This window comes from Protopterus annectens, chromosome 3.part0 (genome assembly GCF_019279795.1).
Source record: "Protopterus annectens isolate FY-2018-M chromosome 3.part0, PAN1.0, whole genome shotgun sequence".
Classification (NCBI taxonomy): Eukaryota; Metazoa; Chordata; order Ceratodontiformes; family Protopteridae; genus Protopterus; species Protopterus annectens.
The window spans coordinates 1448790310-1448862398 of record NC_056731.1 but is presented as its reverse complement, the minus strand read 5'-3'; the positions used below and the strand labels follow the sequence as shown (position 1 = coordinate 1448862398).

The window sequence follows — 72089 nt, the reverse complement described above, 5'->3', positions numbered from 1 at the left end:
AAAATCCTCAACTGGCTTGAGCTACCTCACCAGCCCCTCCTCTATCACTTCATTATAAATAACTCTACTGCTTGTCTTGCCATTGCGCCATTCCTCACTTTCTATATGCCTTATGTCTCACACAGTAGCTCTGACCAACTTCTGTTAGATATCTACAAGCCCAAAAAACTCCCTAGGTCATTTCCTTTACAGCTATATTGGTGCTCTAACCTAGAACAAAATACCTCTAACTATCTGATTCATCCCAAACAGTCTCATCTTCAAGAAAGCCTTATGGAAAAAAACTCCTTAACTCCTGGCTCTGCCTCTGTCATACTACCCACTAATATCCCACCCACCTACCTCACCTCTCTACCTCCCCTCTACTTTTTTTCTAACCCCCTTGTACCCCCTCTCCACCCTTTAATTCTCACTTTTTTCTATGCTACATACTTACCCATATTCACTCCTAGTCTTTCACTATCCCCACTCCCACCTCCGGCTAGTCATTCCTTCCTCTTCCATGTCCCTCCACTCTTCCCCTTTACTCCCATCCTTTTTTTCTTCTTATCCACCACCTACATCCTTTTTTCTTCTCCTCAGCTCCTACCATCTACAAGTGCAACAATTCTGCAGATAGCTCTGCTTCTCCATGGAAACCTTTCTGCTGTTGTAACGTACTACTAACCTTGCAATTCTCCCTGAGAACCTTCCCATTTTTTTCTACTCAGACCATGTTTAACTTCACAATTTTTAATCTGCCTATGCCTGTTAATTATGTAAAGTTTAAAAAATGCTATTATTTGTATATTTTTATTTTATTTTTATTGTTTTTTATTATTATTATTTTAATTTATTATTATTATTATTATTATTATTATTATTATTTTTATTATTATTATTGTTATTTATGTCTGCTTTTCTGGAACATTTCTCCCTGGGCCTCTACTGAAAAAGGCTCACTCCCAGTTGGACCTATCCCAGTTAACAAATGTCAAAATAAATAAATCAATAAATGAATAAATTTGTCAAATGAAAATGGGGGGAATTTAATAAAGCCTACATAGTTTTTGTTTCCATGTAGGCATTATGCCACTCTGCTCATATGAAAGTAAGCAAATTTTAGATTCAGTAAATGCAGCTGGGTGGTGTCCACGCAGGCGTCAACACAGAAATAATTGTGACATGCAAATCATCTCATAAGCAGTTAAATACCATGCAAATGAGTCAAGTAGAGCGATCCAGTAATCAGATAGGCAGAGCTCTGCAGACCCCATAATGTGCATGGAAAAAGTCTATGTACAGGAATGTAGACATACTAAAGGGGCTGTAAAAATGTAGGTAGATGAACAGAAATGGCATAGCACATACAGATTAAAAAAAAAAACTGGAAAAACAAAAGTAATATTATGTGACAGAAATGTATTACAGTACCCTGCATAGAGTATCTACAATGGTATATTGGTGCTGCTGCTAACAAGGTAGGGCTTTGGACCATGTTGTTTCCAGGGTCTGAGCACAGATCCCTATGCAAATGAGGTGGAGATACTAAATAGCACAAATGGGTATCCGTGTCCACATAGCCCCTCTGTGTAGGCATAGAACCATGTTGGTGTCCACATAAGAGGTGCCTGACATCAAGGGAGGGTGTATCCAATAACTTCTAAGCTAAATTGAGCTTAGCTGCTCCTGTTTGAGTGGCGTGCGGCCATGCTGAGCCTGGAAGTCTGGGGTGTGTGTGCAGTAAGTGCTAAGCTTTGTTTACCTACGGGGCATGCATTTCCATGTGTTTGCATGGCACTCTTCCATGCTGAGCCTGGACGTATGGGGGGGTGTACACTAAGTGCTAAGCTCCTTTTTCCTATGGGGTACGTGTTTGCATGGCGAGTTGCAGTGCTGAGTGTATCTAAAAGCTAATGGCATATTAATTAGGCTGACCCCTGTTTAACTTAAACTATGGCTATTAAATAATGTTAATGATATAGTAGGCAGGTGGAATGCATCATAGGTAGCCAACCACACAGTCAGAAACTACAGCAGAGCACTATAAAGTATGCATACAGCCTACAGTCTGATTTTTCCGGCATAGTCTGCACAATTGGAGTACGGACTTGGGAATTTTAACTGAAAGAATGCTAGGGGCTGCTGCAGGTCTGCTACATCTGCATGTGCTAAATGCTGAAGTTAATGCTTCTGCTGCTGACAATAGGCCTAGGCAGAGTAGGAGAAGAGTGTTCAGGCCCAGGGTACCCTTCCAGGTGCTACATGAGCTAAAGATTGTAGAGTGCTACAGGATGGATAGGGACATACTAAAAGAACTCACTGAGCTCTGCCACCCTCAATGCAAACCCAGAGCCAACAGAGGGGAACCCATTCCAGTGAAAACAAAGGTATGTGTACCCCTTAGGATAATAGCCACAGGTACCTTCCAAAACCAACTGGGGACATGATGGGGTTCTTACAGGCATCAGCATGCAGAGTACTCCACCTGTTCCTGAATGCAATGCTACCACATGCCAGTGAGCACATTTTTTTCCCTCAGCCCTGAGGCAAGGTCCAGCAATATGCAACACTTCTACCATGTAGTACACTACCCTGAGCTACTGAGTGGCATAGATTTCACTCATGTACACATCAAGGCACCACGAGGTGAGGAGTATAGAATCTACATCAACCATAAGGGGCACCACTCCATCAACTGCCAGGTCATGTGCAATGCCTAGGGCATTTTCATGAGTGTGTGTGCTGGCAGTAATCATGACTCACATATCTGGCATGCATCACAGCTGTACCAGATGTTTGCTAGGAAGGATATCCCACATGGCCATTTACTGGGGGATGCTGGCTATGCACTGGAAATGTGGATGATGACACCCATCAGAAATGCACAGACACCCATGGAAGAATGCCATAATGAGGCACAAGCACAAACTAGGAACATCATGGAGCGTGTGTTTGTGCTTCTGAAGTCATGATTTCATTGCCTAGATATGCCTGGTGGAGCCCTGCAGTACTCTTCAGCCACATGTGCCCATATGTTCACAGTATGTTCCATGCTACACAATATGAACCTGTGGAAACAGCTACAGTAAGATCAGCAAAGGGAATGGATACATAGCCCCCCACCAGTGCCTAGGTCACCACAGCCACAGACAGGAGGATTCAGAGATGGAACCCCCTGATGATGTGCCTGTAGGCAGATGTAGGCACACCCAGTACACCCTAGTTTTGTCTAAGAGACAACGCATAGCACATGCACTGACAAGCAAAGGCCCTAGGGACTGACACATTACTCCAACTGACATACATATATTAAAATAATGCCAGGTAACCCACACAATCTGAACCTTACCATGTATTGGCTGTGTACTGCATGCATCAGACAGAGACAGCCCTGAACTACAGTTCTGTCAACTGCTGCATTTGCAAGGTAAGTCACTCATCTACACACCACTTGTAAGGAGTACTATAGTATGGTATCATATGTATGGAGCTGCTATATGAATGCAAGGGAATATAGTGGGCTATTTGGAGATATGTAACATCCACATGGGATTACAGATACCCAGTCCAATAGTATGTGTTCCATAATATTTGCTAGGATTTATGGTTGGAATATTCACTACAGCAGTCAAGGGAGATGTTAAACAGTGGGGTCACATTATATTTGCACTACTGTCTCTGCCTGCAGATCATGTGCTGTTCTTCCCCCACTCCCAACACATCAGTGTTCCCATACAAATACTGTAACAGTAAGTCAGCAATGGTATATCAGCAGACCAGGCAATCACAGGGCTGTGATATAGAACCCAATCACACAGTTTATATCTCACATAACGCAGGGATAACAATGTACATATGTATGCTGTTGATTGTGTGATGAAGGACACATCTCTGTCTGGCAGCCTTTGTGGCTCAGTGGGCTAGGGATGGTAGTATGGGTATTGGTGTTGACAGTTGGAATCTGGAAGCATGCACAGCTTTTGCATGTGAGGTATTAGTATGCTGGTGTTTCCACAGACTGTCATACCTCTCAATCTGTTAGTGCAAAAAAATCTGGACCAAGCCCGGAAGAATGGGGGACAAAAGCCCAAAAATAGAGACAGACTGTACATATTGTTTTAATTAACCTAGACAGTTACTAGTATGAAACTGATTTGCATTATCACAGAATATCTGAAGGATATACAGCCTGACACTCAAATGTTTGTCTGTATTAGTATTATTCAGTGACTTCAGTATAAAATAATTTACCAGAACACCACAAATGTATGAGAAACAGTCCAGAAATATGAGGGAAAATTCTGGACATTCTGTGAAAATCTATACAGTTGAGAGGTATGCAGACAGCCAGTCTATGTATGGAGTAACAGTATGAACCGCAGTCACATATTAAGTACAGCAGACAACTGGGGAATGAGGTGGACAATTTGAAGCAAATGCAGTACTGCAGAAATAGGTGCAGCTGGCAATGTCTGCAACATACAAAATCCTGGACTGGACTACAGGCAGGTCTGGCCTGGAGTCACCTTGTAAGTACTGACAGTCCTACTGGGCATGCTCCTACACTTTAAAATTATTGCAATTCTGTTGCCTTGTCATTAAAATGACCAGCAATGTGTAAATACATCTGTACATACAGACATATATGTATATTTATCCATCTGTTCCTATCTCTCTCTCTCACACGATTAGTATATCTATCGCTATTTTTTGTCAGATAGATATATACTGACATATATAGCTATATATATTACAATGCTACATATACTCTCCACATATATCTACATAACACATATACATATCATACACACACAGCTACATTTATAGAGACATCCCTGTTACAGACAGATATATGTGTGGATGTATGTATTGTCCCACATACCCTATTAATGATGAGTAAATCTGCCCTCACATATATGTTCAGTTTGTCAAAGGAACCAAACTGAGGGTGCAGCAGTACATAATCCACTCACCTACTCCTGTGCTTGCTGGATGTCACCATGTAGACAGACACACGTGAACAGGTGATGTAATGTATAATGTTGTCAGCACACGCATGGACAGGGCACAATGTCCCTGGCCACAGGTTTGCCTATCTAACTGCAATCAGCCACATATGGCCATACTGGTAACTATGCACACATACCAATGATAATAACAGTTATCTCACTGATAGGACACTAGATGCAGAGAACAGTATGAAGCAATATCACTCTGCAGGCCACACATGCTGTGCAACACAAGTCTAGTTTGTGTAATACACAAGTACTGTGCCCACAATCACATATACAGCAAACTTACCCTGTGGCATTTGTGATAAGTACTGTGAGCTATACTGTATAAGACTTGATACATATGGGGTTCTAATTTCACTCCAGCCAACTTGGTGTGTGTGTGTGTGTGTGTGTGTGTGTGTGTGTGTGTGTGTGTGTGTGTGTGTGTGTGTGTGTGTGTGTGTGTGTGTATATATATATATATATATATATATATCTATATATTATATATATATATATATATATATATATATATATATATATATATATATATATATCTGCAACACAATGGACATGTCCTCATGGACTATCCACCTGCAATAGTTATGCATCTTTTGGCCCTGTAACTACCTGCTGGCTTCCAAACTGCCCCCTCATCTACCTTGAGACCACTGACTGACAGTCTAACATCAGACAAAAGCTGTGGTACATGTGGCAAGCACTGTGAGCTATAGTGTATAAAACTAGATAAGTAGGAGTTCTAATCTCACACTGGCCAACTTGGTGTGTGTCTATATATCCATATGGCATACATATGATAACATAGGTGGGGTTTAGTATTATTTTATTTGCAGTGGGTGATGTGACCACCCCAAATGCTGATAACAATAGGCATTATATGTTCTAAACTGATAGTACTAGCAGACATGAGGTGTGTTGTGTGCATCGGGTGCTGTGATCTGTAGTGTGTGCCAGTACATAGGTAAGTGTTCTAATCTACATACAGTCAACTTGCACTATGTGTCTGTCTTGGTGTGTCCTGTATGCCGTGAGTGGAAGAGGTGCTAGCCTGAACATGTCCATGTTTGTGTGAGGCTGTTACAGCATTTTACAACATGTTACAGAGCCATAGGACATGTGACATTAACTAGTATAATGGCCATACAGACTTCTCAATCAGAGACATCTGTATACCCTCGGTACAGGATCAGCACATATTGCCCCAGCCCAAGAGAGACTCAGGCAGACACCGTGTATTGAGATGACTGTCACCCGGCCAATCATAGAGATGGCATGTGCTGAGTTGCACTTAGGTGCTCTGTGCACCATTAGTCAGGGTCTGTTTCATGGGTGTGTTTAAGTCTGTTAGACAAATGTCACCCACAAGCATGTATTACTAAAGTCACATAGTAAGTTAATGTTCTTACAGTGAGTCATCCATCTACTATGCTTCCTACAGATAGGCAGCATATGCACTCCAGCAGGGTCACACCTTGCCCTGTATGCAAGGCACAAATCACCTCTGAGTAGTCTATATGCCACAGGTGGCAATGGCACTCATTGCAGATGATCAACAGTGAGCACATACTAAAGATGTGAAGTGACCTTGTGACGGACCATACTGTTGTGTGCAAGTGTCAGTACAGCTTGAAAAGCTACATCAACAAATGACCATTGCACTCAGATATTGGCATGCTGAGGGAAGAGTATGTGGAGGTTATGAGTATGCCACCTACTGGTGACTGTGACCTCAGCTATGCCCTATGATTCCTGCCATGCCACTGTAGAGACTTGGTGATCTAAGCACATTAGGTGTAAACTTGTGTGGCAAGGTCTGTGTGCCCACTTTTCACCCCTGAGTATGCACATCACATGTTGGGACTGATGTGCTACTAACTGGGGACAATATTGTAGTATCTGCACACCACATACACTTGAGCCATTACGTATGAAAGTATGGACACACAATACTGTACCCTTTGATGGTCACTATTCTTTAGGATGTGGGGATGCAGTCACTGTTGTACCACCTATATCAACAGGTTTTGGGTGTAAATCTCAGACTGTCACTGCTATACTGAATGTAGCAGCCAGCACAGCTATCCTTGTGTGCAATGACATCCTTGCCATGTCACCCCACAGGCATATCGTACAACTGTAGCAGTCACACAGGTGCCCTGGTACACCAATACACAGTGTAGATAACATGTCCTATGGAGTCTGTGTCATGGCCATACAAATGTAGTCCAGCTCCTAAATGCTTTGAAGAGGATGTGGATGTCCCCATACAGGGAGGTGTCAGATCCAACTGTGTACCTCCCGTATTGTCATGACAGAAGTAAGATATGTCTCATGTGTTCTACACGCCTACATCATCAACATGGCATACATAATACATACTGTGGAGACTGCTATGTAACATAGTCAGAACACCCTATGTGAAATAGGCACCCCATGTATGTAAAGCATACATCTGCTGTGACACACATCATGTGCAGTTTGCACAATAGAATGCAGAACACAACAAGCATAATTGATGTCAGACAACTGTCTAAACCAGACACAGGATAGTTGTAGATGGGTCAAATCCATCACTATAGCTTGTAGATGTGTAAGTTCCAAACACCCAGGGGACACGTATCAAGGGTAGCAGACCTTATCACAAATTATGAATGCATGAGTACACTGACTGCCGCCATTGTCCTTGTTAGACTGTTATGCACATATTAACCTATGGAGCCATGCATGTATACTGCTGTACCTTGCTGAAGTCATATTTTTGCTGTGCTGCCATGTCATCCTGTGCCACTTTATTGTCACTGTGTTTCCATAGGTTATCCCTTCAGACTCATGGAACAGAAACATACACAGGTCTGTGACACATCTGTCATTGTGTACCAATACCACTAGTACAACAACATACAACATAAGGTACACAACATTATGCTGCATACTCATGACACATGCCAGCATTCAGTATCTGTTGGTGATCACTATAAGTGCCATGGCAAAACAATTATGCATTACACAAGTACATATCAAGTAATATAGTCACCCTGTACATCAGACAGATAGCGTCATTTCCCTGCATTGATGGGAACGATAACAGGGATGTGGCACAGGTATCATTACTTGCACAGGGTGTTGTGTGGGGGTGCTGGGGGCCTAGGCTGGCCTAGATGGTTGACAGCATGTGTGTGAGTCAGGAAGGGGAGCAGGACAGATGGGCCATGGAGAGGTGCTGTGTGTCTGTAGGTGACCTGCATGTGATAGTGGTGTGTGAGTTTGTGCATGTACACAGTCAAGCTTAGTGCTAGCCCTACATGTCTGTATGTTGGAACGTACATGGTAGAGTTGACAGTTCACCATCTCCAGCCCTGAACACGGGAACTGGCTCTGTCAGGAGTTGCACTGGCATGACCATGTCCAAGGTCAGACGCAGTGCTAGTACCTGATGGTGACTGCTGTCTGCTGGGACTGTGTCCCCCATGGGCCCACCCAGGATCACTAGCCCATGGCCAGCCATGTCATGGTGTGCACAGCACCAGATGTACTGCCACTATGGGAGCATGACTGTGGATGGCCTTGCGGACTCTCAGTAGTTGGAGTTATGTCCATGGGTCCAATGCCCAACTCCAACCAGACGTTCCAGCACAGACAATGTATGGTCCAAGATAGACACAGTCTCAACCCACAGTTTGTCCACTGCATTAGTGACCCAAACCAGGGTGTCCACAATGCAGTGAAAACAGTCACAGATGTCAGACTATGATGCATCCATAACCCTAAGGATATGTATGATGTTCCATTCAGAACATGCCTGTGCCTTTATGATGGCCTGAAACATGTGCCGAGTGACCCATGATGTGACACCTGCAACAGGTGGTGGAAGGACAGCAGGCCTCCTACAAGCACCTCTGTCAATCTGGCTGTGTGGGAGCTTGCCAATTCTCTGGCTATGGCCAATGTCTACACTCACTGGAGCCATAGTTGCCACACTGTCCTGTTCAATGACTACACCCTTTGACTGTCCAATATCTGTGGCCTGTAGGGACTGGGTATGTCTGGGCATACTGACTGTGTGCGGTGACAATGGGCACAAAAGAGGGATGTCAACCTCTGGTACATATTCATCCCCTATCAACCCCACCTGTTCCTCACTGTAGCCACCATCATCAGAGTCCAAAGAGACACTAACATCAGGTTGTGTGGGGGAGAGACTCTAATCCCCCCCCGGTCACCTGCTAAAACCAAGACACCAAGACAACAGCAGTGCATTACTACTTGCACTATTATGCATGGAAAATCCACCAACAGTCATAATAATGAGGATCAACAACTGCATTAACAGTCTCACATCTTCTCATCTTTGCTTTCATGTACAAGAAACTTTCTCACAACAAAATAGACATTCAGCTCAAGCTCTGTATAACAAGCATGTCAGGCAAATCAAGTGAAACGTGACCAGTACAATCTATCTCTCAGTTAGTAAATATGAAACTATACTTGACAAATCAACACATAAAACCCAATACACCTATCTTAACAAATACAAAAGGAAGAAACTGTTGTCTAAGGGCAAAAAGGAATAAATTCCAAATTGGATAAATTCCCTCCTTAGCCTAAACAACCAAAGTAGATCACTAGTGAAAACCTCCAAAGCCATTTATGAATTGAAACTAGCCTCAAAAACAAAAGGAAACCACAAGGCCTTCTTCAGTTACATCAGAAACTTGCATGGCAAAGCCCAGGTTTGTTCCGAAGTAGTACTTAACAGTATCACCTACACTGATCCTGTTGACTTAGCCAACCTGCTAGCAGATACGTTCAGCACAAACTTCACCCCTCGTCCTCCCCCAAAGGCCCTTTTGACATCCCTGACACTTGTGCCACACCTCACATCTCCAAAGCTCAAGTGATAAAGGCCCTATCTAAGGCAAAGAACATAGCTTCCATGGGACCTGATAGTATCCCAGGCTGTATTCTGCACCATCTCCAGCAAGAAATGGCTTCACCATTGAACACCCTATTCAACCACAGCCTAAGTACAGGCTTCATTCAAGCAGAGTGGAGAACTGCTATGGTCATTCCCTTGCACAAAAGGTGGTGCCACTACTGACCCTGGAAACTATCATCCCATTAGCTTGACAAGTCTGTTCTGTAAAGCCATAGAGCATTTTATTATGGATTTCATAAACAAGGACATAGGTAATCTCCAAGCACTTGACCCCACCCAGTTTGGATTCATCAAGGGCAGATCTTGCCTGTTGAACCTAGTTGGTTTCTTTGAGACTGTTGCCAAGGCCCTGGATGAAGGAAAGTCAGTACATACAGCTTACCTTGGCTTGGCCAAGGCCTTTGACACAATTCCCCATTCAGGCATCATTAAAAAGCTAACACAACTTGGCAAACATCCCTATTTCATCAGGTGGATGGCCAACTGGCTAACTTACAGGACCCTCAAGGTCAAAAGGGTTGGGGTTGGTGTAATGGTTAAGGTATTTACCTCAGAGACACAAGGTACAGGATTTGATTCTCACCTTGAGAGGTATGGCTATGCTTATAAAGATCCCCTAGGATTTTAGATCTCTGTGGTGTGGTGGGTTAATGCAGTGGGCTGTAGGTGAGAGGGGCCCGGGTTTGAAATTTGGCAGTAGTATTTCTTCCTGCTAGTCCTCTGTCCTAGTGGTTATGGAGGTGGTTTTATGTGTGCAGATTATAGAGTCAAATCCCTGACAAAATAGGTACCTCCACCTCCAAGAGTAGACTTGTCACTAGTGGAGTTCCCCAGGGATCTGTTCTTGGACCCCTACTGTTTGGCATCCACTACTTGGAGGTCCAGGCAAACAGAAAAAGCCTGTGGCTGACCAAGGTTGTGGACAACTGTAAGTTGTGTGCTGTCATTGACTCCCCAGATGATGTTAACATACTGTAAGAGGGTCTCACTGCAACTAATGACTGGTGCCAAAGTCATGGCCTTAAGCTAAACAAAAAAAAAGTATCATCATACCATTCAGCAAAACCACAGCCCCTACTAATTACCAGATCAACAGCAACCCCCTAAACACACAACCTGTGGTGAGAGACCTCGGTACTCAGGTTGATAACAATTTCACATTCACCCATCATGTAGCGGCAGTGGTCAGAAAAGCCATTAACTTGGCTCATCTCATAAGTAAAGGGATTGCATCCAGAAAAAAGGAGGTTATTACCTCTCCATACACCTCCCTTATTAGTCCAATAATTGAGTATAATGCTCCATTTGGTATTTACCTCTCCAGACATCTGCACCAACTGGAAAGGCCACAGAAATACCTCACAAAGAAAATCCATGGCCTCCAACACCTATCCTATGCAGACAGACTCAAATCATTATCACTCTAGTTGGTATCACACAGGTTGCTCAGAGGTGATCTGTGTCTCGTCTACAAGGCAATCTTGGACCCTGTGCTACTAGAGATGCTCCATATCTGTAAGTCTAACTCCTCAAGCATTACCTTCTCAAAAGGTCTGTAGCTAATAGGCAACATCAACAAGATCTGTTGGAGAGACAGGTTTGTCTCCCAGAGGCTGCCCTGTCTCTGGAATAGCCTTCCCATACACAGAGCTCCTCGCTGACCCTCTTCATGTGCAACCTTGAAGACTGGATGGGAAACCACACATTTGTCCCAGGGGTTCCACCTGTGTCCCTCATTGACAGGGGTGACAGGTGCTGACAGAGGTTTATTTTTGGGGATAAACTCTTGGCTAGTCTTGTAAGGGCCCCAGTACCATTAGCCTAGTAACATCCTAAGATCCTATGATCCTATATATACAAATACAGGTTGCAATGCCTAACGTATGTACCATCAACCTTTGGATTTTAAATGACATGTCAGGTTAATTGCCTCATGTAAACCAGGAGGCTTATTCACCCTTAACTATAACTGCAAAATTGTTTCTGTTCATTCAACTATACTCCTGTGATTACCCACTTTAGGAACCTTAGGTAAATGTTCTAGAATGGAACATACAAACATTCTACTCTGTTTAAACACAAACTTAAGTGCACATAGGTCACTATGCTGGCCCTTAACTTTAATAGCATATATATGTTCCATAACAAAACAGTGTCAAGCTTACCAGGATCAGGACCTTGGCCTCAGACAACATTTGACAGACCTGTAAAAAGTTAAGGGTGAGATACTGTCAGTACCACTGCATGTTGCAGCACAACAAGGTAATAAATGCATATATCTCACTTGTACAGTAACTACTGCTTTACTTGATGTATTGGTAACATTCTGTGTATGAGTGTACAACTGAGCTTAAACCTCACCCCCCAAAGCAGATAGACCTGACATCCATGTAAAAGTATGTACAGCCTGACACAATGACTGCTACAGTATTAAAATGGTGATCACAGTAAGCTTACCTGTATGCCCCTCTGCTGTGGACACTGTGGCACCCACCTCCATGCTGTATGGTGTGATGGATGCCTGGGAGCTGTCATTTGTTCCTAGGTTTCCCAGGAATTCCTCAGTGGCTGAGAGTGGTTGTTCTACTGAAGGCCCTCCACCAGTGATGGCATGATCCCTGGCTACATCAGCTTCCATTCATCATGCAGCATTCACCATGTCTGTTGCCTGGTGTCAAACCTGCTCATATGTCATGTCCTGGTGGCCACTGGCATTTACATCCTGGACAAAGTCTGCCCAAATGCAGCCTGCTGTTCCCTGTTATGCCTCCCCCTGGATAGCAGGATGTGATGATGCTGCCTTAGTCCTTCAAGTATTATTTCATTCTCTGCATCTGAGAAAGGGGCATGGCATCTACAGTACATTATTCGTGAAAGACAACACAAGGGGAACACATTACACAATCAGATAAGTAGACATCCACTATGTACAGATACAGCAAGGACAAAACAGCCAGCACTATCCACTGCTTGCCCACACATATCATACCCCACAGTGTGACAACATACTACATGTGTGGATAGAACCAAGATAGTATCAATACTGAGGTATTTCCCTGTGTGCCATGAGAGATTCTGCTGTATGATTATACACCCAACACTCCAGTCTACTGTGCTGTGCTTCCTAAGGCCAACCACCTAATGATATGCCATAAGACCAAAGCCAGACAAATAACAGTGTGCTATTGCAACCACTATAAAGAGACAGCCTAACAACCACATGTTGGTTGATGTAGGATTGCTTGTCATCTGGTTAGTTCTGTCTTTTGGTGCATGCAAGTATAATGGCTGGAAACAAGGGGCATACATTCATTGCAGTCAAGCCTGATGGTGTTCAGAGAGGACCTGTAGGCAAGATTACAAAAGTTTTGAGCAAAAAAGGTTTAAACTTATTGGACTGAAGAGTTTGCTGCTAAAGCAGCATTACATTGATCTGAAAGACAGACCATTCTACCTAGGACTGGGCAAGTACATGAGCTCTGGACCTGTTGTGGCAATGGTCAGGGAAGGTCAGGGCATTGTTAAAACTGGCAGAGTGATGCTGGGTGAGACCAATCCTGCAGATTCCAAGCCTGGTACCATTCATGGAGACTTCTGTATACAGGTTGGCAGAATCATCATTCATGGAAGTGACTCTGTAGAGAGTTCACAGAAACCGATAAACCTCTGTTTTAAACCTGAAGAATTGGTAAGCTACAATGACAAAAGACAATGCAGCCTTGAAGTATTGTATGTCCCCTGTAGGTGTAAGACATCAGATATCAATGACATGTCATTATCACAGGTCTAAGACATGCTTACTGCTGTAATCCCTATTTCCCATACCTCTATCCTTCCGCTTGCATCCTGTTATATACAAAAAACAGTTACATACCTGGTGGAGTGCAGTACTCCTCTGTTGAAATGTGCTACTAGTAATGTTATGCAAAAGCATGCTCTGTGTGAGGAAAGTTTCATACAAATGTTTCCCCATAGCCAGCTGCCTGCATTTTTAACATGCTTCTCATTAGCAGATAATTGCCTCTAAACCAATCTGTGGCTCTGATATGCTAACTGCAGCCAAAACAGCTGAATTGCACTATCATTAGCCAATGACATGCAACCACTGTGCAATATATAAGGCCTTCATGTAGACCAGGGCCCCTTTCTTAGCTGTTGATATTGACATTACTGGGATGAGGAGACTACATCATCAGAGAGGGTAGGTCTGTAGCAGAAACCTTTACATAGAGCTGTGTGTACCACAACCTGCAGCTGCTGCTGCAGGTAATAGACATAGGCAGAGAGTGTGAACACTTTGGAGGACAACAAACTGAAGGTGTGTCTGTGTCAGCTTTGTTGCAGAGACAGAGCCAGGATGAGGGTACACTTTACACTCCAATTCAGGCATGTGTTTAAGGTAGGTATTTTAGGCAACTGTGTCAATAACAGAGTACTAGGTGACATATAGCAATGGTATATGGATATGTGAAGTGTGTCCATACCTGTAGGCCTGTGACTTCCAGCACTGAAAAGCAGTTCTTTAATTTGCAATGCTTTGTGTGGATAAAGAGTGCATGAATCATTCATTAATTGCTGTCTTCACAATAATGTAAATGAAATGCACCACAACACTGTATTTGAACCCAGGACTGCGTGTGACAAAATGTACTGTATGCAAGGCATTTAACAGACTGAGATACTGAGTGCTTGCTACAGCAGGTGGATTTGCAAGCTATATGCACACACATATAGACTGTGACAAACATTTTCTACATCCATCAATATGTGCATGACTTTATATGGATGTATTTCTGCACCACAGCACTATTTGAACATGCATTTTTCCATTAATGCCTAAGCAGGTGACTTTTTGCATGTTGCTGATAAAAGGACACATTTACCTGCTATCACAGGCCACAATTACATCCATTATCATGTCTTTGGCTGTCTAGTGCTGTACTATTGCACCAGTGTCCATGGTACACTCCCATTTTTTCCATTACTTTTTATTCCAGTTTGCGAGGTGTGGTACAGCGGGCAGCTCCACTGAAACATACGTAATGACTGTAATTGGCAATTACTATGTTTTGTTTAAACCACCTGTTTTAAGTAAGATTTGTTTGGCATGGCAGGTTAATGTTATAAACGCATATAGTCATTATAGCTCTATTTAGCTGAGCTTAGTGAAGCTGCGTGACCCGGCGCACCACACAGCACTGCACTAAAAAATATAAAGAAAAGAAAAAAAGGGAGATAGGAAAGTGATGAAAGCAGGGGAAAAAACATAGTGAAAGGCAGGTAGGTATGTGCAGGAAGGGTTTAAGAAAGAACCATAGCTATCCATTTCTTGTACAGCCACAACTGTGCACTTGACAGAATTTATAGATGAATTGGGACTCTCAAACCCTAGAGAGAGGGGTGAGGACAACACAACTCTGTTGTCAATCCAGTTGGACCAAATTACATGTGTCCAGTGGACATGTGTGTGAAATGGTGAGGCATGTATGGAACAATTTTTTTTTTGTTTTTGGGACAGGTACCCATTTTTTTTAAGGTGAGAGTGGAATGTTGGGGAAGGGATGTGGGTATGTATAGGGGAGGTAAGTTGGGTAGGTGAGGATGCATTTGCAAACAGATAAGACAGACAAGACAGCAGACAGGGTGGTGTGTGACACATGGGGGGGTGAACACTTTGGATAGAGAGGGTGTTGTGGAAATCAAGTCCCATGTGCCTCCAGGCAGCAGCAGTGTGACTCACATCCCCATCTATGGGACTGTTGGTACTGCTCCTTCTCTGTCCAGGGAGTGGCAGTGCTAGAGGCTGGGCACCAGGGAGATGCTGTCCCACCAGGTTGGCCAGCATGTCCTCAATCAGGTGCAAGTGGTGGCCATATCCATGGTGGACTATCCTGCACACACCAAGACTGGCAGCTCAGCCTGGATGGCAACTCCCCCATTCACCACCGCTTACAGAGGGAGACCTATCCCCCTCCCATGGGGTGGCACTACCCAACGCCACAGATATTGCAGGGATAGCAGAGGCATCACCATCAGTCTTTGTCCCTGACGTGCTGGGACCCTGTGCCATAGCTGGTTGAGGCAAGGTAGAGGGATGAGCCGGAACCAGCCTACTTTGATGTGCTGTGATAATTGAGGTATAGCAATAAGCTGAGGTTAGTTATGAACAAATCATTGCTAGTATTAACAGCATGGAACATCCTATTAATTAACCCAGATACATAGCAATGTATATTATGTATGACACAACATGAAATAACAGAACAGTCAATATATTAACAGCATGCCAGTAACAGTTAAAGCATAAGGACAATCACAAGGTTACTTTAACAAAATATGTTAATATGAAATCATGATAACACATAACAATAATAAACCGCATAAGGCCAACAAAACCGTTAATTTAACAAGATATGTCAATATGAAAGCATAATAACACATAATAATAAACTGCATAAGGCCAACAAAATTGCTAATTTAACAAGATATGTCAATATGAAAGCATAATAACTAATAACAATAATAAAACAAGATATGTCAGTATCAAAGCATAATAACTAATAACAATAATAAAACACATTTCCCAAAGTATAGTTATTTTAGCAATATATGTTAATAGTAAACTACAATAATACATAACAATATTAAATACATGCAAATAAGGGGTAGGGGGAGAGAACAAAAACAGTCCATTAGTGACATTGCAGATTATACCCCTGAAAACAATGGTAATATTAACTTTGCAGGTGTGTATTAGCAGTTTTGTGTACAGTGACTACAACTCCCCTATAGGTGATATAGCATGTACATACCTCTTAAGCTGTTTCATGGGACAGCATGGGCCAAGCAACAAAAAATGCAGGTACGTAACTAGACAGAACACTTGCACATCATGTGGACTTATATAACTACCAAGGTGTTCTGTAAGCAGATTTTTAATACTTTGCATTCCAGGTAATGATTTCTGTATTAAACATGTGACAGATGGATTATGCAATATTAATTACAGTACAAGAAATCTTGACACTTGTGAGGTATGTTTGTGAACAGTTCATAAACTAAACAGCCGTCATGCCTTAGTTGCCAGGCATGGGAATAGAACCCAATAGTTGTGACTGCAGGGGATATCTGCAAATAATGCAATAACTGACTGCAGCAAATTAGTACAGACATGCAAGGAATACAGCCATATTGGAAGTAAACGTTATTCTTACTGATTTTAAAACTGTGAAATCTAAACATAATATTTGCTCATAACATGGGCTAACTCACTCATATACCTTTTGTTCCTGGGGAGAGAGAAAATGTGAGCATTACATGATTGAAAGTGTGATGCAGATAACCTTGAACCATACTATGAGTTGAGCTATACAAGTTACAGGACATTGTTTTTGCATTCTAGAACTATTTCAGTGTTATAGTTGACTGCACTGACAGTAGAACACACATGCATGGAATACAACGGTACTGTATATATTAAAACAGCTTTATTTTAGTATCTACTGTTCAATGGTGGTGAACATTTTGCATTGTTATTGCTTTGAAATATCTGTGAAGTACACACACAATATCTGCCCATGAAGTGGGCTACCTCACCCATATAACTTTATTACCTGAAGTAAGAGGAACAGAGAGCATTATGTGAACAATATTGGCCTGGATACAGCCTTGGACAGTGCTATGAGTTAAGCAATAAAGTCTTCAGGACATCAGTTTTGCATTCTGCAGCTATGACAGTGTTACACTGATAGCAGCAACCTTACCGTAGACAATCAATGTATACAGCTCTACTGCAATGATTATGACAACACAATCCTGCTGAACACCATTTTGCTTACTGTTATTGGTATTGGTTATTGTTTATTGAACATCAGCTGTTATTGTTCATGTATTGCACTACAGCTCTAATTGCCCATTTACTGCACTACAGTTCTACTTGACCATTTATTGCACTACAGTTTTTCTTGTTTATACTTTATTGTAGTAAATGCTTTATTCTTTCTTACTTATTGCACTACTACTAAATCCGTACTTACCATGGTCACAGCTCAACCTGGCCAGGCGCCCAGCATGGGACTCAACATTGCAAGCCCTCTCAGCTGCAGCTGTTGGGAGAGAAGCACACCATTATGCATACCTGTATTGCAGACATTCAGCTTGCACATTGGTAAAACAGAGATAAAACAGAGGTAAAATTACTTATATATTTGTGGGGCTTTCCTTGCTCTTGCCTCTTGGACCCAGGTGTCCAAGGTTCCCCACTTTCTCCTTTTCAGGTCGTCAAATAATGGTGATGACACTGCTCACCTGTGTGGGGGATACCATTAACACTGGTGAGTTCCCTGACCAAATGGTCCCAGGCCTCTGCCTTACACTCTGAGCCCTGGAATCCACCCTGCATCAGCCGGGGTTCATGGTTTTTAACAAGGAGCTCAACCTTGACTCTAGACTCCTGAACACCCCACCTCTGAACACGAAAGTGCACACCTTCACCAACACCGCCAGACATATCAACAGTTCATTGAACTCCAATGAATGATGCAGAATTCCCACCCATTGGGCTTAATATAGGCTGTTTTTCTGCCCTTACATGCCATTGAGCAACATTCAAAAAAGTGCCACTTCACTTAGCAGTTCGCAAACCAGCTAAGTGAAGTCAAGCAGCATGAAAACTTGCAGAACCATGGTTTTAGCGAGACTTAGCACTGTACAAACATTGGGAGCTGTTAGCAAGTTTATGCACTGCTTAGCATGAATGAGCACTACTTAGCAAACCACAACAGTGCCAAAATTCACAATAGTTTAATGAAATTGCAGAAAAATAGTACATTAATTTACAGACATATTCTGCCTGTTATGGACTCGATCCCAGGACCTACTATGCTACCTGTTAGCATTGTTGAGCACCATGCCATGCTATGCAAACATGCTTAAATACACCTATAAATAAATAATTAATTACATCCAGTTTCTAATTTTAGATGTTTGGCAGGTATTGGCTATGTATGTATTAATGCTCCGTGCCATGCAAATGGTAATTGAAAAACAAAAACAAAGAAAAAATATAATTATGATAATTAATTACATCTGGTTGCTATTTTTATATGTCTGGCAGGTTTCAGCTATCTGTATGTGAGCACAGCTTGGCACTGCTGCACTCAACACTGTGCAAACATGCAGTTAAAATAAAAAAAAATAAACTTCATAAAAATGACATATTATACATTTGACACACTTCATAACATTGCAGCAGTGGAGGGGAGCATTACAGAATGACTCACATTCATCTGCAGCCACAAGTAGCTGCTACACCTCTCCCTACACTGAATCAATGTCCATGTTCCTTGGCTCTCCCTCGGCAGTGCACCATCATTAATATACATGGAGTGATGTCAAGGGGGGACCATGGCCGTGTACATGGATACATTCTGTGTAGGCTTTACACTCTGCCTATATGAATTTTATTAAATCCTGGGGAATGTTTAACTTTGACTATTGTTACTGTTTTTGGCTAATTCTAACAATATACTTCTCTCATCAGTGGAACTCATAAATGTACTAGAAGCCACTTTAAGCAATGTTCCCAGTCATAATTTACAACCATGAAAATCTGAATTTTCGCTATACAAGACCATAGTTAGATAACATAATAAACATTTCACTAATTGGCATCATGTGTTAGGGTTATACATTGTATATGATGATGATATACATTAAAAGTATTGCATATCACTAGTGTTATGTACATATGTTTAAGACAGACAGTCTTATAAAAATTGTCTTACTTGGATGGTGTTTGAAAATCTCCAACACATTCCATGCAAGCAGTTGTGCTCCCTGTACACCCTAACTAATGCAATGACCTCAAAAGTTCATAGGTTTATATGTAAGCACCAGAAAAACAGTTTGTAGACCATTACAAGCCTACCCAATAACTAAAATTCAGAAGTTTCTTCCCACTTCAAGGAAAGCAATGCAAGATAGACTGGGAGAGGACTTCAGACTTCCTATCCAATTACAGCAAGGGTGCTACTTGACATGTAGTGGAAATTGTCAATGAATCTTATTTATCTCTTGATGAAGCTTTAGTTCTTGCAATCTGGTATTTGAGGAACCATTTGTTCTGTGAGGGAAGAGAAAGTCAAGAGGACTGGATCTTTCATGGCTAGAAAGGCTAGAAATAGTTCCCCATGAAGGAGTCAATAAGAAAATGAATACAGTAGGAGCATTATATTCAGTGAGGGGTTTGATGAGATATGAGTAAAGGGGAATTAAGACCATATCCCATGTGTAAGTTATAATTCCCTTGTTCAAAGCCAGCTTGTTCCATCAGGCTTGAATGATGGTGTTTCAGATAATGCAGCAATGATTACATAATAGCAAGTATCATTCAAGGTTCCCTTAATTTGCTGTTAATAGCAGCCTGCATTTAAAGTGGATTGTTGAGAGACAGCCTTACAAGACTCTCTGCAAATATATAGAGCTGAGTATATTTTTTGTATTATTCTGTATTATAGAGCTAAATTGTTACTTATATATCTGTTGTCTTACTGTTCTGCAAATATATAGATATCAGTATATATTTTTTGGTTATAATTTGCACTGTGATTCCTCATATCTATCTCTGTTGAAACTGTCTTCCCCCCCCCCTCCCTCATTTTAGTTTCTATAGCTTGTGTGTTAACTCAAGGTTCCCTTAATTTGCTGATAATAGCAGCCTGCATTTAAAGTGGATTGTTGAGAGACAGCCTTACAAGACTCTCTGCAAATATATAGAGCTGAGTATATTATTTTGTATTATTCTCTATTATAGAGCTAAATTGTTACTTAGATATCTGTTGTCTTACTGTTCTGCAAATATACAGATATCAGTATATATTTTTTTGGTTATAATTTGCACTGTGATTCCTCATATCTATCTCTGTTGAAACTGTCCTCCCCCCCCTCCCTGTTCTTGGTTGTAGTTTAAATTTGGTGGCTTTTGCAGTGCCCGCCCCACTGTAGATTTGATGTAGGACACTCCCCCAGTCCCATCTCTTTACCGCATTCTACCTAATAAACCCTTTCTGCGCTTGCTTTTAGTCCTTTTTAATTTAATTACATTTTTTCAAACTGTGTGTGGACTAATATTGCTACATACTCAAGTGTGCCAGCTTGCACTGCATGTGAATTGTTTTTACTACTGTTTTTGCTACTTTTCTGAAAAAAAAAAATTCTGCTTTTACTGTATTTGTGTTTCTTCCTACTTTATTTTGCTTTTGCGTCAACTTAAAAGTACTCAGTTGTATTTATTACTGCTTGGTGTAACTCATTCTAAGCCTTTTAGTTTAAGCACTTGGGCTTCAGACCAGTTGTTTTACATTAAGAAGGTTTGTGGTCTGCACTGTAGTGGCAGAACAGGTAGCTTACATCCTTCTAAGTTGGGAACTGCTGACTGAGGGCTCATTGTCTGTTATTCTAAAAGTGTATTAATTCTGGTTTAAGCACTTGGGCTTCAGGCCAGTTATTTTACATTAAAAGGGTTCGTGGTCTGCACTCTTGTGGGAGGAGAGGCTGGACTCTGCCCTTCTGAGCTGGGAATTTCTGGTTAAAGGCTTATAGTGCCTGCATGTTTGAACTGCTCCTTACTGAAATTGGTACACCTTGTTTGCTGTAGCGTAGACTAGATCCAGGCCTGCTGAATCTAGCTTTGTTTGTATAACTTGAGCACTAATCCAGGCATTCTTTAAATTATTCAACTGTATTTACTACTGCTTGGTAGTAATTTGATTAAAGTGTAGCTATCATTCTAAGTCTTTTGGTTTAAGCACTTGGGCTTCAGACCAGTTGTTTTACATTAGGAAGGTTTGTGGCCTGCACTGTGGTGGCAGGAAAGGTAGCTTACATCCTTCTAAGTTGGGAACTGCTGATTGAGGGCTCAGTGTCTGTTATTCTAAAAGTGTATTAGTTCTGGTTTAAGCACTTGGGCTTCAGGCCAGTTATTTTACATTAAGAAGGTTCATGGTCTGCACTCTTGTGGGAGGAGAGGCTGGACTCTGCCCTTCTGAGCTGGGAATTTCTGGTTAAAGGCTTATAGTGCCTACATATTTTTCAACTGTTTCTTACTGAAATTGGTACACCTTGTTTGCTGTAGCATAGACTAGATCCAGGCCTGCTGAATCTAACTTTGTTTGTATGCTTGTTGTTTGTTTGCTTGTTGTTTCCCTGAAACGCTAATACCACCTAAAACGCGGCTTTTCAGCGCTTCTGTGGATCCCTAGTGATATCTGCATTGCTTACTGTACTTATTTCCTTGTTTCACTTAAAAGAAAGTTACTGTTTGTTGTTTTTGCATTTAAGTTACCTGTAACACATTGCATTTAAGTTACCTGGCACTTGCTCACTAAAGCAATTATATAAGTCAGCACTAAAAATTAAAAGCACTACACCCTCACAAACTCCCTTGAGTACCTTGTTCCCCATTGGCCCTTTTTTTCAATTATAAAGGAATTCCCAATACTATTCTAGCATGTCCAAAGGTCAGTTGTCAATCTCCTCTCCGGTCCAGCTGGTGAATCTGGGAATCTTGAGGCAATGTTACAACTGCCTCATGTACACAGACAACCCACTCCTCCTCCCAACAAATTCCAACACATGTGAGAGATGCATCCATATAGCCAAACTGGAGGCTAAGCTCTCTCAACTCAGTACTGGCGTAACCAGTCAGGAGGAGAAAGAAACCACACTCACTACAATTCCAGTCTCACATAGACCTACCATGACAGCAAACCAAACACATAAACACACAAAAACATACTCGGAGGCTCTAAATAAAAATCTGCCTAAGCAGCAGAGACCTCCAAAGCAGACACCCAAGCAACCGCTACCCCAAAACAAAACACGTGCAACACATAGCTCACAAAGCCGGTGTGCTGAACAGTCACAGCCCTTAAGGCTAAACAACACACCTGATACACTTGTAATAGGTGACTCTATCGTCAAGCACACTGACGTCCCGCTCACCAGGCTGAACAAGGAGAAGGTCACGGTGAGCTGCCTGTCAGGCGCTAGGATCCGTCACATAACACAAGCACTCAGGTCACTCCAAGGCAAGTACAAATAAGACTCAGTCATTGTCCATGCTGGTGTGAATGACCTGAGACGTACCTCCCTGGACTACATGAAAAGAGACATAGAGGAGCTCTCTGAGCATGTGGCCCAGGCTGGTATGACCCTGACCTTGAGTAGCATCTTACCCTCACCAAGAATGATGCCACAATATGAAGACAAGATGATCAATTTCAACAATTGGCTTAAGTATTGGTGTCATTCAAAGGGGATCCAATGCCTTTCAGCCTGGGATGACATGCTCAACAAGCCACGATGCTTCGCTAGGGACGGCTTGCACCTGTCACTCCTGGGCTTTCAGATATTGGCAAAGGCTCTTGCTACCCCCATAGTGCCTTTTTTAGGCAAGGCTCAAAAGACAAACCCACCTCCATAGGTATCACAAGGGATAAGAAACTAAGAGTAATGCTACTCAATGCCAGAAGTCTAAACCTCAAGATGCACGCACTCAAAACTCTCCTTAGCATGGAGAACATCGATATCTGTGCAGTAACAGAAACCTGGTTCAAGGCTCCCGAGAGCACCCCAGCAGTACCAGGTTATACCTCGTACCATGCTTTTCGGCCCCAAAACTTGGACCGAACCACAAAAGGAGGGGGAGTATCAATATTCGTCAAAGATACCCACACCTCCAGATTGGTGGCACAGAATGAAGCATCAGAGACGATCCATGTGCAACTAACAGTGGGTAAAACTGCCTTCCAGTTTATAGCCTACTACAGATCACCCTCCCCAACCCAGGAACCCCACTCGGCCTTCCTGAGAACACTGGAAAATATGAAGGTCTCTCCAAACACCATTATATTGGGCGACTTCAACTACCCAAACATAGACTGGGAGCATTACTCTAGCTCCAACACCCTAGCCCAAAGGTTCCCAGAATTTATAAACTCAAATGCTATGGAACAACTTGTTACCACTCCCACAAGAGGGGAAAACATACTGGACCTGATCATCACCAACATGGGGACTCTATGCTCCAGACCAGAAGTGTATCCCTCACTGGTAAGATCAGACCATAAACTAATCTCACTGGATATTCACATCCCGACCTCACCTCCTGCCCAGAAAACCACAGTGAAAAACTTCTCTAAAGCAAATTTCACACTCCTCAAAAGCGAGGTGGAATCCTTCAAAGCCCTCGGGCCTGTGGAAAATACGGCCCAGACCACAGAATCCTTTATAAATGCATTCTATGAACACCTTCAGGAATGCATGGATCATGCAATCCCAAATAAAACCAAAACCCAATCCTCCAAAGGCAGATGTCCTGTCTGGTGGACCCCAGCCATAAACAAACTATACAATAGAAGGAGTAAGCTACTAAATGATAGAGCAAAATCCCAAAAAGGGAAGGCATCTCTGATCAGTATTAGCAAAAAACTACGGGCACTCATAAAATCGTCTAAGGCCAGCTTCAAGAGAAAAATTGCACAGGACACTAAGGATAATCACAAGGCTTTCTTTAGTTATGGTAGGAACCTGGGTGGGAATTCCCAGATATGCTCAGAATTAGTCCAAAATGACAAAAAATACACCGAACCCACAGACATTGCCAACATCCTAGCTGACAGGTTCAGCGCAAACTTCTCCCACCAAAAGGGCAAATATATATCCCAGCAGGGTGCTGCCCCCCTGACATCTCAGATGCTCAGGTAAGAGCCGCCCTCTCCAAAGCAAAAAACACAGCATCAATGGGACCAGACAGTGTCCCGGGCTGTGTCCTACATGAACTCCAAGAAGAGCTAAACCCAAACATAAAACTACTGTTCAATCTCAGCCTTACTACAGGATATGTACCCAAAGAGTGGCGTACAGCGACAGTGGTCCCTCTCCACAAAGGTGGTGCCTCAACGGATCCTGGAAACTATTGCCCCATAAGCCTGACTAGCTTGGTCTGCAAAGCTATGGAAAGGATCATCATGGACCTCATAAATAAAGGTATTGGGGACCTACAGACACTGGATCCTACCCAGTTCAGCTTTGTTAAGGGCAGAACCTGCCTCTTAAACCTAGTTGATTTCTTTGAAACAGTCACCAAGGCCATTGATGAGGGGAAGGTGGTCCACACAGCCTACCTGGACCTCGCAAAAGCCGTCGATACAATACCCCACTCGGGCATTATAGATAAGCTCACCAGCTTAAATATAAACCCCTATGTCACTAGATGGGTTGCAAACTGGCTCAAGGACAGAACCCACATGGTTAGAATTGCTGGAGCCATGTCAGACTCCAAACCAGTTACAAGTGGCGTCCCACAAGGCTCAGTCCTGGGACCTCTCTTGTTCGGTATATATTTCTCGGAGGTACAGGCCAACACAGAAGGACTGTGGCTGACCAAGTTCGCAGATGACTGCAAACTGGGCACCATAATAGACTCTCCAGACAACTGGTGCCAGAGCCATGGCCTCAAGCTAAACGCCAAAAAATGTATAGTCATCCCCTTTGGCAAAAACAAAGTGCCCACAAATTACCACATAGGTGGTAATCCATTAAGTATAGAAAAAGTAATTAGGGACCTGGGGACCCAAGTTGATAGCAGTCTCTCATTTGACAACCACGAGGCCAAAGTGGTTAGAAAAACATTTTATATAGCCCACCTAATCATGAAGGGATTCACATCTAGATCAGGGAAGGTCATCGTGCCTCTTTACTCATCCCTCATCAGGCCCATAATTGAGTACAATGCCCCTTTTGGGATGTACCTTACCAGACACCTGCAGCAACTGGAAAGACCCCAAAAGTACCTCACCAAGAGGATCAAAGGGCCCAAACAGATGCCATATGCTGCCCGGTTAAAGAAACTCCAGCTCTACTCAGTGGCATACTGCCTGTTCAGTGGCGATCTGTGCCTGACATATAAAGCCATGTCCAACCTGGAATTAATGGACATGCTGCACCTCAGAAAATCCAAATCCCATCGAGCTACGCGCTCGAGAGACTTGAACCTCAGCACTGAAATAAATAGGACATGCTGGAGGGACAGATTCATAACCCAGAGGCTCCCTTCACTCTGGAATAAAATCCCAGTCCAGGTTAGGCAGAGTCCCTCATTGACTCTCTTCAAGAGGAATCTTGATGAGTGGATGGGAGGTCTTAGGTTTAACCCGGGTATCACTTCTGTGTCACTGTTAGACAGAGGCACAGTATACTAACCTCGAAAAAGGGCATAGCAAAATTAATTTAAAATGGGTGGCGAAAGCCAAACACATTCTGACTAGGCTTATAAATGCCCTAGGGCAGATAGCCTAGTATGAACCTATGAACCTATAAGATGAAGAATGCAGCTTCATGATTTTGCTAGATTTAGTCATTTCATGCAGAACTTAAGGGACAGAAGTTGCTTCCAATATCACAAGTGTGATTTCTTCCATTTATCAGTTCGGTTGGTATGTGATCTATACCATGGAAAGACATTTTGTGCTTGGTATAATAAAAGGCAATGCAAGCATCAGTACACCCACGGCATAACACATGTTCATTTATGTTTCCCTAGTCACTTCTGTTTCCTTTGTCAGCTTTACTATCTACATTTTCTATGGTAGCATGTACCTTCAGCTATTTTTTATTATGTTATCCCCCCACACAAACATTTTATAGAAAGTTAGGATGAAGAAAGACAATTAGGACAGCACTTCAAGAGACAAGTGTGTAAAAGCACACTGCTCAGACTTGCATTGTTAGAACATGTTCATTTCATGGAAAAAACGTCTCTCCTCAGGTTGCAATAACCCACAGAGCTGATTTTGTTAATGAAAATAGTGCACATAACTACTGAAACATTCTGCATGAGGGATGAGGAGGCTTTTCTCCTACAAAAACTGTATGCATAATTGTGGTGTGATTGTCTGACACACCACAATTATGTGTGATATGTATTTTTCTGAAACAGCATTCACACTAGTATCACTTACACTGACTCCCCAGATCAGTAAGTAATCTTTTTCAGATTGTAAGGAAACATGCAATTTTATTAATGGCAGTGAAATTGCAGCATGCGTCAGCACTAACGCAGTTTGTCTTCCTTGTACTACTATCAACGCCCACCGCGGCACTCTTATGCATTCTGCTTACTTCTCTTCATTGGATTAGCACCTCATATCATTTGCACACAGAGTCCAGTGTTTACTAAAGATGTCAGGCGTGTGTGACCCACTTTATGCTAATGTGAGAGAGACAAGAATGCATGCACAGAGTGCTATAATCCAGGCTGGTGGTAATTCCTTTATATTTCCAATATGACCTCAAAACATTGACACCAAAATGTGCATGCTCCAAGCCATATATAGGGACATGCAAAGTAAGAAAATATACATAGGTGGGATTTGCTCCCTTGCAAACCTAATGTGGGTTACTGCCCCGTATACCCTCTGCTACTTAAATATACCAACTTCATGGTCACACAGTAGTGGGGAAAAGACATAATCCCTTCCCTCATAAAACAGCAATCTTTCTTCTACATTGCTCTCAATTCTGTTTGAAGATCCTGATATTTTATGACTTTGTGTCTCTCTGTATGCAGGACACTTTAGTCACTGGGTGTGGTGATTTCAATGATCACTACTACCTTTGTCTTCTCTTCTTGGACTACTATATCCAGTTTTCTAGCATCTGTCTTTTGAACTGTTAGTAATGGATGATCCCATGTGATGTAAACTTCATCATTTTCTATGATGCTTTGTGGCTCATGTTTCCAGTGTTTTTCAGCCACTTCAGTACCATAATGTTTACACAATCCCCAGTGCAACAGTCTTGCCACATTATTATGCCTTTCGATATAGAGTCCTTCTGTAATTATAATGTCGCAACCAGCAACGAGGTATGCAACTGTTTCTAATTCTGTTTTACAAAATCTACATTTGTCTGTTTCTCCCACATGTTCAGTGGACTTTGTAAACCAACGTGTACATAGCCCACTATCTTGTGCCGCCAATGTTAACCTTTCATCTCTTGGTTTGAATTCGCACCTACTTAACCATTCCTGTGTTTGTTCCTGATCAACATGAGGTTATCCAGAAGTTTTATGCATTTTCCACATTTCCTGCCTTCTCCTCTGGTCCTTCACCTTATAGTCTTTCTTTTGTTTTTTGGCACATTCAGTTGCTGCTTGGTTTTTATCCACTTGTGGTTTGATTTCCATTCCTGCTTGATGCCAGTATGCTTCTGCTTGCCTAAGCAGGGAAGTTATTTTAGATATATTTTCCTCATGTCTCAAAACTCTCACTACATTTGGGTCTTGTAAGGTCAGCAGATATGTGTGAAGTCCCACGACTGCAGATCTACACATGGAATCAATTTCAAGGAGGCCCATCCCTCCTTCGGAACAAGGAATATATAATCTTGATATGCACTGATTTTTATAAATCATTTGATGAGCATGAAGCATCCTTCTTGTTTTCCTATCTAATCTATCCAACACGTTTGGGGACAGTCAATCACTTCAAAACTGTAAGTTAGGAAAGAAAGAGCAAATTGGTTTATAGCTTGGATTTTGTCCTAGATGTCAGTGTTGTTTTCAGGATTAATTTAAATTTTCTGAAATATTCCTTACTACGTTTTATTCGCATTTTTTCATATTTTATTGTTGCTTCTTCATCATTTCCCAAATATTTATACACTCTTTCTTGTTTAAATTTTTTTATAGCACATTCTTGTCCATAGTGATGTTTTCCCGGTGTTGCAGTTTTCCTGTTTTAAAGGTGGCTTTTGCACATTTATAAAGACCAAATGGCATTCTTATAGCATCTGAAAAAGTTTTCACAACTTCCAGTTGTGCTTTCAGTTTCTCATCTGATGAGCTGTACAGTTTTAAATCATCAAGAAAGAGAAGATGGGAAGTCTTTGCGCTTTGTTGTTTTCTAGGAGCCAAATTATACCCATGGTCTAAGCTGTTTAGTAGACAGCTTAATGGGTTAAGGGCAAGGCAGAATAGCAGCAGTGACAAAGAGCCACCCTGGAATATCCTCCTTTGAATTTTTATCCCTGGGATAATAATTTGTCCTTTATCATGGCTTAATTGCAAAGTGGTCTCCCACTGTTTCATGGTCACTGTCAATCAGTTTATCTTACACATTTTTAAGTACTCTTCTATCCATGAATGTGGGATACTATCAAATGCTTTTTTGTAGTCAATCCATGCCATACTTAGATTGTCCCCCCTTTTACAGTTCTCCTCTATGACTTTATTTAACAACAACTGATCCTTTATTCCATATAACTTTCTTTTATTGCCCTTTTGTTCTACTGCCATAATTAAGTTTTCTTCTAAATGATTATAAACTCTGTCGGCATCAATTCCCATGTATAGTTTATACGTCGTTGGAAGGCAAGTTATTGGTCTATAATTTTTAGGGTAGCTTGCAGGTTCACTCTTAAGTAGGAGCATTGTTTTTCCTGTTGTTAGCCAGGTTGGTGTCTGTTTGGGGTATGCATATACAAAGATGTTAATACTTTTAACCAAAGGTTAGGTACTGCATCTGGGCCTGGGGTTTTCCAGTTAGAGGCTTTTCTTAACTTTATTTCAATCTCTTTGGCTGTCACTTTATCCCATTTCATATCCTGTACCTTTAAACTTCTTATTCTTTCTTTAACTTCTTCTATCCATTTAGCATCTGCATTATGTTCCACAAGATCTTCATAGACATTTCTCCAAAATGTATCTATTTCTTCTTTTTTTGGTTGTCTTTCAATTCCTTTTACCTTGTTACCCAATTCTCTATAAAACTTTTTTGGGTCATCAATAAATTGCTTATTTTGTACTTTTCCTTTATATTTATCCTCGTATCTTCTAAGTTTTTCCACCTGTACTGAAATTTTTAGTTTATTTGCAATAGTGCATGATAGATCCTGGTCTGCTCTAATACTGCGCATTGCTTTTATCACATCTATCTTTCTTAGTATTTTTGTTGATCTGTTCCCTCTTCTATAGTCTTGTAACAGTGACACTTCTTGTCTTAACCGCTTTATAGTTTTCTTTATTCGATATTTCCATGATGGTATTTGATTTCTCCCTTTCCTTTCCCTCACTACCGTGTGTTCTTGTGGTAAGACTTTATCAGTTATTAATTTAGCTGTACAGCAATAGATCATGTTTACTTCTATTATATCACATGGATCTCTATGAACAGTCTTAATTATTGTGTTCATTTGTTTTATCAGACTTCTGACTTTTTGGGTTTTATTAACCTACTGCAGTCTATTTCTTTCATTGATATTGATATATCTATGTCTATTAAATCAAGCAACTCTTCTCTTAGCTAATTTTCTTCCAAACTGAGGGCACATCCCTTGTTTTCCATTTCCTGCGGGCATTCAATAGAAGGTTCTATAGCATCTTCCTGTGGCACATTCTCTTCAGTTTCATCCCATGCCATCCATTGCTCTGTCATATGGGAACTCACTGGCCTACTGCATCAGAGTTTCCATAGTTTTCTGTTCCTTTTTTTGCTGTGTAGCTTCAAGTGAACATTTATACTGGTTTCCTGAGGAAGGCTCCAAATTATCTTGATATGGCGTCTGACCAATTGCTTCCTGTTCCACTGGTTTCCCCTTAATTTGGATATCCATTTCTCTATCCTGTTGTGGTGCTTTCTTATATCTATAAGATATATCTGTATCTTATATATCTAAAAGGGTGTACTGATTATTGTTGAGATATCTAAGTTTCGACCATCAAAATGTCGACAACATGAGTGTTAATACTTAACTTTGTACGTGCTGAGCAATAACCTCAGTACATGGTACATGAATAATTTTAAGCTAAAAAAACAAATACAACATTGTTTTCCACAGGGGGCAAGCAATCTTGCACCACCTATGGGGGGGGGGGGCAGTGGAGAGCTGAGCTCCCCATCCTGTGCTGATTGTATATACAAACTTCAAGACTGCACAATGTTGGAGAAAGGGTATATTTCCCAACCCTAAGAATTGTGTGATCTCGCTTACCTGTCAACCATCTGTTTATGTGACCAAATTTTGTCGACCCTATAGATGTCGACTAAACCTAGAGATGACAAAATTCAGTACTGATATATATATATATATATATATATATATATATATATATATATATATATATATATATATATATATATATATATAGAGCGAGCGTGAGCAAGAGTTAGATAGATATGTGTTATATGTATAATACTTTTCCTAGGTGCTGGCAAGCATCAGAAGTAGTTGATACTCAGAATGCAGGTGGGTAAGTTGAATATTGTGACAATTTGCATTGTGCACAAAAGTGAGCTATCTGGGATAAGTGTTAAGTCACTATGTATTTCATAATGTCCTGATATATATATATATATATATATATATATATATATATATATATATATATATATATATATATTATTTTTTTAAACTTTTATTTCCCATGATGACTTTGCAGTTATTTCTATTTTCTCCTTCTCCCATGATGACTATATTTCCCACTCTGGGTAAATGTCAAAGAAAGAATAGTGTCTTAAGTGACAGCAAGCATGAACATATATTCAGATAATATGGATATGGGCAGTTAGTTTGGGTATCACCAAAAATACTTTTTTTTTTTTTTTTTTTTTTTTTTTAGCTGGAAGCAAATTTAAGTATTTGGTAAAGAATATATCAGCAGAGGACTTCTAGCACTTTTCCCTCTGTGTAACAGAATAGAAGTTGGAAGCTTTAATACGAGTAAAATACAATAACAGGTCAGTAAGCCTAGTCTCCCATAAAATACTTTTCTCACTGACTGGACAGTTAGACTGCTTCAACTGTAGGTTCAAATGTTCCTGCTGCAAAGGTATTAGCCAGTCAGATCTCAGAATATGAACATATCATCTTCTAACTACTGTTACTGTATTACTAAGGTTCATGTATTGTTAATGTAGTCAGCTCCAGTAATGTTAGCTTTGAGTCATACGATATACAATTTTATTAATCCTTACCTTTCAAAAGTGTAGAAATACCTATTTCTAATGGATGATAACCCCTTCTTTATTTACTGAAACCAGTAGTACTGTAATTATATCTCAGATGTGTTCGCACAAATACATCTGAGGGTTTGATAAGATGTTACAACATAAAGTTGAGAAATTCATCCTTGCAAGTGGGGTTTTTCCTTAAGTGGCTTGACTACTCTATATTGAATGCAACATAAAATTTCTTACTCCTTTCAAATGTAATAAAATACGAGTTTCCGTCAAACTCTGATAGCAATCTCTATGCAGCTGTAAGGTTGCCAGCATTTTATCATCCATATGACCAACAATATTACTTAATCCTTACTTACATCATGATATGGAGCCTGTATAAGTTTCATTATTGAGGCGATCAAGAGTGAAACTTGGAGGCTCAATTCCTCAGGGAACAACTTAAGTTTATGTTGTAGATCTCTCCTTCATTTCTACATTTATATTAAGTGATATGGCTCTGCCTTCTGGCTGGCTTGCTTGTACTGAGTACTATATGATACTAAACTGCTCAAGCAATTGGCATTTGATGTTGTGTTTTCCTTTGATGTGTCATGTAACAGACTACAGGGCAGTTCTGATGTGGAATGGAATGTTATAGGTGCATGGCTTGTCTACACTAAATAGTCTGTTTCCCATTTTTAAAGAGCTGATTGACTATGACGTTTAATGGTTCTGTATTTAGGCTGGACTGGAGGAGACAGTTACAAAAATTTCATTTCAGATATAAAAACCAGCAACAAATAATTTCAGCCCCTTAACCCTTTCCATCCAAAGTTTTTTCTTCTTCCTTAAATCACAACCTGTGTAGAAATATGGTTTTGATACTGGAAGTGCAATTTTATTTCTATTAGACTGGTAGACTTCACACCAATAATAATAGGGTAAGAACTTTAAATACAAACTCATTTCTGCATATTTCAAACCATAACTTTAAGTTCATGGAAAATCAATAAACACAGCTATCCATTCTTTACTCAGAGCATCACGCCCACCTTTTCTTATAGTAATGCACTGTCATAACACTTGCGTATACCACTTGCAGACTGCCAACTATTCTGCATTGGGATAATGATGGATATCGAGTCCACAAGTGTCAAAGGATGAAAAAACTTATTTATGCTTCAAAAGGAGTTTCAAGTGCAAATCTAATCTCTGACCAGTAGCCACACATCAGCATGAGCCTATGTGGACAAAACACTCTACCACCTGCTCATTATTATATGTTCATAGGAGGTTACTAGGCTAGCGGCCCTAGAGCCTTTATATACATAGCCATGTTAATCCTGGGTTGCCCCAATTGTCCTTGGTTAGATGGCTGTAATTTACAGATCAGCACCAACTCCTTCTGTCTACGAGGGACATGGGTGCCACTTCTGGGGTGAATTAGCAGTCACCCATCCATTTGTCCAGGTTACACTTGAATAGGGTCATTCAGGAGCTCTGCTTCACATGAATTGGAAGTTTATTCCAGAGCAGCAGCAATCCCAGTGAGACATACCTGTCTCTCTAGCATGTCCTGTTAATGTCACTGGCAAGGTTGCGATCCCTAGAGCGAGTGACTCTAGTGCCATTTGGTTTGTGGATGTGCAGTATTTTCATCAGGTCGGGGTCATAGACTGCCCTATAGGCCAGGCATAAGTTGCCTCTCAGTAGCCTATATGATACAGAGTACAGTGACAGGGCTTTCAGTCTATCCATGTAGATCATAGTTTGGAGGCCTTGTATCTTCTTAGTGAGATACCTTTGTGGTCTGTCCAGTTGCTGCAGGTGTCTGGTGAGATACACACAGAGGGGAGCATTGTACTCTATTACTGGTCTAATTAGGGTCGATTAAAGTGGGGTTATAACATCCTTAGACCTGGATGTGATGCCTTTACTTATAAGATGCACAGTGTAGAAGGCTTTCCTTACCATTGTGGAAACCTGGTGGTCAAAGTTCAGATTACTGTTGACCTGTGTTCCCAGATCTCATACCACTGGGTTTGAACTTAGATGGGTGCTGTCAATATTGTAATAAGTGGGGTATTCTGCATTGTCAAATGAGATGATAGTGCACTTTTTTGCTTTTAGTTTTAGACCGTGACTTTGGCACCAGTCATTTGTTTGTGTTAGACCCTCCTGTAATATGTTAACATTGTTGGGGGACTCAATGATTGCACCTAGTTTACAATCATCAGCAAACTTAGTAAGCCAAAGGCTGTCTTTTTTAGCCTGGACTTCTGTGAAATAGATTCCAGATAGTAAACAGACCAGTACAGATCCTTGCGACAGGCCACTCTTGACAGGTCTACTAGTAGAGATGAAGTCACCAACTTTGACAGTATGTGTTCTGTTGGTGAGCCAGTTAGCTACCCATCTAGAGATGTAAGGGTTAACATCTAGCTGGGAGAGTTTTTCAATGATACTCAAGTGGGGGATTGTGTCAAAAGCTTTGGCTAGGTACAGATAGGCAGTATGCACTGTCTTACCTTCATCCCGGGATATGATGACTTTCTCAAAGAAGTCTACCAGGTTCAGTAAGCACGATCTACCCTTAACAAAGCCAAACTAGGTTGGATCTAGAGTTTGACGGTCGCCTATGTCCTTATTGATAAGGTCCAGGATGATCCTTTCCATGACCTTGTAGATAAGGCTAGTTAGACTTATGGGTTTATAGTTTCCAGGGTCAGTTTGATGGCTGCCATTTATGCAAGGAGATTACTGTTGCTGTTCTCCATTCTGCTGGTGCAAAGCCAGTTCTATCACTATGGTTAAAGAGAATGGCAAGTGGGTCAGCTAGGTCCTGTTTTAAATTGCTTAGTAAGCAACCTGGGATGTTATCTGGTCCCACTGAGGCAGTGTTTTTGGCCTTGGAGAGTGCAGATATGACTTGATTTCTAGATTTACTAGGTAGAGAATTGGTGTCATGTATGCTTTGGGGTATGGCTGGTGGTGATAGGGTGGTGAAGTTTGCACCAAACCTGTCAGCTATCACGTTAATTCATTACATAGCTGGACACTCCCTTTTAGATTTTGGATGCAGTTAAAGAATGCCTTATGATTGTCCTTGGTTAGGGATGTTATATTAGCTTCATGATTAGCTTTAGAGGACTTTACAAGACTTCTGATTTGCTTGTTGAATCTGTGGAGGGAACTCTTCCTCTATGGGAGGCTGTTGCCTCTTGTTCTTGGATATATGTTTCTTCCTTTTGTTATACTATCTGATTATACTAGATGTCTGCCAATGTGGCTTGTTTTTTTGGGACGGCCCGGTTTTAATCTGGTCAGGTACAGCCGAGTCTGTATAGTTGCTAATAATGATTATACAGGGTGTTTGTGAACATCTCTGCATAGGAGTCATTATTGCCTGTGATTGCAGGGGTATAAAACTGTTTATATTATCACTTAGTAGGCTGTAGTTCGCTTTGGAGATGCTCATTAGTGGGGTTTTTTTGCTCCTTTGGGGGTGTGGGGCCCAATAGTTACTTTCAAGGAGACTGATTTATGGTCTGATCTTAGCAGGAAGGGCAGCACACAGGGGGCAGTGCAGTGACCACCCATGTTGGTGAGTACTATGTCAAGGACATTAAATCCCCTTGTGGGGGTGCAAACTATCTGTTCCAGAGCATTTGCACTGGCAATGTCCAGGAACCTCTGAGTGAGCATGTTTGAGCTTGTGTATGTTACCCAGTCAATGAAGGGATATTTTAAATCTCCCATGATTATGGTGTTGGGATGTATGGCAAGTGACTCCAATAAGTCCAGGTAGGCATTGTGCTTTTCTTGGTTCATGGATGTGGACCTATATCTAGCAATGATGTGGTAGGGTGCTTTGCATATAGTTAATTGGGCATGGAGTAGTTTGAGAAAGTTGTACTGTTTGACTAATCTTGAGGTGTACTTGGCTTTAATGAAGATGGATACACCTCCACCTTTGGTTCTTTCATGCTCATTCTGAGGTCTGAATGTGTGGAAGGCAGTGTAGCCTTGTGCAGTTGGGGTGCTATCTGCAGCCTTTAACCATGTTTAAGTGACTGCCCATACATCAGCATCTTCCAAGGTGAGGAGTGCTTCCAGGGAGTACTGTTTCATGTTTAGACTCCTAGCATTAAGCAGCAAAACCTTGAGTTTGTCAGAAATTTTGTTGTTTTGATAATGCCTAAAAAAGGCACTATGGGGGAGGTAAGCACCTTAGCCAGTATCTGAAAGCCTAGGGAAGGCAGGTGGCAGACCATCTCTGGCAAAGTAGCGTGGCCTGTCAACCACGTTTTCCCAGGCTGACAAATACTAGATCCCCCTGGAATGACACCAGAAGCTAAGCGAATTGTTGAAGTCAATAATTTTCTGTTTATATTGTGGCATCATCCGGGGTAAAGGTAGAATGCTGATTAGGGATGGGGTGATACCTGCCTAGGACACATAATCTGAGAGTACAGTCATGTCTCTCTTCATATAGTCCAGGGAGGTACGTCTCAAGTCATTCACCTCAACATGGACTATGACAGAGTCATAATAGTACTTGTTGTTGAGTGACCTGAGTGCATGCATGATCTGATGGATCCTGGCACTCAATAGGCAGCTGACAGTGACATTCTCCTCATCCAGCCTGGTGAGGGTAACATCTGTGTGTCTCACTATGGAATCTCCTATGACCAAGACATTAGGTTTTGAGGTGCCTTAGGGGCTTATTTGGTGAGACACTAATATGAATATTGTTATGTGCAGTGGTCTCTATACATGTTGAGGTGCATGCAGATAATTTGCGCTTGGGAGGTCTCTGATCTTTTGGTAGACTTTTTAAATGTCTCAACCTCTTAGTGCAACAAATCTGGACAAAGCCCAAGAAAATCGGGGGACAAAGGCCCACAAATAGGGATGTATTTTAAATATTACTGTTATAAATTTAGAAAGTTGCTAGAGTAACTGGTTTGTTTTAACATACATTTTTCTGAAGGATATGAAGTCTGAAACTCAAATGTATGTCACTATTTAGTGACTTCATTCCTCAGATCATCCCAGTGATTTGCCAGAAAACCATAAATTGTATGAGGAACAGACCAAATATATGAGCCAAAAATCTGGACATTCTGCAAAAGTCTGGACAGTTGAGAGATATGGGCTTCTAGTGAGTACCTCAGTGTCTGTGAGTTTATGTGTTGTGTCCTGAACTTGTGGGAGAGGTGAAGTACGTAAGCTGACAACCTGTTTGATGAATTGTTTTTTGTTATGTGAGAGGACTGTTTCCAAATTGATGCTGCAATTACATCTCTCATACACAGTATTTGTTTGTTTCAGGACTAAGTGGTTGTCAGTATACATAAGGCAATTACTACAATGCTTCAGCTTGCCCAAGTCAATCATCCTGGCTGGAGAAATGGTGGGAAAGTGACCATCCGTAATGGTATAGGGTGAAGAGCTGTGGTGATGGTGCTCACTGTGCAGTTGAGTTGCCTGCAGAGCAACAGGGGACTTGGGAGGGTTCTACTGACAGATGTCTAAAGAAAGTTTAAGTTTTCAGACATGTGCATCTATACAGGGCAGCCCTGTTGTGCGATGAGCAGCTACAAGCAAATGTGAGGCTTAAATACAGGTGAAATTCAACAGTTTTAAGACAAACTACCAATGAGAAATCCCCAAACTGAGCTTTCTCCAGCAATCCCCAATGCAGACGGAACCTGAACTACAGACTTTTGCCACAAGGGTGTAGGGAGGTCCTCCTAATGTAAGATGGGTGGTTTAGGGTGCAGTGTTACCAAACAGCCTAAATTCAGCAAGTCTGAATCTAGCCTATGCTATATAAGGCACTAGTACAGAATTTCAAAGAATAGAAACAAATGCAGACACAATCAGCAAAATGAAGCAACAAATAAATACAGCTAGCAATGTGCAATACAGACTTTAAATATACTTATTTTTCAGTTGTTTGCAGTGGATGCCTTGGATTTCATTTCAGATGCACTCCAGATCTCTGGCTAAAGTCACCAAACTCTGGGCAGCTCCGGTTAACTGAGACCCAAACACTCACAAACACGAGGCTTAAATTCAGATGAAATTCAACAGTTTTAAGACAAACTACCAATGAGAAAGCCCCAAACTGAGCCTTTCTCCAGCAATCCCCAATACAGATGGAACCTGATCTACAGACTTCTGCACAAGGGTGCAGGTAGGCCCTCTTAATGTAAAATGGCTGGTTTAGAGCACAGTTATATCAAACAGCCTAGATTCAGCAAGCCTAAATCTAGCCTATGCTATGTAAGGCAGTAGTACAGAATTTCAAAGTGCAGAAAAATGTAGACATAATCAACAAAAATGAAGCAGCAATTCAAATAAATGCAGTTAACAAAGTGCAATACAGGCTTTAAATACACTTATTTTTCAGTTGTTTGCAGTGGTTGCCTTGGATTTCAGTTCAGATGTACTCTAGACCTCTGGCTAAAGTGACAAAGTGCTGAGCAGCTTCAGTCAGCTGAGAGCAAACCCTCACAAACTCAAGACTTAATTAAATACAGGTAAAATTCAACAATTGTAAGACAGTTATAACAGAAGAGTCCAGATGCATAAAATCTTTAAATAAAGAAAGCCCAACTCTCTTAAAATAAAGACAAAAATGTGGTTTCTTATAAAAACGAACATTTTTCCACTCTAGATGGTTTAACAGCCCCTTCTTATTTAAAAAAAAATGGCATTTTGAATATTAAAATAAAAAAACACTTATAGAAATAATCGGAATCATTATGCTAGGCAGCAGTGGCAATTAGTAACAAGAAATGTATCGAGTACATATTTCTCTAACTGTTTTACTCCATATACAGGGTTGGCATATGGATAAGTTTAGACTGAACTCAAGATCAATAACAATTGACTGGAATCTAAAGCAAACTAAAGTCATACAAAGAATTGTAACAGTTTAAACTGTTATTGTACATCATCAGTGGTTCCTTGTGAGTCAAAATTACAACCAGATTCCCTGCACACACATTAAACCATTCTGAAGACCCTCAATAATCAGGAAACATTTTCCTGAATCTTTGGCAGATTCTTTTCTGTTTTAATGAAGTTGTTAGCACTTGTATCCCAATTATTTAAGAGAAGGAGGATCACTAGGGTTAATACCGTGGCGTATATTGTCAGCATTATTAAACAAAAGTAAGTCACAGTTCTGCTGAACATCTTTGGTTTATTTGCTAAATTAGCATGTACCCATATGAATGTACATACTAAATACCATGCATTTAGTCATGTGTATTATACTTCTGCCTCTATTGCATTCAGTCTCAAGAGGATGTACATTTTAGAATATTGTATATGTATAGCTCACTTTGGCAGCAGACAATGAACTATATACAAATTAATGACTGGTGAGTTTCTCCTGTGGATAGGAAAGAAAACATATCATTAATTCAGAGCAAAGTCCATTTTAGCATTCATTTTTTTTCTTACTTTTGAACTTAGAGTGTGTACTCTTCCTGCTGGCAAAATTAATCTCTACAGCTTTCCTTCAATTCTCAGGATTTCATCTATTTAGTGTTTTAGGACTTCCATGGTACTCACCATAACATACTTATAATCTTTAAGTGCTTTTGCTGTGCTCAAAGCAACATCCATTCAGACTCTCAGGGCAGCATGCCACAGTCAGTGGGACTCTGGTGTAGAACTATCACCAGTATGGGACCCCAGATTTTCCATAAAGGAAGCATATGACAGTGTAGCTCCATGCACGTCTGATGAATCACCCCTGAAGAGCTGAAAGAAAATGTAGCATTAATTCAAGACAAAATCCATGCTTCCACTACAGGATATTGGTTTTCTAAAGAATGGTGTGTCAAAATGGTGATTGGAGGAGACCAAAGGTAATGGAAGACAGTAGAAACACACAACTAAACATCAGAACATTAAGTCAAGACTACTCCATGAAGCAGGCAGCCACTATTTGCAATCTGAGACCTAGCATTCATTGAAATGTACTGTAAGTTCTCCACATTGCTGTTGCAGGAAGAGAAGGGACAGAAGAGTGTTAGAACATTAGAATGGTAATAGAAGAGGAATAAAGATCTGGAAGGGGTTTGGATTTGCATCCAAGAATAACAGGAACTGCATATCTAACCTTGTCAGGTCAGATAAGCAGACCTATGCTGATAGTGGATGGTTACTGCATTAACAGAGAGAGACAGAGTAATGGCCATTCATACTGGGAATGCAGGAAAACGAACTACACTGTACAAATGAAAAATGATCACACTGGAGACTGCTGAGGGGGAAGAGCTGATCTACTCTGTAAGTCACCACCATGCACCATGACTAGAGGAGGTAGTAGTTGTTAAACTGGCCAGTGCTGCTAAGGACAAAGTCATGACATATGGGGGATATACCTGCTATGATCATGCAGTGATGTGAACAGAATGTTGATGAGTAGATGGTTCAACGCATAACCAGGAAGGTAGCTGTGCCTCAATTAATACACTACATGGGGCAATGTATGAATCTGGTGCTCAGCAGGGACATTTCCAGTATTGAGGACTTTACGGCAGAGGAATTGTGCACCTAACAATCTGATGCCCATGTAAGTGTAATATATGGCAGCTTACACACAGCACATTATGGGTTATGGATGACACATTCCCCACCATTCAAATGTGTTTTCACCAACTGTTTGCCAAATAGGCACATGGGATAGTGGCCTGTACTATCTCATGCCATTCAAGTGCCAGCATGTAATAGCTTATCTCTGGCAGTATGTTGGGTCCCAATATTCCAGATGAATATGAAACAGTTTGTTTTTCACTGGCATTCCTACCAAAAGGGGATGTTCCTATACCATATGACCTATTACAGTAACCATTTGAAAAATTGGAACTCACAATTCAGAGTGTTAACATGTGGACGCTGAATTACTTGAAATGCAGACTTATATATATATATGAAGTCCGAGATAGCCATTTCTTGGAATACTCCCTTTTTTTCTAAGGTATGTCATTGGGGTTGGGAGGGTTGCCTAATGGTTAAGGTGTTTGCCTTACAAACACAAGGTGCAGCGTTCGAGTCGCCCAAGGGATAATTGGCTAAGCTTAAAATGGCTCACAAGGGTAGTTAGCCTAGTACTAATCTATGAACCTATGACCCTATTCAGGAATGGTTCATGGTACCAGACTGCTGGGCTGCAGTTCCTCCAATTTTTTCATTAAAAAAAAAAAAGTTTAATTATTATTTTTTTACACATTAGCAGCACTTCAAACAGCAAACTAGTTTGTTAAGCTGTAGAAGTGATATGACTTGGACCTCAGAGCAGTGTGCATGTGTGCTTGAGTTCCAATTATAAAAAAAAAATATATATATATATATATATATATATATATATATATATATATATATATATATATATATATCTTTTTGTCACTGGACTGTTTTGGATTGGTATGACTGTAGGCATCAATGAAGATGCCCAGAAGTCATTGCAGTTTTAACAGCAGGAAACTGGAGGCTGACAGGGTTGTTAAGTGAGCAGCCTGTCACGTAATCTGAGTACATGACATGACTGCTGATTAATCCTGTTACTGTCACGTTTTCCTCCAGTGCTTTAACTGGACATAGTTAAGTTGCAAGGGAGAGAGCAAGAGACAGAGGAAATCATTTAAAAAAGAGAACATATATTGGCCAGATTATTTTGCTTTTTTTTTATTCTGAGTGAGACTCAGAATCAAAATTTAAGGTAAGAGAAGCCAAAGAAGGGTATTTATAAATTAACCCCCCCCCCACCCCAAAAAAGATTTTAAGTTCTCATTTTTTTCCTGGCAGTTCCAACCTGATACTTTCTGCATGTTTTTTTTTTTCTGGCAGGGGTCAACCAGATACTTTCTGTATTAATTTTCTTTCCTGGTAGGGTTGAACAGATAATGTCTGTATTTAATTTTTTTTCTTGTCAGGGTCGACCAGATACTAGTAGTCTATGCATTTTAGGGGCTGTTGATGACTTTCCTTTATTTAATATAATATCCTGGCATGGTTAACCAGATATTAGAGGAGCAGTATGTTTTAGAGACTGCTGATGATTTTCTTTTTTTTAATATAATACACTGGCAGGGTCAACCAGATATTAGTGGTCTGTGTGTTTGGGGGGATGTTGATGACTTTTTTTTTCAAATGTAATATTCTGGCAGGAGTCAAACAGTTAGGCAGTGTGTTCTGGGGTGCTGTTTGTGGATAACGTGTTTTTTTTTAATGTAATATCTTTTTGCAGGGTTACACAAGATACATTAGGATGGTTTGTCAATGTTTTGCTGTTGAAACAAACTACTCTTGCATGAGTAAGGAGTGTGTGGATGAACTGAAGTAATGTGCAAGTTCTTGGCTATGCGATGTGAACGAAATACAGTAATGTAACTATGGTTTTCTATTTTCATTATTTTAAACCTTGTAGGCTCAAAGAAGATTGTCTGGGTAGGCAGTTGGGATGAAAGCTATGCCTATGTGCAAATGGAATGACTGGAGTTCTGGCTTGCTTTGCAAGAATAATTTGCATCTGAGTGTAGTAAGATCGACCACAAGCTTTGAACTCTGACTATTGTTTATATGAAAAAACAGAATACTTACTTTAATGACAGTGTTGTCTTTTTTGTTGCTTTTGGTTTTAACCTCACAAGAACAAATCAGATACTGTGGGCAGGGTAGGCAATGGAGATTGGGGCTGTGTGTGAATGAAACAACTGATCCGGCTGTTTACTGTTCTAATTCCAGCTTTGCAAAACTGTAATACTTTTTTGTCTCTACTTTAAGATGAATGTAAAATAATTAGCAAGTGTATGAGTAATTCTTAATGTACGTTATTTCATATAATTTCATATATATATATATATATATATATATATATATATATATATATATATATATATATATATATATATATATATATATATATATATATATATATATATATATCTTTATACTGAATGTTTGCTTAAAATATTTCTAATATGTTGAAGCTTTTATCCCTGTACATATGCTGAAAAGGGTTTTTTTAAAACATTTTTATTTTGTTTTCATTATAAACATATGCAAATATACATATAATAAATACAATAAAACAATAACAAAACTATTTACAATATTTACATACATCCATGATAAACAATCATTTATCCATGAGAAGTTATCAGAACTTGTTCAAAAGGTTTTCCCATTTTTTCCATGCTATTTTTTATGAGTAATTTTATGAGTTCTATAACAAATGATTTGCAGTTCTTTTTTACAAACAACTTTTGCTAAATTAATAAAATATTTAAACATCAAATCTTGTTTACTTTTCCAGTTCAAAGTAATAACTTTTCTGGCAATTGCAAGAATTGACCAGAGTAACTGAATCTGAGATTTAGGTATTGCATTAGGTATAGGAACATTGAACAGGATTAGTGAGTTAGAAATATGACAGTTAGACCATAAAGCATTTACAAAATATCTGAAGTATTTCCAGTATTGAACAATATTTCTACATTCAATGAACATGTGAACCCACTTAGCCTCTAGTAATTCATCACATTTCCAACATTTACTTTCATTGTTTTTGAGTATAAGATTTATTTTGTGTGGAGTATAGAAACTCCTATTCATAAATTTCCATGTATACAATCTCCAATATAATGAAGAGGTACCATACGTAGATTTCAATAACAGTTTTTGGATTCATCAGATATTTGTTCTCCATTAATCTTTACATAGTAATTCCAAAAATCTGAGTCAAACTTTAGAGTGTCTTCTCTTAGTATCTTATAGATAGGTGAGATACTTAATTTTTGATCCGCTGTCTTTTCAAGACACCTAATAAAAAGCTGGATCAAACTAGGTATAGATTCAGTCTCTCATTTTTTGTTCTATAAACTGCCATAATGAGTGTATAAACAACTAACTGTCTTGACTATTATCAAAACTACATAGAAGAGAGTTTAGTGGTTTAATACTCTTATTTTTAATAAACTGATGCCAGAATATCAAGTTATTTTCCTTTAATTTTTGCATTGCATTGATGTTGAAAGAATCTAGGCGATCAGGGGAGTATGTTAAATTAATGCCATAAGAAAAATGATCAAACATCTTGTTAAATAAACAAAATCACGTAAAAGTCAATGAACTCTATTTATTCCATATTGTTCCTTAAATTGATTTTCTATAGTTCTGACATCAGTTATATGAATCTCATGTATATTTTCCAGACAGATATATAGGTAGGTGTGATCCAATGTAAGATTACATTAATTATGACTGATTTGGAATACAGATCTAAGCTAGGGAATGCTATCCCATTACTGTTACAAGCTCTAATGTGCCATTTATATGCTATCTTAGGTTTTAAGGGGAACAATAAAAATTTAAGTAGCATAGAATCTAATTTTTTGAATAAGTTTTTGGGAGGGGGTATTATCAATGACTGTATATAAAACAACATTTTAGGTAAAACTATCATTTTAATTAAAGAGAGCCTATCCTTTATTGTGAAAAACATTTTATTCCATCTTTTGATTAGTTCACATGGTTATTAAATTATTATAGTTTAGTTTAACAACTCTTTTCATGTACTCTTTATACTGACATCTAAATATTCTAATACATCATTCTTCCAATTAAACAGGCTGTTCTCTCTTAGGTTTTATTTGATCTTTTTGTTAATTAGTAATGTTTTGGATTTATTATGATTAAATTTAAGCCCTGAATTTTTTTCAAACTTTCTTAAGATATTTATAACATCATGCAAAGAACCATCAATAACACCCAATGTTAACAACATATCATCAGCAAACAATTGTATCTTAGGAAAATAGTCCTTATTAACTTGAAAGTCTTTTATATTTTGCTTGTTTCTGATATATGTAGCAAAAGGTTCCATTGAAAGAGCAAACAATAATGGTGACAAAGGACAATCTTGTCTAGTTCCCTTAAGGATTTCTAGTGGTGAGGATAGACATGATCCGATTTTTACATAACCTTGAGCCCCACTATAAATTTTCATTAATAAGTTGTCAAAATCTGAGGTGAATTCAAAACCAATCAGAATTCTTTGTAGATAAGACCAATCAATGGAATCAAAAGCCTTTTCTATGTCTAGGCTGATAATAGTTAGTTGTTTTTTGTATATGCATGGTATGTCTATTAATGATAGTAATTTAATAATATTATCTTGTACTTTTCTTTGAAGAATGAATCCTGATCATTATGTATTAGATTAGGTAATATTTTCTTTATTGTATTAGCTAATATTGTCATGAAAAGTTTGCAATCAGTGTTTAGTAATGAAATTGGCCTACATGAATCACAAGCTTTGGGGTCCTTACCTTGTTTTAAAATGGGGGAGATAATTGAATATTTCCACGCTGGGGGGGTTATACATTTTTGCTTAACCACAGTAAAGGCACTATATATATATATATATATATATATATATATATATATATATATATATATATATATATATAAATAATATATATAATAAAAACTTAACTAAACCATCCATCCATCACCTCTCCAACACCAAAAGACACAAATTATTCATTTCTGCTTATAATATAGTATAAAAACAAAAAAGAAAAGCATCATGAAAGCAACTAAAGAAATGTGAGTCCATGAAACATACATTAGAATGAGAGTGTCCAATATAACTGAAGATATATGAATATGTCACATATAATAATAGCACCTCTAATATGTAGATATGCCAGAAATACACATCAGATCAAAGTATGTATAAATATTAGAGGCTGAAGGTTAAGAAGATTATCAATATTTCCAAGACTTTTCAAGAAACATTAGATGATTTAACCATTTTGTCAGTCATCTATCTAACATTTTTCATGTAAGGATCTGTAGAAGATATATATATATATATATATATATATATATATATATATATATATATATATATATATATATACATATATATATAAAAACACTTATTACAAAAAAAAAGCCTAACAACCCTCTGTTTAGTTATTAAAGGTTTAGTTATATAACATAAGTCTGATGTTAATATGCATAATGAGTATTCTAATGCAGCTTATAGTTCTCTTGATATCATTTAGTTACTAAAAGTGTCATTAAATATGCAGGAATATATGCATCTATAAAAGAACATAGGTATTTTCAAAGGAGTTAAATACTTTTATCAGAACTAATTATTTACCATTTAAAGTGTCTAAGTGAGGGATAACAGAATTTCAAGAGAAAAGAATTCTAAATACAACCATTTAACAAGTTCAAACGGTCACATGATGTCATCACTGTTGTTTCCTCAAGCTGCAGCTTCATAAACTTGTTAAGAAAATATTTAAATAGGCTCAGGATTTTCAGTGGGAAATCAAATCTTGAAGCTTTTAGAGTTTACAGAAAGCAAAAAAAAAAAAAAAAAAAAAAAAAACACTCAAGCTGCCTTGTCACTGCATGTCATGAATCTCCACAATGAGAACAGTCACACAGACCACCAGTTTCCTCACAAAACATCAACATAATGAAAAAATTAACCCTTTCATATAAAACTGCTATTTAGAAGTAGCAACAGCTGCCTCAAATCAGAAATCATATTATAACATTTCAATCATTTACCCACCAGTTAACCAGACCTAGTGTGTGTGTGTGTGTGTTTGTGTGTGTGTGTGTGTGTGTGTGTGTGTGTGTGTGTGTGTGTATATATATCTTATATTTAGCTATCTATAAAACATGATTAATGTACTGTATTAATGTTTATATGTATCTAAAGAAAGAGTCTAAAACATCTAGTTAGAAACACTAATCAGAAACATATGGTTACCCCACCACTGACCCACTAGAAAAATGCACTTTGGTATTAAGTCAAATTATACTATTACTGAAGAATTAGAAGACATATGTCATTTGTAGTTATTTAAAAGGGAAAAAGTATGTAAAGTACTTATAGTGGGGAAAGATGAATGGAACATTATTAACAAAAAAGAATAGGAAGAAAGAAGAGAGAGAAAGAAAGAGAGAGAATGTTATTTAAATACTCAGTACTATATGTAATTAGAAGAAGATATAGAAAGGAAAAGAGAAAGTTAATAATAAACGATTCACATTACCATACAGTATAGAGATTTTCCAGAATCATGTATATTATGATTCATAAAACAAAGCATTTAAAATTAGAAGGAATTTATTAATTTGTGCTTTAGTTTTTTAGTTTTGTTTGCTCCTTCCTTCGCAGACCATCCATTTTTTTTGCCTGTCTCTTCAAACTTTGGGTTGACCATTCCATTTCTTCTATGTCATACAGTATTTTCTTCTTTTTGATAAATTCTGCTGCTTCTTGTAGGGAATCAAAGATTTTCACTCCTTCTGGCAAGATGATTTTTATTCTTTCAAGAAAAATAATTTAAGCTTTAATATTGGCTTCTTTCAAGGACTTAATTAGAGGAACACACTCCTTTCTTCTGAATATGACTGTAAAGGTGTAGTCATTGTCAAAATGAATAACTTTTTCACCCATCTTGATAGGGGAATTAATCCAAGCTGATTTCAGTAGTAAGTCCATGTCTTGTGAGGAAAGAAATCTAACTATTATAGACCTGGGTTTAGATGAACTCAGAGATCAAACTGGATTTGCCAGGGACCGATGAGCCCTCTCGATTCCAAAAGAGAGGGATTCAGGCATGTTTAGTGCTGATGAAAACCAGTTATTGAGAAACTAAATCATGTTAGCACCCTCTTCTTTCTCAGGAATTCCACATATTCTTATGCTATTCCTCCTTGACCTACATTCAAGGTCTTCCAGTTTCTCAATCAGCCTGGAGTTTTGTTTCAGAAGAAAGTCATTGTGATGTTCATTTTCTGTCACTCTAGTATCTAGGTCAGTTACTGTTTCCTCTAAGGCAAGAATCTGTGCAGATTGTGTTTTTACTATTCCATTTAGAAGTTCCAGTTGTTTACTGCATTCTTGTTTGATAATATCCATTTTGTTTTCGAATTTGTCCATTTTTAGTGACAGTTCTTGGATGTTTGTTATTATAAGATGTAGTTCTTTCTTCACTGCACTCTCCTGATGTGGGTTCTTTGAGTTGCTCATGTTTTTAGTGACAGTTCTTGGATGTTTGTTATTATAAGATGTAGTTCTTTCTTCACTGCACTCTCCTGATGTGGGTTCTTTGAGTTGCTCATGTTTTTAGTGACAGTTCTTGGATGTTTGTTATTATAAGATGTAGTTCTTTGTTCGCTGCACTCTCCTGGTGTGGGTTCTTCACGTTGCTCATGTTTTTAGTGACAGTTCTTGGATGTTTGTTATTATAAGATGTAGTTCTTTGTTCGCTGCACTCTCCTGGTGTGGGTTCTTCACGTTGCTCATGTTTTTAGTGACAGTTCTTGGATGTTTGTTATTATAAGATGTAGTTCTTTCTTCACTGCACTCTCCTGGTGTGGGTTCTTCACGTTGCTCATGTTTTTAGTGACAGTTCTTGGATGTTTGTTATTATAAGATGTAGTTCTTTCTTCACTGCACTCTCCTGATGTGGGTTCTTTGAGTTGCTCATGTTGAGATCTCCAGTAGAAAACTTACTGACAGGAATAATTAAAAAATTCTCTTGACTGTGTATTAATTTTTAGAAAATAGTAAAGAGTCTATGTTAATCTATCTTTTAGAATACTTTTAGTTAGATTTTTCTAAAAATTAAAGTATATTTCCTGCTAGGATATTAAAATCTAAGCAGAGTTATGGATTTCTGCTGCTATCAGACTGGCATCTTGGCCACGCCCCAGAGTTTTTTTTCAACTAAAGCCAGTTGCAGAAATCTTAGTAAATAAAAGTAAAATACATAAAATTAAATGTGTACTTGACTGGCACACACAAGCTGTGACTAATATTTTTGTCAGTAAAATGGAAGTAATGCAAGTATGCAACCCAGCTGTTATTACCTTAATCCTGTCAGGATAAAAAGCACCTACTTTAATTTAGTAATGGTAGGGGTTTGCGAATGAAATGAGTTGACTGGTCTTGCTGTTTACTGTTGTAATTGTGACTTTGTAAGATTAATGTATATTTGGGTCAGCTGTCATACAAACCTATGACTACTGTTTCTGTGCAACATAGTAAATTAATGCAATCATTGCTACTTTTGTTTTACTTCTGACAGGGTCAGAGCAGATACTTTAGGTCAGCAATTGATATGATGATTGTTTGTGGATGAAATGTTTGGCACTGCAGCTTTGGTGTAATATTTCTGGCCTTGCAGGACTAATGTGCATTGGGTGAAACAAGATAGAATGCAAACTCTGACTATTTACATGCATCAATACATTAATGAAAACAGAATTACTAATGCTGGCAAGGAAATCCAAACTACCTAGTTTAGGCTACCTACTTTAGGTATGTAATGGGTATGGGGGTCATGTAATTGAAATGAGTGGTCCTACTGTTTACTGTTGCAATTCTACCTTTGCAAGACTGCTGTGCATTTGGGTGTAGTGAGATGGAGTTAGTACAAGCACTGAACTTTGGCTAATGTTTATGTGAAAGCATAAACAGTAATGTAACTTTTGTCTTGTTTTCATTTTTTAATTTTCTAGGTTCAAACCAAGTACTTTGGATAGGCCGTTGTGATGGGGGCTATGCCAGTATGAGAATGAAATGACTGGCTCTACTGTTTACTGTTGTAATTCTAGCTTTGCAAGACTAATGTTTATGGGGGATCATACAGGCTGTGACTACTATCTCTGTGCAGCAAAAGTGGCCCATCTAAAATCTATTAATATTAGAGACTTGACTTTTGATCAGAAGTTAAGAATCAAGAGGACTGGAAGACCCACACTTGATCTCAAGATGGAGTCTCAAGGTAAAAATAGGTCAAAAACATGCACACGCACCTTCAGCAGCTCAGTTTATGAAAAACCTGGATCTGTTGGTTTGAGGAAACAAACAGTTTGTATTGCTTCCCATGCTTATTGTTTGGTGGCGAGGATTCCTGAACATAAAACTATGTGAATGACCTGAAGAGAATGGTGGAAAAGGCTAGAAAACATGAACAGTTTGCTAAACATTTTGACAACCAAATGAGTCTAGCAATGTTGGGAACTGTGGATATTAGCTCTCAGTTGAGTACTGGATACCAGTTATCAGTGGGAAGATGCAACAAGAAAGTGGAAGAAAATCATCATGTTCTATCACTTATAATTGACTACATCAAGGTGTGTGCTGAAGAAGTAGATTTAAGAAGCCGTGATGAATCAGAAGACTCATCTAGTGCTGGAATGTTCCACAGACTGGTAGACTTCACCTGCAGGATTGATTGGAAGTTGGCGGAACACATTAAAACTTCAACTGTTTTTAAAGGAACATCAAGAAACATTCAGAATGAATTCCTGGACTGCATGCTAACCATAAGCAGAGAAGAAATAAAAAAAAAAAAAAAAAAAAAGATTTGTACTGCAAAATTTGTAGCAGTAATTGCAATGAAACAACTGATGTTGCAGGGTGTGATAAACTGCCATTGTATTCCATTATGTTGTCAATAGCCAGGTGCTGGAACATTTTTGGGGATGTTTTATACCACCTGGACAGACTGCAGAGAATATTTCTGGTGTGATAAGGGAACAGTTGAAGGAAGTAGTGGGAGACCTGCATAAAAAAGTGGTTTCTCAGAGTTATGATGGTACATCTGTTGTGAGTGGTGTTCAGCATGGGGTCCAGGCCAACATAAGACAGGAATTTAAATATGCTTATTATGTACACTGCTATGGCCACCAAATTAATATGGTAAGCAAAGAGCCACACTACATAATACTGAAGCAAGGGCATTTTTTTAACTCTTGGTGGAATTCCAGCCTTTATCTCATGTTTAGTTCAAAGAAGCTGCTCTGGACAATATAGTAGCACTACATATGCCACAAATGTATGGAACATGGTGGAATTTTAGTATCCATACTGTAAGTGCAGTGTATGAAAACTTGGACTTGCTGTCAGAGTGTTTTTATTATTTGTAAAAGTGCCCTACATATGCGCCAACAACTGTACAGCAAACAAATCGGCTAATGTGAACACATGAAGATGACGAATTTAAGTTTGGCTGACAGTTTTCCATCATGTAATGCCCCATATTGATATTCTGTACAGGCAACTTCAGTGTGATACTACAGATGCAACCACAGTTGAAAAGGATATACATATACTTTTGAATGCAATTGACAGTGTCAGATCAGATATGGACAGCATTCCAGAACAGTACCTACAGACAAAGAACATCCTGACAAGAAGTAGACATGGACCATCAAGATCCCAGCCACTGCATGACACATTGTCAATTGCTATAAAGGAAGTGTGTGATGTCATAAAGTTCCAGGCAACATCATAATTTGAACAAACTGGGCATCTTCAGGCTTCTCATCTGCTTTTGCCTCAAAACTTTTCAATATACATAAAAGTGTTTCCAGAAAATCTCTTCACAGCAACAATAGAAAACTATCCATTCCTGTTGTGGGGACAACATCGAACAGAACTTGGAGTGGTGTATCACTATGAAGACTTTGCAGCAAGTGGCAGTGAGTCACGATGTTAAAACTCTTGGTGGACAACTCATTAACCAATGTGTTTTCAGACATTTTCATTGTATTGTTGATTATAACCAACACACCAATATCAACTGATGAATCAGAAAGGTGTTTCTTGAGAATGAAAAGAATTAAAATGTTTCTTCATAGTACAATGGGGCAGGAAAGAATGAATATATTGGCTATGATTTCTATAGGAAAGGAGTTAATGAGGAGTATAACAAACTTCAACTAAAGAGTTATTGATTTGTTTGCAAAAAATAAAGAGAAACGTATAGACTTCATTTGCAAGTAAGAAACCTGAGGAATACCCAGGGAAACACAACAGAGATACTTATTTGGTACTATACTACAAGTACTTATTTGGTACCAGGGTCACACGAGCACTACATTTGCCTGGGAAACTTGAAACAGTTCCTTTAGTGAATCCAGAAAAAGGAAAAAAATCCAGTATGACCTGATGTATTCCAAGCCAGACTACAGCTTCTCTTTGGGTGCAGAAACAGAGTTAGAAGTACTGTTTCTGCATGCTGATTACATAAGTCTTCAAAAAAACCTACACATGCCTTAACAATGTGCTCTTCAGAATACAGAGAATACTGTGTTTACTTGGGAGACTTGAAATGGTCCCTTTTGTGTGTCCAAAAAAATGAAATAAAATTCAAATCCAGTATCATCTGATGTGCTCCAGAACACACCACAGCTTCTGTTCAGGTACAGAAACAGAGTACAAAGTACTGTTTGCAGCATACTGTGTATAGATAAATCTTCAAACCAACCTGTATATACATGTAGCAATGTGCTCTGCCTTCCAGCTGTGGTAACTAGGGTTTATATCGTAAGTTCGAAGTTTGAAAACTTCGAATCTCATATGATTGACATCATATGAGTGAAATTTTCAAACACTGAATGTTACAATGGAGATCGCCATAGGGAATATTTCCCTTCGCTTCAATGTAGTGCAATCGCGGAGTTGGTATATTTAAGTAGCGGGGGTGGGGGGGTGCAGGGGGGCTTTCCCCCCTAAATAGATTATTCAGGTAGTTTTTTTTATTTTTATTTTATTTATATTGTATGTTCGAAGTTTGAAAACTTCGCTCATATGGAGTCAACCATATGAGATTCGAAGTTTTCAGACTTTGAACATATAATATATTCCCGGTAACTATAATAGCAAATTGTATGGACTTTGAGATCATCTTACTGTCTGTCAGAATCACAGGCACATTAGGCATTGAAGTGACCTCGAATTGTGAATAATAAATTAAGATAGTACAGTGAGATCTCCAAATCTCCTTACTGTGGCATTGTACAAAATGCAGATTACTTTGTACAGTACAGTGCATGTTTACTACATCACGTGCAGTTATAATAGTTTCATGCAGTCAGGACCAACCACTTTTTCACTGTTTAGAGATATTATAGCAGAAGCTAAACACCTCATTATACCTGAAATGTGCTTTAATCTAGTATTGGTTAGTAAACTATTCAGCATGTGTAATAGTGCTGAGCACTTATTTTATGTAAATTGGTAAGCATGGTCAGGGCTGATCACACTGTAATATAGCTTCACCCTTTTATAGTTAGGCCCACCCATTCAGCTGTCTTCCGCCACCCCCCTTTGATTTGTAGTCACCAACCTCCACTGGCAATATTGGAGTTGGGATATATAAGATTGCTGTGAGGTATGGGGTGTTTGCTACCCCTGCCAAAAAAGAAGCTTAAAGGAGAGGAGTTGTGTTCAAGATTTACTGTTCTCATGTATTTTTGGTCCTTCTTTCCTCTCTATCAGACCATGGCATTGCAAGTCCTGACATTTTGGTAGGGAGTCACTATGAGTATTCCTCTAGTTAAGCAGTATCGCATTGGAGTGGTTCATTGACAGCTACATCAGCAGTCAACCACACTGACATGGTACTGGAGTGCTGTGGGCTAATGTTGTCCACCCATATTTGCACCAACTTCTGATCTGTGACATAGTAGGCTGTAGCCTTACTGTAGTCCACACAGAATGGTACAGAGGGGTGCCATAGGCATCTTTAGGTGATATGATACTCCAGCAGTGTTGGGCTGTAGGACATGATACAGGCAATTCGTTTTGAACAGACCCATGTGGATAGGGAGGTAGAGGCCATCCTACGTGGGTTATCACGCTCACCAAACAGATGCAGATTTATCCACTTCCATGATGCTCCATGCATACTGCTCTTTCAGAAGCCATTTTACTGCGCTATTGATTTCCTCAGGGTTCTGGCCCATCAGCTGTGCCTGAAATGCCTGTGTTAATGGACATGTGGGCCATGACATGTCTACATGACATCCTGCCATTTCTTTCCCTATCATATATCACTCTGCACATACCCATATTTCTTTACTGTGCCCATGCTTGTCCAATGCACTGAGGACTGCAGTTTAGCTGCTATAGTGTAATACTGCTGTGCTAGTGCATTTCCCATACTGCACCTGTTACCCTTCCTTTCTCTGTTGTCATAGTCTTTATTGTCTGTTTTGTGCTCGTAGCTGTAGTATCTATTGAGCTGCTGCTGCCATTGGTGGGGGACATGTCTGTTATTGCTGCTTTTGAAGGCACTGTGACTGCTCTACCTATTCCTGCCACTGCTGTTGCAGCATGCATTTTCTATGTGGATACTACTATGTGAACATTGTGGGCTTTATACCATCACACTTGCTTGATTTTGTTTTCCCACAGAGCTGAACCCTTCCCAACAGGCATCTACATTGTTGAGTATATATCATGCCTGCTGTGAACTATGTCTTTACATAGTCCTGCTTGATCCCACCTTTAAAATTCATCTTCTGTGGCTGTGTCCTTTTTACTGGCTTGCTTTCATGTGCTATCTGCCCTGGATGTGGACTGCCTTTGTACTGAGCATTATATGCTGCATTGTCTTGTGTGCTCTTAATATGTGTTAACCTTTCCAGGATGTTGCCTATGCCTGTCTACTAAGTGTGTCAGTGACTCTTTGTTTCTGCCTTGAGCCATCATTCTTTTGACCAATGACTTAAAGAGGTCCTAAAGTACTGTGTGCATTATGGATTTACAGTGCTGATTTCCTTATGGACCATGCCAGTCCTGCAGTAGTGTGCCTGTCTGGGACTTCAACAGTTTTTTATTATGTGTTTTTTCAGGTCCTGAATTGTAGTATCTGCTTTGAAGTTACATCCATGCTGTATATGTCTGGGACATTCCTGCAGTATTCAGATTTGGGATTCACACAATATTTTAAATTTGGCAGATTCTGCTGGTGTAGAGTTAGTAGGGGATTATAGCTGTATTTTGTTGTCTAGTGGAGACTGAATTGTTGAATCTGTTTTTGGGTATCTTACTATGTGCTTTAGTGTCATTTGTGTTTGCATATGCTTGTTCATAGGTACATCTGCAAACTTGGTCAGCTCCAAACCATTAACTTTAGCTTTGACCTCAAAAAAGTAAATGCCAAATAGCAGTGGCACAAGAACTGCACCTGGAGTACACCTCAAGTGACAGGTCTTTTGGAGGAAATAGAGCTTCCCACCTTTAGTTGCTGAGTTCTGTTTGTCAGCTAATTTGTTATCTAATGAGTTATGCAGATATATGCATTTAGCTCAGAGAGTGTTCCTACAATATCTGATTATGGGATGGTGTTGGATACCTTTGTGAGGTCTAGATGTGTGGTGTGAACTGATTTGTCTTCATGAATTGCTACAGTAACCTTGAAGAAGTCAATCAGGTTAAGTAGGTAGGATTTGCCCCTGACTAATCCAAATTGGCTTGAGTTCAGAGTCTATAGGTTACCTGTATCCCTAGTTATTTATTTCATAATGATCCTTTCCATAGCCTTACAGATGAAGCTGGTCAGGATTAGGAGTTTATAATTACCCAGGTCCATTGAAGCCCTGCCTTTATATAAGGGAATGACAGGTGCTGATCCTCCATTCACCTGGGACAAAGCCTGTTTTGAGGCTAATAGTGAATAACCTCTGTAGGGGTCTGACTAGTTATATTTCAAGATAACCAGTAGGCAGCCTGGCATGTTGCCTGGTCCCATAGAATTGGTATCCTTGACCTTAGGTAGCACCTTGCGGACTTGGGAGATTTGAGGGTGGTGTAGATGTGGGTATGTGATCTGGGAATATATGACAGGAAAGGGGGATGAAGTTAGAGCTAAATTTGACTGCTAGTAGACCGACAATGTCCTCTGGGTCTAAGTATGTGGTATTGTTTATTAGTTGCTCTGCAGAGTGCTGGGAATTGTTTCTGTGATTTCTAGTATAGTTAAAGATGGCTTGGTGGTTACCCCTCACCTGGCTTGCTACTTTTCATTCATATCCTGTTTTGGCTGATTTAATAATGTTCCTTGTTTATTTTAGCAAGAGTGTTTTTGGAATCTAGAGAGCTGAATTTATTTTTGTGTGCAATGTGTTTCTTTTCCCTTTTATTATAGAGCCTATTTATACCAGGCCTCCATCATAGTGTATTTATTCCTGAAGGAGACAGATGCAACTATGCGTCTATTTAGAGGTGAATAGAATTTGGCAGTAAGGGGTTATGCATAAACACTGAGGTCATCAAGATGGAAAGGGCTTTTGAAGTTAGCCAGGTCACCATTCAGTCTTAGTAGATTAGCCTTTGCATAGTCTCTGAATACTGAAGTACTGGAAGTTGTTTCAGGTTTCATTCATGTGATAAATGTGACTGATCTACGGTCTGATTTCATGAAGGAAGAAGTTGCAAATAGTGGTGAGAAAAACTGTCCCATATTGGTAAGGACCAATTTTGCCTCCCCTGGTTGGCAATACATGTTTGAGGATGTAAAAGTCTCCAATTTTATGAAGGCGTAGATGAAACCTCCTTGAAGAATAGCATTTGGCTTTATACATAGAAACTTCAGACTAGTTAGGTAGGAGGTGTGGGCTGAGATAGATATAGAGTTGGTCCTATAGTTAATTATGTTATGATAAGGGGTTTTGTTGATAGTAATCTGGACATGTAATAGTAATGGACCAGGCCATTATATCGTTGAAGACCACCACTATTAGTGCCTTTATCTAATGTGGTGGACCACAATGTTTAATAAGCAATGAAACCCTGCACTGATGGAGTACTTTCATTGGTTTTGAACCAGGTCTCTATGATGATGCATAGTTCAATATTTTTCAGGGTGAAGGAGTAATTTTAGGGATTAGATTTTTTTTAATGTTCTTCACAATGACCAGCAATACCTAATGTTATTCCGATTCTGAATGTGTTATATTGAAAGCATTAGAAGACTAACTGACTAAAAAAAAAAAGAAAAAAAAAAAACAGAAAGAAAAAAAGAAAGGCACTATGGGGTTGGATGAAGATTTAGCCAATATAAAAAAAGACTTTGGGGAGAATGTGCAGGCAAATCAGGGAAAAACAGTTAGGACTGTCTACCATTTCCTCCCAGGCAGCTATATGTATATATGCGTATATATACATATATTAGTACTCCCTTTGAATGACATCAGGAGCTAAGTCAATTGCAGAAAGTAATGATCTTTTGCTCATATTGTGGCATCATTGTTAGTGTTGATAAAATGTTGCTCATGGCTATGTTTATACCAGTCTCAGACACAAATTCCAAGAACTCCATCATGTCTGTCTTCATATAGTCCAGGGAGATGCAGTTCAAATCATTCAAACTGATGTACACTACTTGTAGTGCTATGACTTGTGGTGAATACTGCAGCCTGATGTGGTGCTGACCATGACTCTGTCCTTGCACAGCCTGTTGAGTCACTACAGAGTCACCTAAGAAAAGGATATTGGATTGTGTGGAGGTTTGCTCAACAAGCTTATGAACCAAGTCTGTGTGACTCTTAGATGCATATTTCATATTCTGTGTTTTGTGTTTATCAGGCTTGATGAGAGTATTTATTTCTTAGGTTATTTTTTGGAAGCCTTTGTGGTTTGAGTAGATTACTTTTAAGAGCCTTACCATATGAAGGTCTGTGTGCTTGGTCTAAGCTGTGTTTACTTTTTAGTGTGGTGTTGTATGGTACCTACATATAACCTGCTTATTTGTTGTAGCTTCATGTGAGAGCTTTATCTCCAATAATATTGTGTAACTACATCTTCCGCACTGTGTCCACTGGTTTAAGTAGTAGGTGGTTTTCAGTAAGAGTGAGACAATTGCTTGACAATTATCTCAGGTTGTCCATTTCGACCAGGCAGGAAGATATGAAGTAGAGAACAATGGAAGTTTTAACAGCCTAAGGGGAGAACCTTCCTAGTTTGAACTTTTAGTTCTCACCTGTATGTGCAGATAAGGTGAGACTTGGAAGGAGCTTCCAAATTTAAATGTGAAAACAGGACAGACCACTGAAAAGATGCTGAGTTTAATAGCACAAGAGGAGAAAGTATGGGTGAGTGGGAAACTTATCACAACAGCAGCAGATCAGTGCCAGATCCAAGATTAAAAATTACTTCTTAGGTTATCCCTCAGATTACCCAGCCTTAATCTCTTTGCAGTCAGAATACAGAACAGAAAATAAATATTTCCTGACTTGCCTTAAGTCCTTATTGAAACTCCACAATAAAAACAAATTTAAAATGCAACGACTGTAAAGCAAATCCCAAACAAACTGTTTTAAAAGAGTAAAAGAATAAAGCAATGCAACATTGCAGACCTTAAATGCAGAATTCCAAAGAAGTCTTCCCTACAGCAGCAGATTAAGCAGATTAGTGGTGCACACTTGGTTCGCATATCTTCTTCTGATACTACAACTTTGAGTTGGATTCAATAACTCCTACATGGCTCACTGAAACCATGTTCATGTCATGGCATGACCCACACATATTAGGAAGCCAATTTTTATTCGGTAAACAGCTCTACAGAAGTGTAGAGTCACACAGACCAGGTAAAGATTGTGGTATGCTAATTAGTGCATAAGCACCTGAATCATAAGCTATTCAACCAATCCAAGATGGCAGAGCTATCCAACAGGCTATAAAGCAATCATGTGTACTTCATACAGCCATTTACCCTGTACTCCAAAACCTATTTGAATATGGCCACAGAAACTACACTGGAGAGAAAGAATGATAGGAACTGCTGCTGCTCTTGTTCATGTGTATATGCAACAGCCTCACATCTATGCCACTGCTGCCGCTGCTGATAGACCTCAGGTAAAGACTAGGAGGGTATTTAGACCCTGCTTAACTTTTCATGGTCTGAATACTGTGGAAATAGTACAGCTTTACAGTGTGGAGAGAGAGATGCACTTCAGGAACTCTGCAACCTCTGTTGTCCTCACCTGACAGGAAGAGCAAACCAAGGAGAACCAATACCTGTGGAGAATAAGGTATGTGTAGCAGTTAGAATTTTAGCTACAGAAACCATTCAGAGACCCATAAGAGACATTCTGGGTGTATCGCAGGCAGCAGCATCCAGGATTCTACACAAGTTCCTTAATGCTATACCACAACATGCCAATGACTATATATTTCCTTCGTACCCCTGAGGACAGAGCTAGAAATATGCAGGATTTCTACCCCATAGCACACTTCCCTAAAGTCTTGGTTGCAATAGAGTGCACCCACACTGAGATGAAATCACCACCTGACGAATAGGGAAGGGTCTATATCAACAGAAATGGGATCCACTCCATTATGCTAGGGGAATCATCCTGAATGTGGGTGCTGGAAATCCCGGCAGTCACCACAACTCCCATATCTGGCACAACTCACAGCTCTACCAGAGGTTTTCCAGGGTGATGTTTCACAAGACGATTTACTGGGGGTTGCAGCATATGCACTGGGATCATGGCTGATAACATCCATCAGAAATACACACACACACACACACACACACACACACACACACACACACACACACACACACACACACACACACACACACACACTATAATGAGTTACATGTTCAAACAAGAAAAAACACAGAGCATGTGTTTTTCAGTACCTAGATGCATTGGGGGCTGCAGTACAATTGCAGTGCTTATGCCAAAATTATTACAGCCTGTTCTATCCTACATGATATCATCCTGCAAAAACAGCTGTAGGAACACCAAGGGGTAGGAGCACACTTTCCACCACCACTGTCAAGGTCACCACATCCACATGCAGGTGAGGAGTCAGAGGGGGAACCTCCAGCTGCTGTGGGTGTAGGTGGATGTAGATGTAGGCATGCACAATATGCCCTCACCCTGGCCAAGAGGCAACAGATAGCACACATGCTGACCACATATGCACATACATAGAGTAAACCTGATGCTAGGCAAATTCACAGCCTTAACTTCCCCATTTAATGGCTGTGTACTGCTAGCATCTGACAGAGTCAGCCCTGAATGGCAGCAGTTGTAACTGCAGGACTGTCAAGTGTGGACCCTGTAACAGAAAAATAAATTTGTAAGAACTTGAACAAATATCAGATACCTGCATAACTGTTACTTGAAAATGTACCCAAGTAGAATGTGTGTGTGAGTTGTCCGGCAATGCCATCAATATCTGATATGACTGACATCTGCAATATATGCTTATACGGTTTACCAAATAACCCACCCCATGCATCTAAAATACCAGCTATAGAAAAAGCAGTCCAAAAGTGTACTTATCCCTACATTCTCCCAAGTGGAGCAATAAGCATGACTGCCATATCAACGATTTCAAGGCAGGACTCTCCAACACTAAAATGCTGTAATCATTCGGAAAGTAAATCCAAAATACATTACCAATACATATCTTAAGCAGTCACTTAGCTATCAACCATGTGCATGAGATGCATACATATGTGACCCTGAATCCAAAAGACAGAAGCAAGGTGATGGCACAGTTATCATTTGCACAGGGTGGGGGTGAGGGAGCAGGAGGCCAAAGCTGACACCAATTTAGTGAGTGTGTTTGTGAGTAGGAAACACAGGCAGGCAGGAATGTAGATTATTTCAAAGTGCCAGTGACACAGGATGGCTGACAATCTTCATGAATGCCTCATGTAGCTGGTATGTGTGGGAGTCTATAAAGGCAGTCTGTGTGAAATGTGTGCGTGGGTGTCTGTATGAACACAGTCAAATTCTTGCCAACACTATATCCTGCCATGTCACACAGCAGTGAGCCATGCATGGTAGAGATAACAGTTCAGCATCATTGGCCCTGACTGCAATAACTGGCTCTACTAGGAGTTGATCCAGAAATAAGTATAAGTGAGTCTAACCACCACGGTCCAGCCAAATAAATGTCCAGAAGATATGTAAAACAGCAAACAGTTTATTGGAAAAAGGTTAGTGCTTTCGGGGGGTTACCACTTCATCAGACCAAATACAAAATGAAAATAAAAAACACATTTGTTGTGGAGGTTGTCCTGGGACATCTGAGAAGCCTAACACCACCATTAGCCACATGGACAACCTCTTTCATTTGGATGAAAAACACAATAGAGTTGTCTCCAATGCCAGGTAAATTTGCAAAGACAAATGGTAACAACATACTGTGCTGCAAACATAAGATTCCCATCACACAAATGTAAAACATGGCAAGAGCTGCCTTTGTCAACATTAAAGTATAAGAAGTATAAGAAGTGCATACAGATCAACCATTATTATTATTCTACTGACTATATAAGCACATTACTAATGATAGAATGCAAATATACTTGAATAAGAGAAGCACACCTTAGCAAAATATGTACATTGCAGAAAACTTTCCATCAAAGAAATAGTAGTAACAATCTTCTCTGTCTCAAAACTGTCTCCTCACCTTCAAGTTCCCTAGCTACATGATTACCTTTCTATAGTGTAGATTCAGCCCTCTGAGTACTCTGAAGATGCAAAGGTGTGAACTCATTAGAATTGCTGAATACCAAACTTTTGAGTTTGTGTAGCAGATGTAAACAGTGTGTAGCCTCTACACCATTGTAGGTGCTAATGACTTGAACTGTAAATGATTAGTCTGACTGAAGCAAAACATGGTAATTCACAGACAGCTTTCCCTAAAGTAGGTGTGTCAGTTAGGATACACTTACAAAGTATAGAACTAACTGCAGTGTGCATTTAAACAAAACCAAACACCCACATGTATATTTCTTTGGCATAATAGCACAGTTTCCTGATTTTTCTGAAAATTGTTGTTCACCATCAGGTATTTGTATTATACCTTGAAAGAAAAGTGAGAGGATATGCTGTAAAGATTGCATGTCTGATAATAAAACAGAGATATGGGCAGAGGTCCAGGTCCATCAGGGGTCCAGGGAAGTAAATAGTGTGGGAAGAAATAGCCAGGGAATTGTTATGGCTAAGCTTGTATAGGCCCTAGGGCTGATAGCCTAGTACCAACCTATGAACCTATGAACCTAAGAATTCCTTGAACAGAAAGAGAAGACAGAACTGCAGTTTTGCGAACATATTCACAAATATTGTGTGATCACACAGTACATTCATATGTTATCTACACATGTACAATCAATTGAGAATATCCAACTGTATGAACTGTTTAATACTGGATATGAAATGTGAATTACTTGCATGCACATTATTTGATTGTGTTTCCAAAGCTGTGTCTGTGACAAAGGGAGATAACCCACTATAACTGTGTTGTGTATGTGCAATAGTCTATTGGTTCAAATCCAGGGTTGTCTAATTGCTTACCCGTTGTTTCCCTTTTTTATTTATTTCTTATTATTTTGTTTTTATCATGTGTGCAGTGTGTGGCATAGCATAAACATGGTTCACAGCTTAAGGAAAAAAGTCTGTTGCTTTATAGAGCACAAACATGCTTTGTGACATTGCATGGTGTTCAGCACCATGGATGATAATGTTTGCAGAAATTCCATCTGTTAGCTGACTGTCTCTATGGCACAAGGTGTAAATACAGTGAGCTAAACAAAATGAGAGCAGAGGTAAAGCAGTATATGAGTCTCACATTAGATATTTTTAGTGAGAGGGTCATAATGAGTACTTATACAAGTAATATGTATTTGCTATTGTCTTTTGCCATGGCATAATTATATTTCAGATGTCCCAGAACTTCTTCAAACAGCTATATATGGATGTATTAAGTATTGTCACTCTATCTCTCTTCTATCCTTATCTCAAGCAATTCATGCTACAGAGCAGGACATATTCTGATTGAGAAGATGTCGTATCAACACACCATTAATCAAAGTCAAAGTAAACTTTATTGTCATTCAGGATCACACAAGTGCAAAAACTGAATGAAATTCCATATCTCAAGACTGAAATGTGTAGATATCACATAGACTTAATACAACAAGACATTAATACATATATAACTACTTACTATATACCATAATGTTCAAGATAAATAATCCTAATATTGCACATAAATTAAACTCACTTTAACATGTATTACACCGTGATCTCTTTGCTTGCTTGAGTACTGCACAGTACTGAAGTAAGACATTGCATTAAAGACTTACATTGAGTATTGCCCAGAATGGGACCTTCATGAGTATTGCACTGTGACTGACTTATAGACTAGCAGTAGATACTGCACTATAGTGAGATATTTCTCCAGCCTTACTACTACCCTTGATAACTAGTGAATTGGCTCGACTTACTGAGTATTGAACTAATATTGGATTGAGACAGGCAGTCAGGTTATTGCACAATTTGTGAGAATCTTCCACATTGAACTGATGGCCCAGATGGTTGGGATGGAGCATGATTGTTGCCAGAATTCAGCAGTCTGATGGCCTGTGAGAAAAACCTGTTTCTGAATCTCATAGTTCTGCATCTTATGCTATGGACACGCTTTCCAGATGATAGGTACACAAACAGTCTGTGAACCAGGTGGGTGCAGTCCTTAATTATTTCTTTGGCCCTGCCTAGACATCTAGACATGTGCAGGTTATGGAGGGCAGGTAGGGTGGTCTTGATGATCCTCTTGGCTGCCTTTACCACTCTCTGGAGAGCCTTGTGCTCAGAGATAGAACAGCTTCTGTACCACAGTATGAGGCTGTTTGTCTGGATGCTTTCCATTTACCCCTATAGAAGGTTATGAGAAATATTGATGGTATGTTTGTTCTCCTCACCCTTCTCAAAAAGTGTAGCCTCTGATGTGCCTTCCTGACAATGGCATTTGTAATGGTAGGTGAGGACAAGTCCTCATCAATATGCACCTCCAGAAACTTTATGCTACTCACTCTCTCTGTGTTTCTCTGTTGATGGTTAGAGGAGAATGTTTATTGCAGTCTTTCCTGTAGTCCAAAATTATTTCCTTTGTTTTGTTCAAATTTAGTGCTAAGTTGTTGCTGTCACACCACGTAATCAGTTGTTCTACCTCAGCCCTCTATGCTGCTTCTTCATCATTGTTGAGGCCTACCTCTGTTGTATCATTAACAAACTTGTTGATGTGGCTAGTGTTGTACCTCACTGTGCAGTCATGTGTTAGTAGGGTAAACAGCAAGAGACTCAGTACACAGCCTTGAGGAACTCCAGTATTCAGAGTGATGCTATCCGAAGAGTTATTTCCTATGCACACTTTGAGTTCTGTCAGAAAGTCCAGAATCCATTTACAAAGTAGTGTATCAATTCCTAGTTGAAGCAGCTTCCTTAACAGCTGTATAGGGATGATTGTATTAAAAGCAGAACTAAAGGCAATGAATAGTAGCCTCACATAGCTGTTTTTATTTTCTAGCTGGTCTAGCAATAAATGAAATGCTAGTGCTATGGCGTTCACAGTAGAACAGTTTGCTCGGTAAGCAAACTGCAGCTTGTCAAGATCTGCAGGTAGCTTAGATGTTATTGCTTCTTTGACCAGCCTCTCTAAGCTTTTAATCACAATGGAGGTTAGGGCTACAGGCAGTATTCACTGAGGCATGATGGTGGTGAATTATTTGGTAGAAGTATTATTGTCATGTTTTTGAAGCATTTAGGAACTATTTCCTGACTTAGAGAGTATTAAAGATATCTGTGAGGACATCTGTTAGTTGAATTGCCCAGTCTCTGAATACTCACCCAAGGATGTTGTCAGGCCCAGCTGCTTTTCTCAGGTTAACCTTGAGCAATGCCCTCTGGACATCAGTTGAATTGAGGATGAGTGCCTCTTCATTTTGATCAGTGGACATTTTCATTGCTGTTGTTTGGTTCCCTTCTTTGAGTCTGCTGAAGTAGACATTGAGCATGTTAAGGAAGTCCTTATTTTCCTCACAATATAATGATGAGGGCATGTAGTCTGTTATTTGCTGGATACCTTGCCATAGGCACATGGGGTCTTTTTGGTCAGAGAAGTAGCTCTGGATCTTCCTACTGTAGGCACATTTTGCTTCACTCACTCTTTTCTTCAGATTTGCTCTGGCTGTTCTGAGGGCATCTCTTTCTCCAGACTTAAAGGCTGCATTCCTTGCTTTCAAGAGCTCATACACCTCACTAGTCAACCAGAGTTTCTGGTTGGCAACGTGTGATTATGTTTTTGATGACTATTACATCATTCACAGAGTTGGTGATGCACTTTGTGAAGAGGTGTGTAGCATGCCTACTCTGTTTACTGGACTGCAATCCTCCAATACATGGAAATGCAATCATAAAAACAAGACAAGGGCAGTGATGTGTACTTCACTGAACACATAATTTTGGATATTCATGTGTGCCCTGCAATAATGCACTTGCAAATGATATATCAGTACTTCGGCCATGAAACAGACTCCTGAATTACACAGCCAACTGCATTGTTACATTTGGTATGGGTATATATTGATAATGGACATGGTCATGCATGATCATACCCTATTGATATTGTTATTAACTTGTATTAATGTGGACATACCTTCATCAGATTATGAAGACACATAACTCCATCATTGCACTACTGGGGTTTTCCAGGTGTGTGTGTGTGTGTGTGTGTGTGTGTGTGTGTGTGTGTGTGTGTGTGTGTGTGTGTGTGTGTGTGTGCGTGTGTGTCATCTACACAACATCCTGAAAACAGGTACATGTCTGTCTCACTTCTGTAATATGCATTCAGGATAGCTTATTTGACCTAGACTGCCAGGATGTATTTATAAGTACATTTGCAAATTGCGCTCTTCCAATCATATCACAACTCCTGGCTTTGCAAGCATCATAACAGTATATGTTATCTGCAACACTCTAATGATGTCATCCTCTATAAAGTGCACTCTGACAGTGCTAAAGTCAGAGTTTTGTGGTGGTGCGAGCATTAAATACTGTGTTATCTAGGTTTTGTAAAACTAGATAAGTAGAAGTTCTAATCTCACAGCAGTCAACCTGTGTGTGTGTGGGTGGGTACCTATGTATGAGTTGGTGTGTGCATAGTCAGATGAGCATGTGACCAGGTCCTACTGTCATTATTCAAGTAGCACTCAGGAGAGACTTTTACACTGCTACATGACTCTACAGCAATGTCAAGCAGCTCTTCCAACATCCTCTTCTCATCTTACTCTGATGATGTCACCCTCTATAAAGTTCACTCAGGCAGACTACAAGTTAGATTTCTGTGGCAGTGCTAGTCTTACATTCTATGGAACCCAGCTTGTTTACCTAAACAAGTATAGTGTTTGAATCTGATCTCAGTCAAATGGTGTATGTGTGGTTGGTGGTATATTACTGCCATTCTATGATGCTTTGAATCCCTTCCTCATGTGACTCCCACTTGGGAGAATCTTTTACATAGCTCCTTGAATCCAATATCCCCTTTTTCTCTCTGTCCACATAACATCCTTTCTGCGGAACACTGAGGATGTCATCATTACTTCCAAGATACATACACACATCATAAGGCAGAGCCCTTCCATGACTCTCTACAAGCCATATCAGATCACTGAATATGTTATTGCTAATACACTCATGGGGTGGTGCTCATGTCCCATATGGACAGAGGCAGTCTGTAAAGAAATCAGGCACATACTCATGTACCCCTACTATCTTCCCTCACCTAGAGATAGTGATTTGGGCTAATAAGATAATAATGGCTAGACTTGTATCGGCTGTTGGCTGTGAGTCTAGTAATCTCCTATGACCCTATGAACATTGCACATGTTGATGCTGTTGACAAGCACATGTGCAATATTAAGATATTGTTGTACTGTAGTTCTACAACAGTGTATTCCAATATGAGATCTGAGCTACTGTATTGATGCCCACTGTTGCCATTTGGTTACTTGTTCCTTGCATAACAGCTATAGTAATATGCCTTCTGAGGACTGGGGGCATAGGATGATGCTATGTATATTGTTGCCTTATTAAGTTATGTGTTCCAATAGTGGAGAATATCCACATTATACACAATTCCCATTCAGCCATTTTAGTAACAGCTGCAGTATGGCATAGGTATGCGTGTGTATACCCAGTATTTGGAAATATTATCTGACATACAGCAATATTACATCATGGTGATTACATTGGCGCAGACTCTTGGAGTCATCAACATATTGTAATGCTGTTGTATACACAAACATATGACACTTTGAGATTCACTTGCAACCTTGCCCAATTCATTGTATGCACTATTGTGCTGTTATTTACAAATATTATGCAGGTGTTCAGCAGCAGCATTGTGTGACTGTCAACATTTGTGTCATTAACTGTTCTGCATGAACCACATTCACCTCAGTTTTAATGTGTCCATATATGGTGTCAGGGCTCTCACCCACATATTTCCACTGACAAACATATAGCCATATGATGTACAAATGATGTAATGACATGAAATAGATAGATTTGAATGACTGTGTTAACAGTTCCACTGTTGCATGTGATTCAAACCCAAGGTTTTCTTTGGAGGTGATGTACAGCCTGAAGTCCAATTGTATCCTAGGTACAACTGTAGTGTGATTGTACTGAGTTATGGATGTACCGCTATATCATATCAGTATTACTATGTAAAAGTCTGCATGAACACATATGGATATATGTTAGGATTTCATGGCAGTATAACATTTTCACTGGTAATGTCAGGGAGACAATGATTGTGTGGCACATGTGTTGAGGCTTGACATATACTTATAACGTGTGCTCCATGTATTGTTTGGTATGTGTGCAATATTACAGTGGCAGCTTCCTTTATCATTGACACTTGACTTTACACTGCTGTACTTTCTGTGCACATGAGCATAGGTGATGCATTCCCGTCAGTATCACATACGGCTGTACCATCCATATCACCAATCACTTCTTAATTCACACATCATTTGCAGATGCTTCAGAAAATATCCATTCCTATTACATGTGGCAGATGTATGCAATATCCAACTGTGTGTAGGTAATCCATTCATAACAGTTTGGCATTTGTATGTGGTGTTATCTGTATGGCTGATACTTATGTCAGGCATGAATGCTTTAGTCAAGTGTACCACATTTGGCACAGTGAGCTCCCACATCTGTTAGGCCATACAGAACTGTTCTCTGGATGCATAATCATCAGGATTTGACAGTGGAGTCTTCTCTTCAAGGGGTTCTTCAAGATGCATGTGTGCTATGTCCTTCTGTGTTGTACCTAGTAAACACACAGTTCAGTGACAACACTGATGGCATGGGTTTGATTTTTACAGGGGAGGATTCTGGCTTATGCGCCATGCAAACCTCTCAACTCGCCAAGATTGTCCCGATTTCAACTCCAAGTTTAACACTGTCTTTCTTAAACCCTCCAAAAAATGGTCACTTAGGTTCATAGGTTGGTACTAGGCTATCAGCCCTAGGGCCTATACAAGCCTAGCCAAACAATTCTCCGGATATTTCTTCCTGCAATATTTACTTCCCTGGACCCCTGTCTAACAGGGCAACTGACGTGATCCCCAGGGTGAATTTCCTATCTCCCATCCAATCGTCAAGGTTCCTCTTGAAGAGGGCCAAGGAGGTGCTCTGCTTGACATGTATGGGCAGTCTATTCCAGAGTATGGGGAGTCCCTAGGTCAGGAACCTATCCCTCCAGCATGTTTTGTTCATTGTGATGACAAGGTTTATATCCCTGGAGCGTGTGGCTCTGAGGGATTGAGATTTCATTAAGTGGAGCATGTCCAACAGCTCAGGGTTTGACATGGCCTTGTATGTTAAGCAGAGATTGCTTCTGAGTAGACAATATGCCACAAAGTATAGCTGGAGTTTTTTTAGATGATCAGCATAGGGCATCTGCTTTAGGCCTGTGATTCTTTTAGTGAGGTATTTCTGTGGCCTTTCCAGCTGTTGCAGATGTCTTGTGAGGTACATACCAAATGGTGCGTTGTACTCTATAATGGGTCTAATGAGGGACGAGTGCAGTGGGACAATGACCTCCTTTTTTCTGGATGAAAAGCCCTTAGTGATGAGGTGTGCCCCATAGAAGGATTTCCTGACTGTTGTGGCGATGTGGTTATCGAAGGTGAGACCACTGTCCACCTGTGTACAATCTCTCATCACACTTTCCATGTTTAATGTACTGCCACCTATGTGCTAATTCACGGGTACATGTTTTTTCCCATAGGGGATAACTATACATATCTTGGCATTAAACTTGAGCCCATGGGTGTGGCAGCAAGCATCTATTTCTGTAAGGCCCTTTTGTAGAATATCCAAATATTTGGGGATTCAATAATGGCTCTCAGTTTGCAGTCATCTGCGAACTTTGTTAGCCAGAGTTCCTTAGTGTTGGCCTGTACTTCAGAGAAGTAGATGCCAAAAAAGAGCGGTCACAGGACTGAACACTGGGGTACTCCACTTGTCACTTGTCTGGAGCTAGATTTGGAGTCGACTACTTTCACAGTCTGGGTTCTGTCAGTAAGCCAGTTGGCAACCCATCGAGTGACGTAGGGATTTATGCCCAGCTTAGTAAGTTTATCTATGATTCCAGAGTGGGGGATGGTGTCGAAGTCCTTGGTGAGGTCCAGATAGGCTGTGTGGACCGCCTTACCCTCGTCCACAGCTCTAGACACTGATTCAAAGAAGTCATTCAGGTTCAGGAGACAAGATCTGCCCTTCACGAACCCAAACTGGGTGGGGTCCAGTGTTTGAAGGTTGCCAATGTCTTTGTTTATAAGTTCCATGATAATGCGTTCCATGCCCTTGCAGATCAGGCTTGTCAGACTGATGGGACGGTAGTTCCCAGAATCCAAGGTGGATCCCCCCTTGTGGAGTGGGATAACTGTAGCTGTGCGCCACTCAGTGGGCATGAAGATTGAGGTGAGGCTATGATTAAACATGACACTTAGGTGAGGTGCCAGTTCATTTTGTAGTTCATGTAGTACACAGCCTGGGATGTCATCTGGCCCTATGGATGCTGTATTCTTAGCTTTGGAGAGCGCGGTTTCTTCCTGTGTGGCCGTGATTACTGGAAATGGCAATCTTTTGGTATTGAGTTGGGCCCTTTAGGGGGTGAGAAGGGGGTGAAGTTGGCACTAAATCGATCTGCCAGGATATTGGCAATATCCTTGGGATCAGTATATTTAATGCCATTCTGGTGCAGCTCAGAGCAGATCTCAGCATTGCCATTTAGATTCTTGATATAACTATAGAATGCCTTGTGGTTATCTTTGGAATCTTTGGCAATTTTATTTTCATAACTAGCTTTGGAGGATTTTATGAGGGATGTCAGCTTCTTACTGAGGCTGGTAAGACAGGTTTTGCATCCTGGGATTTTCCTCTTTTCTGCAACAGTTTCTTCCTTCTGTTGTATAGTTTGTTTATGGCAGGGGACCACCAGATTGGCTTCCTTTTTTGGAGGAGAGCATCTTGGTTCTATTTGGGATGGCATGATTCATGGATGAGTGGATGTGCTCATACAGTGCCTTAGTGTAGGATTCAGCAGTCAAACTTTCATCTCCCATCTGCATGGGTGCCATGAAGTTTGTCTCTTCTGCCTTAAGTAGCATGAACTTGGCTTTGGAGAAGTTTTTTTTATGGAGGTTTCCTTACTGAGGGGTGGGGGTGGGATGTGGATGTCAAGGGTGATTTGCTTATGGTCAGACCTGACCAATGAGGGGGTGACCACTGGTGTGGAGCATCTATCTCCCATGTTGGTAATGACCAGGTCTTGGATATTGGAGCCCCTGGTGGGACAATGAATTAGTTGATCCAGGGTGATGGAATTTATGAATTCCAAGAACTGTTGGAAAAAGATGTTGGTACCCAAGTAGTTTTCCCAGTTAATGGCAGGGTAGTTGAAATCACCCAGTATTAGGGTGTTTGGTTGTATCTTAACATTTTTCAGTATGTTTAGAAAGGTGTAGTGAGAATATTGGGGCATGGTGGGGGATCTGTAGCAAGCTAAAATTTGGATTGCAGTCTTACCTAGTGTTAATTGCACCTGGAGAATTTCAGATGCATTGTATTGGGCAACTAACCTGGAGCTCTGAATATCCTTGGTGAATATGGACACTCCTCCACCTTTAGTGTTTCGGTCTTGGTTTGGTGGCTGAAAAGTGTGTGGTAAGAGTTGTAGCCTGGTATTGCAGTGGTGCTCTCTGGAGTCTTGAACCAGGTCTCAGTTACTGCACAGATATCAATGTTCTCCATTTTTAGGAGTGCCTCGAGAGACTTCATTTTGATGTTTAGACTTCTAGCATTGAGTAGCAATCCCTTCAGATTTTGCATGCTTGTATCTGTTATGGGGGTGGTTATGTCCTTTGAATCTTGCCTAAAAAAGGCACTATAGGGGTGACAAGAGCTTTAGCCAGTAACCTGAATCCCAGGGGTGACAGGTGCAGACCATCTCTGCCAAAGCATTGTGGTTTGTCGATTATGTCATCCCAGGCAGACAGATACTGGATCCCCTTTGAATGACACCAGAAGCTTAGCCAATTGTTGAAGTCAATAATTTTGCCCTTATACTGTGGTATAATTCTGGGCAAAGGCAGGATGCTACTCAGGGCTAGGGTCATACCTGCCTGGGCCACATGATCTGAAAGCTCTTCCATGTCTCTTTTCATGTAGTCCAGGGAGGTGCATCTCAAGTCATTCACTTCAACATGGACAATGACAGAGTTGTATTTGTACTTGTTGTGGAGTGACTTGAGTGCATGCATTATGTGGTGGATCCTGGCACCCGACAGGCAGCTGACTGTAATTTTTTCCTTGCTCAGCCTGGTGAGTGGGATATCAGTGTGCCTGACTATAGAGTCACCTATGACTAAAGTGTTGGGGGTGTTGTCTTGCCTTAGGGGCTGTTGTTGGGTGGCACACTGGTGTTGTGAGCTTTGTGTCACTTTGGTTGTGACTGGTGTTAGTTTGCATTTCAGCTTCGGAGGTCCTTATTGCTTGGGCAGGTTAATGTTAAGGGCCTCCACATATGTGGGTTTAGTGTTGCTATGTGTGGGTGTTGATGGTGTGAGTTTTGAAGGGCTATGTGCTGCTTGAGGTGTAGTGCTGGTGTTAACCTTCGCCTCTTGACAATATCTAGGCTGGAGAGAGCTTTGCTTCCATTTTGGCTATGTAAGTGCATCTCTCACAGGTTGTAGTGTTGGGTGGTAGGAGGAGAGGGTTGTCTGTGTACATGAGGCAGTTGCTACATTGCTCAAGTATGCCCAGATTCACCAGGTGGGCCGGAGAAATCACTGAAAGCTGATCCCTAGACATGCCTGTTTAAGTGCTTTTTTTTGTAAAGTGCAAGAGCTGTTTTCCCTTACCTTTGCAAGGTACTTTGCAATTATAAGCTGTTTAGTGCCTACAATT

General features: G+C 39.9%; 1 pseudogene; it reads left to right on the top strand.

The window, feature by feature from the left end:
- The first annotated feature begins 13217 nt into the window (after positions 1-13217).
- On the top strand, positions 13218-51301 carry LOC122797086 (annotated as a pseudogene).
- Positions 51302-72089: the final 20788 nt, after the last annotated feature.